At 58.8% G+C, this 67,010-nt stretch overlaps 3 protein-coding genes and 2 long non-coding RNA genes across 8 annotated transcripts in view; 1 reads left to right on the top strand and 4 right to left on the bottom strand.

The window, feature by feature from the left end:
- The window catches only part of GABBR1 (gamma-aminobutyric acid type B receptor subunit 1), a 27,101-nt gene extending 1,050 nt beyond the window's left edge, over positions 1-26,051 (bottom strand). Inside the window, exons 1-23 of one of the 2 annotated variants that reach the window (XM_032341290.1) lie at positions 25,962-26,051; positions 25,456-25,549; positions 24,633-24,836; positions 23,698-23,883; positions 22,332-22,352; positions 20,882-21,042; positions 17,703-17,837; positions 17,268-17,438; positions 15,978-16,079; positions 15,364-15,429; positions 14,763-14,954; positions 9,129-9,371; positions 8,496-8,559; positions 6,802-6,879; positions 4,209-4,359; positions 3,670-3,802; positions 2,496-2,612; positions 2,300-2,407; positions 1,871-1,964; positions 1,209-1,336; positions 571-699; positions 284-427; positions 1-11 (exon numbers count right to left, since the gene is read on the bottom strand). The exon at positions 1-11 is cut by the window's left edge and continues 1,050 nt beyond it. In XM_032341290.1, coding sequence (XP_032197181.1) covers positions 1-11; positions 284-427; positions 571-699; positions 1,209-1,336; positions 1,871-1,964; positions 2,300-2,407; positions 2,496-2,612; positions 3,670-3,802; positions 4,209-4,359; positions 6,802-6,879; positions 8,496-8,559; positions 9,129-9,371; positions 14,763-14,954; positions 15,364-15,429; positions 15,978-16,079; positions 17,268-17,438; positions 17,703-17,837; positions 20,882-21,042; positions 22,332-22,352; positions 23,698-23,883; positions 24,633-24,836; positions 25,456-25,549 — 2,732 coding nt within the window. In that variant the 5' untranslated portion in view covers positions 25,962-26,051. The remainder of the gene's footprint in view (positions 12-283; positions 428-570; positions 700-1,208; positions 1,337-1,870; positions 1,965-2,299; positions 2,408-2,495; positions 2,613-3,669; positions 3,803-4,208; positions 4,360-6,801; positions 6,880-8,495; positions 8,560-9,128; positions 9,372-14,762; positions 14,955-15,363; positions 15,430-15,977; positions 16,080-17,267; positions 17,439-17,702; positions 17,838-20,881; positions 21,043-22,331; positions 22,353-23,697; positions 23,884-24,632; positions 24,837-25,455; positions 25,550-25,961) is intronic. The other variant, XM_032341291.1, reaches the window with a different exon arrangement.
- Positions 26,052-39,828: 13,777 nt separating this feature from the next.
- LOC116589277 lies at positions 39,829-41,799 on the bottom strand. The gene is made up of 3 exons (XR_004285280.1): positions 41,648-41,799; positions 41,008-41,088; positions 39,829-40,916 (listed from the first exon to the last, which is right to left on the bottom strand). It is a non-coding gene; the product is annotated as an uncharacterized LOC116589277 (long non-coding RNA).
- Positions 41,800-43,264: 1,465 nt separating this feature from the next.
- MOG (myelin oligodendrocyte glycoprotein) lies at positions 43,265-52,775 on the top strand. 2 transcript variants are annotated; one of them, XM_032341309.1, is made up of 8 exons: positions 43,265-43,490; positions 44,534-44,881; positions 49,146-49,259; positions 50,513-50,533; positions 50,854-50,874; positions 52,160-52,276; positions 52,413-52,428; positions 52,658-52,764. In XM_032341309.1, exons 1-7 carry the CDS (start codon positions 43,409-43,411, stop codon positions 52,418-52,420), a joined length of 711 nt encoding a protein of 236 aa, XP_032197200.1. In that variant the 5' UTR covers positions 43,265-43,408; the 3' UTR covers positions 52,421-52,428; positions 52,658-52,764. The 2 variants fall into 2 exon arrangements, with proteins under 2 accessions (XP_032197200.1, XP_032197201.1); XM_032341310.1 differs by having other exon boundaries at positions 43,371-43,490; positions 52,408-52,428; positions 52,658-52,775.
- Positions 43,489-44,609, bottom strand: LOC116589279. Its single transcript, XR_004285281.1, has 3 exons — positions 44,387-44,609; positions 43,980-44,087; positions 43,489-43,886 (listed from the first exon to the last, which is right to left on the bottom strand). It is a non-coding gene; the product is annotated as an uncharacterized LOC116589279 (long non-coding RNA).
- A 667-nt stretch (positions 52,776-53,442) lies between the features above and the next one.
- On the bottom strand, positions 53,443-57,420 carry ZFP57 (ZFP57 zinc finger protein). Of its 2 annotated transcripts, none has more exons than XM_032341292.1 (5): positions 56,954-57,420; positions 56,408-56,813; positions 55,915-56,041; positions 55,397-55,483; positions 53,443-54,687 (listed from the first exon to the last, which is right to left on the bottom strand). In XM_032341292.1, the coding sequence occupies exons 2-5, from the start codon at positions 56,624-56,626 to the stop codon at positions 53,465-53,467; spliced, it is 1,656 nt and encodes a 551-aa protein (XP_032197183.1). In that variant the 5' UTR covers positions 56,627-56,813; positions 56,954-57,420; the 3' UTR covers positions 53,443-53,464. The 2 variants fall into 2 exon arrangements, with proteins under 2 accessions (XP_032197183.1, XP_032197184.1); XM_032341293.1 differs by having other exon boundaries at positions 57,364-57,420.
- Between the last annotated feature and the right edge of the window lie 9,590 nt (positions 57,421-67,010).

Here is a 67,010-nt window from a genome sequence, read left to right as displayed (position 1 = left end):
CGCTCCTCTTTCTGCAGGAAGAGAGATCGGGAGAGGTTGCATGAAGGGGAAGTGAGGAGGGGCTCGCAGAGAAGACTGTGGGGTGTGGGCGGGGGCGGGGGAGGGCCGCCAGGACGGACAGCAGACGCCAACATGGGGCACCAGGAGCGATGCAGCAAAGAGAGGCATCAGGTGAGGAGGGACCAGGGCAATGAGGAGTGGGAGGCAGGGGAGGGGGGAGAGGCCCATGCCCACAGATTTGTGCCGGCGCCCCTCACCCCCAGCGCCCCCAGCGCCCCCACACCTCAGCAATGATCTTCTCCAGCTCCCGGTTCTCCTTCTCCAACAGCCGGGATTTCTCCTCCTCGTTGTTGTTAGTGGAGGAGCCTGTCTTCATGGTGTCCTGCGCCTCCGACTGCCACTCGCCCCGGGTGATCAGCCTGCGCATCTGGGGGCCGGGGATTGCACATGAGACGGGGGAGCGGGACCAGCCGGTGGTGAGGCCCGTGGGGCCCCTCCTGAGGGTAGGAGCAGGAGAGGCTCCCAGGAAGCAGGGCTGGGCTGCGGGGACGGAAGCGGGGACCGCCTCACCTTGGGCACGAAGAGCACGACCAGAGTGATGTAGGAGGAGAACACTATGGCAAGGGACGCAAAGGCGAAGGCTGCGTCCTGCTGGCTGGACAGGATCATGGTGACCGGGGCAGTGATGAGGCACAGGACCTGCGGGTGCACCGTGTTGGGGGCCTCCAGGCTTTCCTCCCCCAGGAGGGAGCCCATGAGGACAGGTCCTGGGGGAACTTCCCATCGCTGAAGGCCCCAGACCCCAGGCCACCCTCAACTCCAGAGCGGGAAGAAGCCCAGACCACGTCCCGCTCCAGGTCAGCCCCTCCCTCAAAGCAGACGTGCTGGGATCCTCGCACTGGCCCACGCAGAGTCCCTGAGCGCTGAGCGTCCGGGCACTCTGGCCGGAAGCGGACTCGGATTCCAGCCTGGGAGCCGGGGACATGGCATCTCACCTCCCCACTCTGCTTCCTCACCCGTGCGGGGGCGGTAATGTCTGCTTCGTGTGCCCCGGGCAGAGCTGTTAAGTGTCTGTGCAGGGCTTTCCCCACCGGGCAGAGCTTTACAGACCCGAGGCCCTAAGAGGCTTCTTCAGACTCCCGCCCACGGGTGCCAGCCCCGACTCCTCCCCAGCGGCCCTGGGGTCAGCACCAGGGCTCCAGGCTCACCGCCACGTTGTAGATGGCCATGCCCACGGCCCGGTGGTCGTTGATCTTCTCCGTAGACACGCTCTTGGTCTCGTAGGCAAGGAAAATGCCGAGCAGCAGCAGCAGCCCCTTGGAGCCGTAGAAGATGCCTGGGACGGAGGCGGCCGCTTGGCGACAAGACCTCCAGGCGACCACTCGGCCCGGCCCTCCAGGCCCGCCACCCACTGCTGCTCCAGCTTCGAGCTCCCCGGGTGAAGCGGCTCCTTTCCGATCGGCCCCCCTGACCTAGCACACCTGTCTCCGCCTGTCCCCGCGACTTGTCCCGTCGTCCCGGCTTCCTCATGGGACGGAGGAAGACGGCTTCGGAGAGCTGGCGTCGGCCATGCTACGTCCCGGCCCTCACCCTCCCGGCGGAGGGCGGCCTTGCCCTTTCTGACCCCGCACCAGGGTGCAGGCCCTCCCGGGGCCTCCCCGTCCTGCTCGCTCTCTAGGGAGCCGGCCAGACGGATGGGGTCAGGCAGTCCCCACGGGCCACTCTGCCCCCAGCTCTGCCCCAAGCCTGCTTTACACCCCCCGGCTCCTCACGGAAGAAGACCGGCTCTCCCTCCCTCCCAGAAAGGATCAGGGCAAGGCCTCCCTCCTCCCGCGGGCCCTCCGGCGCCGGCCCTCCCCCGGCCGCGCACCGAGCCACGTGTTCATCTTCCTGGAGCTGCAGTGCTCCAGCTGCGGCAGGATGGACACGTCGATGTCTTCCTTCGGCTCCTCCTTGGCGAAAGTCTAAGGGAGAAACGGGGCCCCGGGGAGACCCTGGTCACCCGCCCTGCCCCACCTCTGCTCAGTCCTGATGCCCAGCTCGGCCTCCTCTTTCCCAGGCGGCCCTCAGCACAGAAGTCAGGCCCCACTCTAGGCCCGGGAGTGCTTTCGCGAGAACCTCAGAAGGGCGTGTTCCTGGCTTTCCATGAGGCCTGGGACGTCTTCGCATCCTTCCGGGATCCCCACCCCCTGCCTCCCCACCCGCACTGGGCCTCCTCAGGGCACGGGGAGGCGGCTCTCCTCCTGGGTCCCCAGGCGTGCAGAGGCCCCGGCCCCCAGGGCCTCCTCTCAACGGGTACCTCGATGGTCCGGTGCAAGGGGTCCACGATCTGCCAGATGGCGAGAGTGAGGACGTCCATGCCCACCAGCAGGCCCACGGTGGCGTACAGCTTCCAGGGTTCCAGGGTCTGGGTGGACACAGAGCACCGGCAGGTCGGGGACCCTCTGAGCCCCGAGAGCCAGGGGCCTGCGGGCCGAGGAGCAGCAGCAGCTCACCTTTCTCCACTCCTTCTTCTCCTCCTTCTTCGTGAAGACCGTGTGGACCCACCAGATCTTGGTGAACATGGAGCCGTAGCCCAGACTAAAGCCCAGACCCAGGAGCCAGAGGCGCGCCTAGGACAGGAGAGGGAGCAGGGCACAACCGTGCGCAAAGCGATGCAGTCAGGCGCCACGGGGGTGCACACGGGCCGGCGAGTGGAGAGTGGGTCTCTCTGCCTCCAGCAGCTTCCTCCCACCCACCCCTCCTCTGCCGGCAGGGCCTCCTTGCGACAGTCTCCTGCGGAACCCCCCTGGCCCGGGGGTGCGGTGCGGCGGCACACTCTCCACCGCACAGCCCCTGCTGGCGGCTCCTTGCCCTTTCCTCCCGCCAGGCTGCGGCCTCGCCGACGGCTCGCCTCATCGACTGGCTGTTCGACCCCCGCAGGCCACCTGAGTGACCCCCCCGCGCCTCCCGCTGAGGAAGGCCCGCACATCCTTGATACTCCGGTGCCGGTCCAGCTACGCCTGAGCCGGTCCCCAGCGGGCCCCTCTGCTGCGCAGACCTCTCACACACCCCGGAGGTCAGTGTGCCCACTCCCGCGGCCCACTCATTTCTCTGGGGGCGACAGCCTCTGGGGAAGTGTGCTTGTGTGTGCCAACACCACGTGCCCAGCTGAACGGTGAGGAGAAGGCCCAGGATGGATGAGTACAGACGGGCGGGGACAGGGGCTGTGTCCCACCGGCATAACAGAGCTGCACACGTGTGGCCACAGAAGCCAGCCTTTCCCAGAGCCCCAGGACCTCCCACACCCCAAAACCAAGCATGCACCTCATTCCCGCCCCCCGCCCCCTGCTCTCAGGTCCAGTCCCTGCCTCTGCCCTTCCCCCAGGAGTGCACACACAGTTCCTGGGCTCCGTCCTCAGCCCGCAGCCAAGATGCCAGTATTGAAGGGTTCTTTGTGCAGACCCTTCCCGCGCCCGAGCGCCCCCCTCCATGAGGCAGGCCATGGCAACCTTGGAACTGGCTAGAGCCACCCAGCAGAAAGGTCTGCAGGGTGGGAAGAAGGGAGGCAGCCCACAGAGACTGGGGGAGCAGGGACAGTGCGGGAAAGGCCGCGCCCAGCGCCTCCAGGAGCGGCTCCCAAGCGGGGAAAGCCAGGGTCCACGGCGAGTCTGCCCGCCTCCTCCTCACCTGGCAGACGAAGGGGAACTGGCTTCTCCCGATGTGGTAACCATCCAGCCCGAGGGGGAAGACAGCCGCCAGCGCCAGGGAGCAGCCCACAGCAGTCAGATTGTTCAAGTTGGGCTGGGAGTTCTGGATGTAACTAGGGCAGAGGCGGGAGAGGAGGAGGGCGAGGAGCAGAATTAACCTCTTCTTCTGGGAGGCCCTGCTCTCCAGAGCCATGGGGCCTGCCCCAGCCGGCGCAGCCTGGGCCAGGGCCCAGCGGGGGCGGGCTGGGGGCTCCCAGCACCCGCACCTGCACACATGGAGCAGAGCCCCCGTGGTGTCCCCCAAGAAGTTGGTAGTTGTGGGTGAGCTGCTCTGCAGCTGGGATGTGTCTGGTTTCCCCCTTTGGTGGTCACGGTCACTGGGAAGGCACAGGCCAGAGTGGACGCGTCGCCCCCCCACGACGTGGCAGTCACACCAGTGTCATCTCAGTCCCTGCCAGGGGCATGCTCACGGTCTCCGAGGGCAGAGAGCAGGAGGACAGCGTCCAAAAGGAAACTTACCGGACGTGAGAGTTGTAGATATTAAACGACAGACACACCACAGCCAGGACGATGCCCAGGCTGGACAGCACAGAGACCGAGATGAAGAGTTTCTGGGACATGAAGCGGAATGTCTTGATGACAAGGGTCTGGTCAGCCGGGGGGGCCCCTCCTGCATGGCATTAGGGGTAAGAGGGGGTCTAGTCAGCTGGGGGCCCCTCCTGCATGGCCCTGAGGGAGGGGTCTGGTCAGCTGGGGGCCCCTCCTGCGTGGCCCTGGTGGAGGGGTCTGGTCAGCTGGGGGCCCCTCCTGCGTGGCCCTGGTGGAGGGGTCTGGTCAGCTGGGGGCCCCTCCTGTGTGGCCCTGGGGGAGGGTCTGGTCAGCTGGGGGCCCCTCCTGCATGGCCCTGGTGGAGGGGTCTGGTCAGCTGGGGGGCCCCTCCTGCAAGACCATGGGGGAGAGGGTCTGGTCAGCTGGGGGGAGTCCCTCCTGCATGGCCCTGGGGGAGGGGTCTGGTCAGCTGGAGGCCCCTCCTGTGTGGCCCTGGGGAGGGGTCTAGTCAGCTGGGGAGCCCCTCCTGCATGACCATGGGGGAGGGTTCTGGTCAGCTGGGGAGCCCCTCCTGCATGACCATGGGGGAGGGGTCTGGTCAGCTGGGGGCCCCTCCTGCATGGCCCTGGTGGAGGGTTCGGGTCAGCTGGGGGCCCCTCCTGCATGGCCCTGGTGGAGGGTTCTGGTCAGCTGGGGGCCCCTCCTGCGTGGCCCTGGGGGAGGGTCTGGTCAGCTGGGGACCCCTCCTGCGTGGCCCTGGGGGAGGGTCTGGTCAGCTGGGGGGACCCTCCTGCAAGACCATGGGGGAGAGGGTCTGGTTAGCTGGGGGGAGTCCCTCCTGCAAGACCATGGGGGAGAGGGTCTGGTCAGCTGCAGGGGTCCCTCCTGTGTGGCCCTGGGGAGGGGTCTGGTCAGCTGGGGGCCCCTCCTGCATGACCCTGGGGAGGGGTCTGGTCTGCTGGTGGGTCTCTCCTGCATGACCCTGGGGAGAGGGTCTGGTCAGCTGGGGGGAGTCCCTCCTGTGTGGCCCTGGGGAGGGGTCTGGTCAGCTGGTGGGTCTCTCCTGCATGACACTAGGAAGTAAGGGGAGGGGACAAGGAAATGACGATGAGGCAGAGGAAGGGGCAAGGGACACCTGTCTCTAGCCCTAAGGACGTGGGGCCCTTGCTGCCCTTAATGCTGAGTGGGGGTGCTGCGGAGCAATGCTGCCCGGCCCGGGGTGGCGGGGTCTCAGGAAGCAGTCGGAAGGGAGAGGTGGGAATGGAGCTGGGGGCCAAGATGTGTCACCAAAGCTGGGGTGTTTCTGGTAGTGTCTGTTCTGTGATTTGTGTCTTTTCGACAGCAAAGGAACTGGGAGGGAAAGAAGGGAACGGCCGAGAGGTGACATTCGTGAGTCTCTCGGAACTCAGATCCCAAAAGCTGCAGACGACGGTTGTGGAATCACAAAGCTAAGACTTCGAAGTACCCTGCCTGGCCTCCGGACCCCAGGAAGACAACCCGACCTGGGAGCTTCAACCCTGGCAGGGTGATGTTCCCAACCGTGTCTTCTAGCGATTCTCAAGAGGAAACTCAGATTTGTCAACGAGTTCACAGCAAAAAAAAAAAAAAAAAAAAAAAAAAAAAAAAAAAAAACCTAATTTCAATTTGCTTAGCTTTAAAAAGAGAAGCATAATTTAGGCCATGCAGCATTTATAGCAGTAGAGAATACTGTCCTAAATTCAAATTATAAAAAAACATGTCCGAACTCCAGCAGTGCCAGCAGCTACCAGCTTCCAGTGGGGTAGGGCAGCTGGCAGCTGGCTCCGTCCCTGATGCGCCCGGCCCGATTCAGCGGCAGGTCCTTCCTCCTGTCCACCGGGAGTGTCCTTCCCACTGCCGGTCGTTTGGCCCGCGAAGTGCACGAGCAACACTTGCTTTTACTTTGCCTCTTTAAAAAGCACATTCGAGGGTGCCTGGGTGGCTCAGAGGGTTAAAGCCTCTGCCTTCAGCTCAGGTCATGGTCCCAGGGTCCTGGGATCGAGCCCCACATCGGGCTCTCTGCTCAGCGGGAAGCCTGCTTCCTCCTCTCTCTCTCTCTGCCTGCCTCTCTGCCTACTTGTGATCTCTGTCTGTCAAATAAAAAAAATTAAAAAATAAAATAAAAAAATAAAAATAAAAAACAAAAAGCACATTTGAGGGGAAGACACTCCAGGAGGTTTTGCAACCTCTCCTATAATTTAAGCAACTAGTTTCCTGAGAAGGATGAAGAGGCAACTCCAAGCTCCAGTAGCTGGTCCAGATAGATCAAGGTACCAGAACATGTGGGAGACCCAAACGGGGTTTCCCAGCCACCCTCTATGCGCCCGAATCTCTGATCTAGTACCTGAGCGGCGCATTACTTTTGCTAGTGCATCGCTCCCTCTTCAAAAACATACCCCACCAACGTCTTAGCCCGGACCCCGGCCCATCTCCTTGGCACGTTTCCAGCGGATGGCACCTGCCACCCCAGCTTCGTTCACATGCACAACACTTGGTCTTGCTTGCTCAGAGGCACCGAAGAAGAATACAGACAGGACCCGCTTACCGATCCACTTGTCCGTTTTGGACCAGGAAAGATCGTCCTTGGTGCTGTCATAGTAGCCGATCTTCTTGTAGCTGCCCCCTGGGCGGGAGACAACGGAAGGCTGAAGAGCCCAGCCCAGGCCCGAGCTTCTCCCTCCCCTCAAGTCTCTCTCCCCGCTTGCGTCTGAGCCCCCGAGGGGTCCCTGGGAGGACAGGAGGGCTCTCGAGTCAGCCACCTGGCTGACGGGCAATGCAAGGTGTCTGCCAAGGCTCATGGGGAGGCCTCTGGGGAGGCCTCATGGGGAGGCCTCTGGGGAGACGCCACTGCTCAGCCTCACGCCTCTCCTGCCGATCGTCTCGCACTTCGATTCTGGCTTCGGAAGCCTGCGACATCTCTGCTGATTCTCCCTCTCATGACAGACAGAATCACAGGATCTATTTTCCCCATGGCTTTCATTTTAATTTTAGAAATTTCTCTTCTGTTGGCTTGGGTTCTAATTCCTTGGAAAGTTGCATCTGCCTCTTAGAGCCATGAGGTGGGGGGTAGTTCAGCCATCCCTACGAATTCCTGTTCCAGAACTTTTCCCTCAGAAGCCACCCCACAGCCCTGGGGTTTGGGCCACAAGGAGGCTCTGCGGACCGCTGGGAGCGGGGAGGAGAGGGCACGCTCCGGGAGGCGTGGGGACAGTCCGACCGGCAGAGGCTCGGCAGACACGTGTGTGCTGACGTTTAAGGAGATACAAGTGAGGAAAGCCAGACCACACAGGAGACCCGAGAATCAGAAAAGCTTGCTTAGACAGCAAGGAAATGCAGTAGGTTTCCTCTAAAAATAGCAGCTCTGCCAGACTCCGCTCGCCTGGAGTCCGCAGGCTGCACCTGACAGGGGTTAGCCCCTCAGAGCCAGGCCCCCAAAGGGAAATTTCCGAAATCACAAGGGAAGCCCCTGGAGGAAGGCAGTGTGTCTGCCCCTTCCCAGTCCTGGGCACCCCCCACCCCCACTGAGCTTTCTACTCTTCTTATTAGGTAAACACTTGACGAACCCGTTCAAAGAGAAGGGCAGATGGGCACGCACAAGCCACCCTCCCGATCTCCGTCCTCGGGCGGGGCCACCAGACCTCAGCCCGCACCCCTGCGCTCAACCTGCCACCGCCAGACCCCGTGGCCCCCCACCCCTGCGCTCACCATGCACCGCCCAACCCCGCGGGCCCCCCGCACCCCTGCGCTCACCCTGCACCGCCTGACCCTGCGGGCCCCCCCGCACCCCGGCGCTCACCCTGCACCGCCTGACCTCATGGGCCCCCACCCCTGCGCTCACCCTGCACCGCCTGACCCCGCGGGCCCCACGCACCCCTGTGCTCACCCTGCACCGCCCAACCCTGCGGGCCCCACGCACCCCTGCGCTCACCCTGCACCGCCCAACCCTGCGGGCCCCCCGCACCCCTGCGCTCACCCTGCACCGCCCAACCCTGCGGGCCCCCCGCACCCCTGCGCTCACCCTGCACCGCCCAACCCTGCGGGCCCCACGCACCCCTGCGCTCTCCATGCACCGCCCAACCCTGCGGGCCCCACGCACCCCTGCGCTCACCCTGCACCGCCCAACCCTGCGGGCCCCACGCACCCCTGCGCTCACCCTGCACCGCCTGACCCCATGGGCCCCCACCCCTGCGCTCACCCTGCACCGCCTGACCCCATGAGCCCCCACACTCCTGAACTCACCCTGCAGCTGCTCGATGAGGGTCCAGGCCATCCGGGAGCCGCTGGCATCAAACACCACGTGACCCTGCGTGCGGGAACATGCGGAGGCGGCAAAGGTGATAAAAGCGGGAGCCAGGAGAGAGCGTCAGGGCCTCTCTGGATCCTTATGTGTTTGATGTCACTGAGCCTCTGAATGAATTCTATTTATGGAATTTGCCTGCATATAGGACATACCCCAGATGCCCATACCCTAGATTTTAGAAACACTCTTTCTTTGGAAAAGAAGCTTCCCCCATGGGATTTGAGTGGGAAGCGTCCCCGGACAGAGCCCCAGGAGCCCCGGCCTGCGGCTGTGGGACCCAGGTGTGGCACCCCACTGTTCTCCCCGCTTGGAGAGGGACAGGTGACCGCTCAGACTGTCTCCTCCTTTAAAATCCTGTGATTCTCATCTGACTCATAAATATCTGGACTGAAAATCCATGAGGGAGAAGCTGAAAGAAATGGAAAACAGCATCTTCCCCTCTTGCCTCCTGCGGGTTTTTCTGGCCGGGGGGTCTGAGACCGATCCCGCAGGTGAACACGAACACAGGACAGGAGGGAGCGCGCCCTCTCGGGGGAGCGCAGGGGAGCGTCGGGGAGACCGCCGCCACTCACAGAGACGCCCTCGAAGGACGAGGAGTTCATCGCCCGGTAGATCTGGTCGGTAATGGTCTGGTTGTTATAGTTGAAGTCTTCCAGGCGCACGCCGGAGCGGCCGCCCCCACCGGACGTCTTGTTCAGGGCCAGCGCCAAGGCCCAGATGGCGTCGTAGGCCAGCGGCGCCTCCTGGAAGCCACCCGTCTCCTCGGGGTGTCTCTTGAGCCTCTTGGTCAGTTTCTCCACAAACTCCTGGGACGTCTGCGGAGGGAAGGATGGGGCGGACGGTTGGCGGGGGCGCGGGGCACACTCCCAACCCGGCTGCAGCCCTGTAATCCAACAGAGGGTTGGAGTTGTGCCGTCGGAGGGAGCACACGGAACTTTGAAAGCTGGACTTGGAGGGGCTGGACTGGAGCTGGGGTGAGGTGGCCCAGGAGCCTCGGCACACAGCCGCTGGCCCAGAACTGGAGCCAAAGTTGTAAGGAGTGGACACTGCACAACAGACGGCAGAAGAAAGGAGAGGTGGGCCTGCATGGCGACGTCCCCCGGGGCTCAGACGTTCTCCGTGGGCCGGACCCGGCACCTCACAGCCCCTGCGATTCTACAGCAGCCTAGAGGGGCCCCCGCAGAGCCTTCCTCGCCGGACCCAAGCAGCGCACTACCTCCCTGAGTGCTCTCCCCTGCTTTCAGCTCCCAGGCCCTGGAGGGTTCTCGGGAGATGGGGCCCCAGAGGCACTCTTCACGCGATTGAAAGCTGGTGTTCAGGCCCTGCCCACCCTCCCCACCCCCTATCTTTGTTCTCCAAGAAAGCTGAAGACAGGACAGCTCCTGTAACTCTCCCATGAAATGGGTCAAGAGACCTGAATTTCTATACCTGGCAATGACCTCATTTGGCTAAAAACCACAGGTAAATTGCTCAAGGGTTTGGAAATGTCCACTGTGCAATGGAGAAAAACACACCTGGGCTTTCTGACCTCCCAGAAGCCACACAAGGAAAGGCTCGGCGGCCCCCTCTCGGCAAGGCAGCCGTAACAGACAGGGCGAGATCTGGGATGTACCAACAGCCTCACCCTCTAAGGAAGGCGGGAGCAGATGAAGAATACAAAAAAATCTGTTCCCCGTGCCCTGCCCACTTGTCTCTCTACTGAACTTTTTGAAGACACGGGACAGGGGAGGGCAAGGCACAGACCATGCGGAAACAGCCTTGGAAAACCAGCCCGGGACCGACCACATCTGCTGCTCCAAAAGCGGGAGGCCAGGACCGCGGCCCGTCCCCCTGCACACCTCTGCTCCCGGCACCGTGCCTGGCCCCAGACCGACCACACCCACTGCATCACGCCCGCTGCATCGCGGCAGGGAGCTACTGTGTGTGGCGTGTGCGGTGGTCCGTGGGACCGTGCACCTGTCTCCCGCATGGAAGGCACCGCCCAGACCACGCACTCCGGGTGGGAGCACTCTGAGGGCAGTGCTGCCGACGGCGGACGCCGTCCAAGTGTGCGGTCCCGGAGCGCCCTGCGCTCAGTTCTGCTGCAGACTCTGTCCGCTCTAAAAAAGTTTTAAAAATGTCCACGGGGCAGATAAACAGATGCACGGATGGATCTCAGGTCCAACCCATCCACCCGTCTGCTGAGGGACCTCAAACGAGTTAGGAACCTGCACTGGGTGGTCATTCAGCTTTAGAACGGGGACGACACTGCCTACCTCGAAGAGCTGCTACGGAAAACCACAACATAGAGAAAACGCTGGGTATAAATAAAGTCAAGTCGCAGTTTGTCTTTGCAAGTCTCCCTGCCCTCAGCCTCCCGTTCGTCATGTGCTCAGACCTACAGTCCAGCTCGGCATCTCGTGTCCTGGGTCTCCAACTGGAGCTCTAAGATCAATAATCCAAAATTTAAAATGTCTAAGACGAGGCTCCACTTTCCCTCACTCCCCAACACTTCCCAGTACATGAGATTGAAGGCTTGGACTCAGCAAGTCCTCTTAATTCTTCCACTGAAACGTTTCTTTTGGGTTTTTTTAAGATTTTATTTATTGGGGCGCCTGGGTGGCTCAGTGGGTTAAGCCTCTGCCTTCGGCTCAGGTCATGATCTCAGGGTCCTGGGATCGAGTCCCCACATCGGGCTCCCTGCTCAGCGGGGAGCCTGCTTCCTCCTCTCTCTCTGCCTCTCTGCTGACTTGTGATCTCTGTCTATGTCAGATAAAGAAATAAAAATCTTTTAAAAAATTAAAAATAAATAAAGATTTTACTTATTTCTTTGACGACAGAGACAGACACAGGGAGAGAGGAAACACAGGCAGGGGGAGAGGAGAGGAAGCAGCAGCTTCTCACGGAGCAGGAAGCCCGATCCCTGGGATCACAGCCTGAGCCAAAGGCAGATGCTTAACTGACTGAGCCACCCAGGCGCTCCTCTTGAAATGTTTCATTAAGACCATCAGTGCCTACACAGAGCAGTCTTAATTATAATAATAATAATAATAATAATAATAGGGGGCACCTGGGTGGCTCAGTCGTTAGGCATCTGCCTTTGGCTCAGGTCATGATCCTGGGGTCCTGGGATGGAGCCCCACCTCGGGCTCCCTGCTCAGTGGGAAGCCAGCTTCTCCCTCTCCCACTCCCGCTGCTTGTGGTCTCTCTCTCCCTGTGTCTCTGTCAAATAAATAAATAAAATCTTTTTCAAAAAAATAAAAATAAGAAGAAGACCTAACATTTATATTTCCTTACAGTGTTCCAGGCATTTTCCCATGTTTCAAGGTATTCGTAGATAGAAACAGGCACATAGAGTTTAGCTTGCCGGGAGTGCCCGTGCGTGGCAGGGCTGGGACTCAAGCCCATGCAGCCCGGCCTCTGTGCCCTCAATCTTCCCAGGACCCTCGCGTCGCCGCGGCACGCTGACTGCCTCCCTGCCCGAGAGCGCCTGCTCGGCCGCTGGCCGCGGCCGCCTTCCGAGTGGTCCCTCACGAGTCTGTCCCATCTCCAGGTCGACGTCCACGCCGGGCCACGAGAACCTCCGATGGAAAGGGATTCACGCAGCCTGCACGGTGCTCTCCCCACCCAGACCTTCGACTCTTCCCCGGCTCCAGGCCGCTCGACAAACATGCTTACCCCAAAAATCGTTCCCCCTCGGGCCTGCAAAGATACCACTGCAAATTTCCAGGTGGAAACATGGCGAAGCAGCTCCAGAAAAAGTAAAGAGCGAAAATTCCACAACCCACAGAAATCAGTAAGTAATCAAGGGCAGCATTATGACCCTCATTTTCTGTCGCCCCTGCCGGCTGCGTCTGTGGGAGGGGTGCCTGACCTTGACCTCGAGTGTACATCCTGAGGCAGCTTCTGATTTCAGACTGTACCAAGATCTGACGGGACCTCTGCCCCAACCTGTGAGAACTGGAAGAGAATGTCATCTCCAGGTAAGGCCACCTCCCAGCTGCCCCTCTAGCCCAGAGCCATCATGGGTCCCCAAAACCACTCCAACCCAATCTCCCACGCCGGGCTCCTTTCTAAGCCAGGGTTTCTCCATCCCTGCACGACTGACATTCGGATCAGGAGAACGCCTTGCTGTGGGGCACGGACCTCTGCACTACAGGCTGCCGGGAAGCATGCCCCTTCACCCGCTAGACGCCGGTTGTGACGACCAAACTGTCTCTGGACATTGCTCTGGCCAACAGTTCTCAAAATGTGGCCTCAGATCAGCAGCATCAACAGCACTAGGGAACCTGCTGGAAAGGCCCAGACCCCCCGCATCAGGACTTGTGAAGGAAGAGCCCAGTAATCTGTCCTCACCCACCCTCCAGGCCAGTAACGTCGGAGCACGAGGGCCCAAATGAAGGGACAGCAGCTCTGCTTCTCTTCCAGACCCAGTCTGCGTCGCTCTGGGTCCCAGGTCCAGCCCTAGCTTCTCATCTCCCTCTCCTGGGCCTGCCTGATGCATCCACCATCTCTTCCCTGCTCAGTCCTTACGACTGCTCTGCCCCCTGGAAAATCCTCTCTCTCTCACTGGGCACTTCCAGCGACCATGCAGACCTGCTGTCCCTAGAAGCTCTAGGGCCCCAAAGGCACCACGTTTCTCTATAGACCCAGAGCCAGAAAGACGACCCTCCGGCGCAGTCAGCTCCAGAGCCCAGACGTCCATCCACACCCCTCCCCCGGTCCCTGCTCCCTGCCAGGGGCTCCTTTAGCTCCCTGCTGTGGGGCAGGTCCCGGGCTCGGGGTGCCGATAGGCCTCTCGGCTTTGGGGCCAGCTCCTTTACTTCTGAAGGTCTCCCGGATGACTCGCTTCTCAGGTGATCTACAGGGAAGTGACCCTCCAGAATCTTCCAGGCTATGTTTCAACCACGATATCTGAAACATGAAGTCCCTCAGAACTCCCCAGGACAGTGTCCACAATCAGAGTCTGCGGACACAGTCCACCACGAGGACAGACGGCCTGAGTCGTCTTCTTCCCTGGCTCAGGAGCTGCCGCCTGCCAGACAGTGTCGCCGGCAAAGGCACAGGCTCTTCTGTCGGGCTTCCAGGTGCCCCATGGCAGCAACATGGCAGAGGGGTTTGGAGTTAGACTCAAATGGGGTCAGTTCTGGCTTCCCCACTCAGCAGTTTCGGAGCCTGGGCCAAGTCCCTCAACCTCTCTGCGTCAGTTTCCTGGTTCGCAGAATGGACACGAGAAACCCCCAGCCAGCTTGGCCGGGAGGTCACAGCAACCAGCTCCCTGATTCCTGGGTTACTGCGCAAAAGCAATTATGACAACACCTCTGTTTTCAATCGGGTCTATTTGGGGCTTTACAACCATGAACTCGCCCCTAGTGTGCTTCCCAAAACAGGTCTTCCAGGCCTGGGGTACCCCTGGCAAAAATACGCAGACACGGAGGCTGCCTCCTCAGCTCGCCCAAGATCCCCGTCTTCTGCCAGCCAGAACCCTGAGCAGAACAGAGCCTCGGCCGCGTGCCGCGCTCACTCGTGCCCCTCGCCTGCCGGCTGCCCGGCCTTCCCGGATCAGACGACATGGCTGCTAGCCCCAGACCTGTCACCAATCAGCTCCCGGGAACAAACGGATTTCAAAAGTCCCTTGTACATTTAAAATTCTAAAAAAGGATCATTAAAAAAAACATCAGGAGCCAAGCTAATTGAGTATCAGTTAGGAGTGAGGATTAAGCAACTGCAAAGGACGCGAAGTCCCTGAGAAAACAAACCGCATTCCTGCTCGGGAACAGCCCTCGTGTCAAGGTGTGCGTGCACCCGCGTCTGCACCCCTGCTCGGGAACAGCCCTCGTGTCAAGGTGTGCGTGCACCCGCGTCTGCACCCCTGCTCGGGAACAGCCCTCGTGTCAAGGTGTGCGTGCACCCGCGTCTGCACCCCTGCTCGGGAACAGCCCTCGTGTCAAGGTGTGCGTGCACACTCGTTTGTGTTGTCGCCAACGCCTCTCCCTCCTTTGACTTCTCTCCAACCGCTCCTCGTTGCCACGGTAACAGCCCTTCCGCTCCTCAGGGGCCGCGCACACACACCACTCCTGACCCTCTCTCTGTTGTTCCTGCTCAAGGAAGTCAGAGCAGAGGTGGAAGCCGCAGGTAGCGCGGTGCCCACAAGCCCGCGTGCCCTCCTGGGCCTGTGCGGTCCACTCCCACACCCGCCCCCACTCCCGCCCCGCCCCCGCGCTCACCATGTTGGAGATGCTGCGGGTGTTGGCAGGGTTCAGCATGACGATCTCGGTGGTGATGTGGCCTTCCACGGCCTGGGTCATCTCGTCCACGGTGCAGTTGATGGACGGATCGTAGATCTTGAACCAGTTGTCAGCGTACCACCCGATGAGGAACCAGACGTACTTCTTCCCGAAGAGCCGCTCCTTGTACACCTGGGTGCAGAGAACGAGCAGGGCTGGGGCTCTGGGGCTCCTTCTGGCCTAATCCCCTTGACGCGATCCAGCCTCTCGGGAATCAGAAAGCAGAGAACTGCAGAGAGGACGCTACAAGTCCTGGCGGGCGTAGGAGCCGCTCGGGGACTCCTCCTTCTAAGCTCCTCCCCAGCCGGTCAGGAAAGATGGGGTCCGGGGGATCCTGCGGGAACACTAAGGGGGAGGAAACGGAGATCCGGAGAACGTGCTGGGTGCGAGAAGCCAAGAGACGGAGTCGGAGCCGAGAGACAGGGACGTCATACTGACCATCGCCTCCAACCGCCGGCTACCGACCCGAGCAGAGAGACCCCATCAGACAGCCCGGGGCAGAGCCCACCCAGGCCCCTCCCGCTCCGGAGGCCAACTCTACCTCACAAAACACTTTCCGGGCTTCGGTCTCATAGAAAAGTCCCACGATGATTCGGGCATCCTGGCGCTACAGAGAGAGAGAAACAGCTCCGAAGAGCCGCCCGGAAACTCCCAAGCACTTCCACCCCTTGGATTCCCTGCCCCGGAGAGCTCAGTGCAGGGTCTGCTCACGGGGTGCTGGGCAAGTGCCAAGTAGACGATGAGAAGAAATGTGCCCGAACCGGAACTCTGCGACGGAACGGAGCTGCCGGCGCACGCGAGGGCGGCAGTCCCACAACCGCACTGCTGCACACCCATGCGTCCCGCCAACGGTCGGCTTACGCGGCACCGTCTGTCCCCCGTGTGTGATGTGTGACTGCACACGAGGCACAGTGCGACTCCTCCCAGGACGCACGGCCGCACACTGTGCATGTGCGTACATGAAAACTCACCCACCAACGCTTCGCACACCTCAAGCTTATACGATGTTATATGCTAATTATAGTGGGACATAGAAAAACAAAAAACAAACAAACGAAACCCACGTGCCCCTGCCTGGTTCTCCTCTCCGATCCCTCTCCATCCCCCCCACCTGGCCCCTCCACGGGCGGAGCCCCCCACTCCCAAGCAGCACACCTTCAGGTTCTTGACGGGCACAGCCGGGTCGGAAAAGAAGCTCTGGCGGAAAGTGATCTCGATTCCAGCCTCCTTCACTCGCTCCTCGAGGTCGTCCAGAGTCTTGGGTGGGAATGAGCAGGAAATGCAGAAGATGTGGGGCGTGCAGTGGGGTCAAGAGCAGAGAGCATAGGTGGGGACTGCACGAGCAGGAGGAGGGGCAGCTCTGAACCGTGCTCCCGGCACGCCTGTCCCGGGCCGGGGAGGGCGGCAAGGACAGCATCTGCGGCCTCGGGATCCAGACTGAACCCAGGAAGGCGCGCGGGAGCCCCTCCCGTGGGTCTGTGTCCCGGGAAGTGGCGCCGCTCACCCCACTCCCACCAGGCAGCGAGGGCAGGGGAAGGAGAGACGACGCAGAGAGAGCGACCGGTCTGGTGCGCACAGCACGTCTCCGCTCAAGGGCCAGAAGCGCGGACAGAGGCGTCGGAGAAGGACGCCCTGAATCGCGGAGGGACTGGGGGAGGCTTCCAGGGGGTGCAGCTGCAGCTGCCTCACACTGAACGCAAGGAGGGTGGGGCGTCCGAACGGGGAGACGTGAGAGGACCGGCCTGTCTTCTCCAGCGCCCAGCCCTGCATTTCCTCTCCCGCTCCCGCGCCTCCTGTCTCTCCGCCCCCCTCCCTTTTCCGTTCTCTGCCTCCTTCTCTGTTCCCTTCTGTTCTCACTGTTCCTTCTCTCTCTCTCTCTCTCTCTCCCTCACACACACACCGAGGGTCTGGAATTTGTTCGTATCTTATACTCCCTCTCTTACATCAACTTTGGAGTGAACCTACTTTAATGGAAGTGGGTCATTTTGGGTCTACCTGTCTGGGAAAGGGAGCATCAAAGGGAAAAACGTGTCCTAAAAACCAAAAACTTGGAAAGGATCCTGAAAACCTAACTCTGTTTACTCCTCTGGCTCCAGAGAGAACATGCACTTAACCACTCAGAATGTGTTTGCTTTCGATAAAGAAACAGGTTCTCTGGGCACCAGGGTGGCTCAGTCGGTTAAGGGTCCGGCTTCGGCTCAGGTTTCGATCCCAGGATCCAGCCTGGCATCGGGGTCCCTGCTCGGCTGCGAGCCTGCCTCTCCCTCTCCCTCTCCCAGCGCCCCTCCCCCTGCTCGTGTGCACACACACACTCTCCCTCTCTCTCCGCGAAATAAATAAAGACAAATATTAGAAAAGAGAAGAGAAGAAAGGAGCAGGCTCTTGCGCCCGGGAGGAGCCCTGGCCACGCTCCGGGCGCGGGGCCGGCGACGCAGGCCTGCTCACCGAGGTGAAGACCTCCGTGGTCTGCTGGATGGTGGCGATCCTCCTCCAACCCCACTTCTCAAAGAGCTTCACGCGCGTGGGGTTGTGCAGCGTGGCGGACGGATGAGTTCGAAAGAATGTGGGAAAGCGCTGCCGGTTGGACAGGGCCGGTGAGCTGGAGCCGTAGGAAAGCTGAAGCACAGGGACATGGTGCGGGACAGGCTCGCCCAGAGCTCCTCTGCGACCCTGCTGGCTGCCCCAAGCCTCCCGCCCACCTCGGCCCTGTGTGCAGCGGCTCCCACGGCCCACGGGCCCGCAGCTCAGGTCCCGCTGAGGAAGAGCGGGGAGCTGCGGCCATCGGGCCACCGCCGGACGAGGCCGCAACGGCCTGGGAGTCCCGGGAGTGCCCCCCCCCACCCCGGCAACCCCCATTCTCAGCCCTCCAGCCCGGCCTACCACGATGAGGTTCCACATCCTGGCAGCCTCGGCCACGAGCGTGGACACGGAGCTGCAGCCGGGCATAAGGATGATCTTGATGGGGTCATTGTAGAGCAGCTCATACAGGTACTTGGTGGCTTGGCCTGGGTCACACTGAAGGGGGAGGGGTAAGCGTCGGGGGTCCCCAGCAATCCAGTCACTTCTCAAGTACCCCCCGCCCCCGTCATCAGCACCACGTTCTTCTCCTCCCTGTCCAGTCTCTGGGCTCCCCTCACGTCCCAAGCCCGCCCCTCGTCTCCCCTGCGCCCTCACCCCGTCCTCTCCTGCGCACACCTCCACCACGATCACCGCGAAGACCACCTTTCCTCCCTTCCTCTGTCACCCTGTCCCCTTCCCCATGTTTCTAAGCTCCCAAGGTCTGCGAGTTTTAGGAAAGAGTCTGCAGGAATGAACCCCCCAAGTCCGCAGACAGCCTCCTCAGAGCCCAGCTATGGAAAGTCCTCTTCCGCCTCTGCAAACTCCCTCTCCGTTGGCCCCTGCTGGTCCCCTGCTCCTCTCTTTTCCAGGCTAGTGATAATAAACACGAGGACAACAGGGAACAAGGTCACTAGGGAGTCGTGCTTGGCTCTCCCTCCCCTCCTGCTGGGCCCTGACATTTGACGGGTCCATTGGAAAAAGAGGCGCTTTGGAGGGGGTGGCAGTGGGGGAGAAACAGGGCAGGAAGACCTGGGGAGAACACACAGCGTGAGGTTCTCAACAAACCAGATGCTTTTAGGGGTGCCTGAGGGAGGGGCAGGGAGATGGGGAAAGTAAACAATGCAGAGAGCCGGGAGGGAAGGGGCATGAGGAGGAAGAGCCGCGTGGTGCCCCCTGCCTGTTCCCCTCCTGCTGGAGGACGACATTTCAGAAGCTGCTGGAGCCCCAGAGGAAGTCGAGGAGAAACGGAAGGCCGTGGGGAGCCAGGGCAGGCGGCACAGGGGGCTGGGGACGGCCACGCAGGAATAAGGAAGGCCCCTAGAGCCTGCTCACTTCCCACTGGGGCCTGACATTTGAGACACCGTGGGCAGCTGGAGAAGGGGCGCTGGCAGAGCAGGAAGCAACCTCTGCGGCCCCCCACCCCAACCCACCCCCAGCGAAGGGGTGTTTGTGAAGATTCTGCCCTCCCACCTGGCTTCTCGGACCATCTCGGCCATTCTTGGACCCTACCGTCCCACACTGCCCTAGCACGTTACCCCAGATCCTAGCCCAGTACCCCTGCAGCCTGGGAAAGGGTGGCGGGAACAGGGACACGTAAGAGCACCTACCACACACGCACAGGGCGAGGACGCAGGCTGACCCCGGGCTCTGCTCCTTCCTCCCCGACTCTCTCTCTTGCACACTCAGGGCCTCCCTGCAGATTCCCTGATTCGCACCCCCTCCCCAGGAGACTTCCTCTCCGCCTCTCCTCCGCTCTGTCTTCTGCGAAGCCTCCGGATTTGCGGGCAGGAAACCGCACGTGCCAGTGTGCCTGCTTTCCGCTCTCCCTCCCTGCTTCTTCCAGGTTCTCTCCCGTCTCCCTTCTCCCAGGCCCCCCATCTGCTCCCCAGCACCTCCGGGGACTCCCCTGGCACAGAGCTCACACACGGGGCTATGGGGCTCCCAGGACCCCTGGGACCCCCTCTCCTGACCCTGGCACCCATCCCTCCCAGTTTCTCTCTGCAGGCTCCCACCTCCAGCAGACCCGACCCTCTGCTCCTCTCCTGCCTCTCCGACAACACCTCGTTTTTTTCCCTGGGTGCTGCTGCTCGCAGACAAGGATCCTGGGGCCAGCTACTTAGGCATACCAGGACAGAACGAATACTGGTAAAAATGCAGATTCTTGGGATTCGTTCCTGACCATGGAGTTCATCGAATCTGTTCTAAACCCAGGCCTCTGGTGAACCTTGTGTACACGGAAGTTTGGAAATCCCTGCCAAAGTGTCGGGAGGGGGTTGAGGTCCTCTCTCCAAGCTGCCAACAGTCCGTGTGCTCTCTTTTCTCCAGGCACCGCACCTTCGACCCCACTCCGCCCGCTCCTCCCTCACAAACCTATTTCTCGATGCAGACAGCTGCTCGAAAGAATGAGGACACATGCTGGGTCCACCCAGGAGAAATGACCACAACCTCACCTCGGTCCTCCTCTCTCCTCTCCTCCCGCCCCGTGGAGGGCTGGGGCTGCTCGTCAGAGAAGGTAAACTTGAGGTCCCAAGTCTCCTTCCTCCCCTGTGCCACATCCGTCCCCACACTCCCAGTCACTCACAGGGGACAGGGTGGGAAAGGAGTCTTATGGGGCCACGCCGTGCCCCCCGACCCAGATGTTCTTCCCTTCCCTTCCCCCCCCCCCCCGCCCTCCCCCTACAGCCTACTTTCCTCCTCATATCTTGGAGGCCACAAGGCTGTAAGGAAGATTTCAACTTAAGACCCAAGTTCCACAGAACGCCCAAGAACTGAGCTCTGCCCCACACCTCCTCATCGGCCCCCTGCCCTACTGCCATTCTTTCCTGCTCCCTCTCCTGCCTCTGTCCAGACGCCCCCCTTTCCCCACCCGACTGGGAGGGCTCCTGCGTGCACCTCTAATCCGCTCATTCTCCCAGTGCCTCTGCCCAGCCCCGGACCATTCGCTCTTCCAGAACATGGTATGCCAGATATCCCACAGTCTGGGAATCCGCGGCAGGACAGGGCTCACAGCTACCCCACCGCTTGTTGTGACAAATAAACCAGAGCGCTCTAGTCCCTCAAATTTTTCCTTATTCGGTCCCAACCTGCTGCCAAGATTACCTTGTTACCATGGTAAATCGGAAGCCGTGCTCCAGCTCACCCCTGACACCTCCTCCATCCCCGGAACCCATCCCAGGGTTAGTGGACTCGCCGCGACCGAGATCAGCTTGTACCCTAAATCCACCACCAGTCTCCCCAACCCTCCCCCCACTTCCCTGCGTCCTGGGGAGCAGAAGGGTCTGCCACAGCCTGATTCACCCTCCTAAGCCCCTAGACCCTCATCTTGAACCTGCAGCCCCTGTGACTGTCCCCAGGCTTGCGCACCCCCAGCCCCTCTCCCGCTAGTCACACGTGGGAGGGGTCCGCTTCGCAATCCCGAGTCCCTCGGACCGAGGCGCGCGCGCGGCCGGCTCCTGCCCCCCAGACCCCCGCCGCCCGCCCACTCCCACGTCCGGGGCTACCTTGCTGTCGTGGTGGATGAGCTTGAGCTCATAGTCCGGCAGGATGTCCCTGCGGCTGTTCACGTCCTCCAGCGCCATCTCCACCGCGGGCTGGCAGGCCTGGCCCCCGGGCCAGCCCCCGCTCATGGGGAACAGCGCCCCGATGTACACTGCGCGCCGTTCTGAGGAGGGGTGCGGGGGGACCCGCGGGTGAGGCCGCGGGAGATGAGGGGAGTGGGAGGCCCACACCGGAGTCACCCCCGTCGCCATCACCACCAGCAGCGGCAGCGGCCACCGCACCCGGGGAGCGGGGACCCCCGGACCCATGGCCGGGAGGGAGAGGGGCTGTCTGGGGAGGGGGAGGAGCTCAAGGGGGACACTTTTCCTGGGGAGGGCTGCTGAGGGGGCGTCGAGGAGGCGCCTCCATCCCGGCTCGTGTAGGGAGGAGGGGGCGAGGGCCCCAGGGAAGCGGGGAAGGTCGGCTTCCTAGGGCCCCCGCGGCTCCCGCTCCCGCCACGGCCACCGCCACCTCCACCGCGGACTCTCCTCGCGGACTGACCGACCGACGGAGGGGAGGAGGAGGAGGAGGAGGAGGAGGAGGAGACGGCGGGCGGGGAGGGGGCCCTGACGTCACGCGCGGCGCGCGGCAGCTGCGGGGGGGAGGGGCGGGAGGGAGGCGCGCGCCGCCGTGGGAACGACAGGCGGAGGGGCGGGGCGGGGCGGGGCGGGGCGGAGGACGCGACCCCCAGCGGAAGAGGCCCGGACGGGGAAGGGGGGGTCCCACCTAAGGGGCGGCCGGGGAGGAGCCGAGAGGGGAAGGGGCGTGCCGGGAGGGCGGGGAGGGCCGGAGCGCGGGGGCGCCGGGATGGAGACGCGGAGGACCGCGGAGGGGCGCGCGTCTCAGTCGGGGTGCGGACGGCTGGGGCGCCGGGCTGGGGGTGCGGGGCACAGGGCGACGGCAGCGGCTTAGGAGAGAGGCGGTTGGGTGGGATGGGGGTGGCGTGAAGGGGAGTGATGGGGCGGAGGCTGGGAACCCGGGGCTGCGGAGACAGAGCTCGGGAAGGGGTGGGCGCTGCGAGAAGGGGAAGGTGGACGGCGTGCGGAGGAGCCGAAGCGGGGAGCGCCAGGCCCGGCCGGGGGGAGATGGCAGCGCGGGGCGGCCGGGGTCTGCCCGCGCCCCCCGCCGCCGGCCCGGCTCTGCCCTTTGGCCCGAGCGGAGTCTGGGAGGAGGCGGAGCCCGGGGCAGGGCAGCCAAGCGGGGAGTTGGGGGGGACCGCGGCCTCGCAGAAAACCGGCACTGGAGGCAGAAAACAGGTAGGGAAAGAAGGGGCCGGCCGCGAACTGGGACGGGGGCGGGTCGGGGGCAGAAGGACGAGACCCCACAGCCTCGGGGCAGCACCCCTGGGGATGGAGGGTGAAGAGTGGGGGGCGAGGGGGTTGCAGTGCGCGAGATGAGGGTTTATGGTCTCACCTGAGTGCGGCGTTCGATTCACTGGCAGCAGGAAAGACGGGGATCAGAGAAGAGTTACCACTGGCGCCCGGCTTCCCCGGCCAGATCCCCAGCCCCCTCCCACACCTGTCCAGGCCGGAGAGGACCGGGTAGAGCAGAAGCCTGCGTTTCTGAGGGGAGGGTGCCTGGGGATAAGAGCAAGGTGGGGCTGTGGGTCAGGACCTGCCGGTTTTCTTCTTTTATTTTTCATAGGACAACAGAATTTGAGACAGGAGTGCCAACAGCTAAGACACGGGCAGATCCTGGTTTTGTGGAGCCTAAATATTATTAAATGCAGGGGTCTCTCTTTAAGAGAAAAAAATACAAATACAATTGATTTTAAACCATTGCCTTTAAAATCTTACTTTTGCATTTCTTACGAAAGCTATGACCATGCGAACACATTATATTACAGCACAAGAAGAACCCTGTGTCAATGAGGGTCCCTGACACTGAAACCGCAGTAGCTTCATGGTAAACCCACCCCCGGCTGGGGCTCTGAATTTCCGGAATGGAATGGTAAACTACACGCAGAATAATTGCATTGAGGGAGGAAAGCCAGGTTCAGAACGTTGGAAGAGTCTACAAGAGTGAGGGAAGCATGAGGTATGCCTGTATCCCTCAGAGAAGACTACACAGGGAGAATCCGGGTGCCCAGGAAAGGGGGGATCCTGCAGAACGAAATGCCCAAAAACGGGGTTGGACACAAGACCGAGTCCCTTGGGAATGATGGGGGTTGTCTGAGAATTCCAGAAAAGGACTGTCCCTTGCCCCTCCCCCATCCCTGGGTGGTCCTTAGTGCTCTGACAGTTCTGCCCCCAATTTTAAGTCTTTTTAATTTTTACCCTGATAATTTTCCACCCCAGATATTCTTTCCAATCTTAACATTTTTTCTAAGTATGACATATGATTTATTTCTGAGTCTTTACAATAATCCAGTTATATAACAAGCGGAGAGGAATCCGTTGTAGAGGAGAGTTATGCATAGAAAGTTCTAAGTTTAGAGAAAGGGACTGAGGCTAGGGGAAACTGGAGTATTCAAGCCTTAAGAAAGTTAATAGAGGGCGAGACTCAAAAAGGAAAAGAGACCATGTGAAGATTTGGGAGCAGGGAGGGGATATGAAAAGAGGGAGGTCGAGGAAAGAAGCCCCAGTGTAGGTAAAGTGGGCACTGGGGCTGCAGAAGGGGGCTGCAGACAGGTGGGAGGGAAGCAGAGTTAGGTTCTCACCTCCAGTCCCCCACAGCCTCCCATCTCGCACAGCTCCCCATCCTTTCCCGCCCGCCCTTCCCACCCTGCTCCCGTCCGCCGCAAGCGCCCTCGGCGGCAAGCAGGCGGCCAGTCCCTCACCCTGGCACTGCGGCTTGGGAGTGCTCCACTGGCCCTGACTACAGACGCTCCTGGAGCTGCCCACAAGATGGAAGTCAGGGTCACATCGGAAATCCACCCGGGCTCCGTCCAGAGCGGGGAGGTCCCCACCCGTGAGGAAAACCTTCCCGTTCTCCAGGGCCAAATAGGACTTGGAGCAGATTCGGACTGTGGAGAGATACGAAAAATGAGAAAGAGAGGCACGTCGGGGAAGGCTCCTTCCCCTTAAAGAGCAGGGAGGGGCCTCCGATGAGGCCTTGGGGCCTCAAGCGTCCTCCTCTGCAGGAAATCAGGGGTGCAAAGGACTTGCCTCTCTAGCTTCCATTCCCGCCTGAAGCCTGTAAGCATCCACACATTACCAGCAGGAAAAGGAAAAAGCCTTTCCGAGGTAGGAACCCGAGATGGAGCTATAAGCACATAGAAGGGGTCTGTTCAAAGTCAGCGGCAGGGGGCGGGTCCCCGGCAGTGGGCGGGTCCCTGGCGGATGGATGTAACTTAAGATGCACAATCAGATTTACCCTCCTTGTTACAGGTGACTTACACTAATGTCAAACAGGGTTTTGCTTTGTGTGTATATGATCTCTGCGTTGGAGACAGAGGTATTCAAAAATGCCACGAAATCTTTCTGAGTGTTTTTGCACAATCTGCCACTAATCCTCCTCAAAGAAAAGAACTCACAAGATGAGCGTTTTATCAGAGGGTCCGTGGCCTAACGCAGGGAGGATGAGATGAAATGAAAGGTGTGCGCTGCTAACTTGACTCCCTCCAAGTGCGCATAGTAAAATCCTTCTCACACCGTGTCCGCTCCATGAACAAATCTGGATTTTGTTGCAGTGGATTTAAAGTGCTGACTTGTAAGCAATCATGCTAAGTTCGAGGGGTCTTGAAGAGAAGAGGGGCTTTCCCAGGCTACTCACCGCATCTGCTGGGCGTGTCCATGTCCGTCCAGGAGCCGTTGGCCAGGCACTTCCGGACCTTGGGCCCCACCACCTCGCGCTCGCCCCGGCACACATACTCTATCTCATAGTCCACGGGCAGGAAGTTGATAGCCTTCACCTGGTCCCGGGTCAGGCCCCTGTACCTGATGCCCCCTTCCCAAGGCGGGTGTATGATCTGGCAACCTGAGGGGTGAGTCCCAGGAGTCAGAGAGGGGTGGGAGGCGGGCAGAGTCAGCTTCGGGAAGCACAGGAGCCTAGGGCGTGGTCAGTGGGCAGGCGGCAGACCAGAGCCCCAGGTGGATGCGGGAGATGGGTGCAGAACCCTGGGCTAAAGGACGGGGAGCCCTGAGCAAGGGCTAAGGACAATGAGAGCTCACAGGTGAGGAGGGAAGCGCGCTGTCTGGGGTAGTGGGAAGATTGGGAATTCGTGAAAGGGTACAGTGTGCCGGTGAGCCTGGTCAAACAGGCTATAAGAGGATTTCTGAGTAAATTAGGAGAGTAAAGGGGGCTTCCCCTCCACCCCGGCAGCAGTGTGGGCAGGAAGGAGGGGTGGGGTCGAGAAAACAATGCAGGGTCACCGAAAGGTGGCCGATGCAGTGACGTGGGGCAGAGAAGAAGGGGTGCTGGGTCGGGGCGGGGTGAGGGGAAGGGGGTCAGGGGTGCTGACGTGGGGCCGGGCGGACGGGATGGCCAGGCCGGGATGCTATCTATGTAGGGCTGACGGGATGGTAATGAGGACCAGAAAAGGGGTGCAAGGACAGCGGAGTGGTGGGGGTGCCCGAGGTCGCCGGAGAAGGCGCACCTTCTGAGGTGGCGTTGGGGGTCTGCGCCCCGCTCGCGCCCGGGGGCCGGAGGAAGAGCGGCGGCAGCAACGGCAGCAGCAGCAGCAGCAGCATCTGAGTGACAGGCGGCCGTGAGGACCGGACCGAGCTCCGCCGGTGCGGCCCAGCCCGGCGCGCGGGGGTGGGGGTGGGGTGCTGCCGCCCGGCCTCGCTCGCCCGGCCTCGCGGGCTCCGACCCGGCTCCGACCCGGCTCCGCCTGCGGACCAGACGCGCGCCCCGCGGAGGAGGCGGGGGCGGAGCCCGGCGCGGGGAGGGGGGAGGAGAGAGCGCCTGTCCCCACCCTCCTCCTGCCTCCCTCGGCCCCCCACCCTCCCGGGACTCCACCTCTAACCACCTCCTCTCCCCCGGCCCCCGCGGCTCTCCGAGCCCCGCGTCCCCGCGCGCCCCGGCCGCTGCCCCGCGCGCCCCGGCGCGGCCCTCCCCCGCGCGCCCCTCTCCGAGCCCGGCTCCCGGCCCGGCTCTTACCTCGGCGCGCCGGCCCGGCTTCCCGGCTTCCCGGCTCCCCGGCCTCTAGGCCCCAGGCCCGGCCGCTCCTCCCGCTCCCGCTCCCCCTCCTTCTCCTCAGCCTTCCCCTCCTCCCAGCCCTCCACCCCGCGAATCCGGGTTCCTGCCCGGCCGGGGTCTCGCTCCCCCAAACCCCACCCCGGTCTCTCCTTCCCGGGGCGGCGGCGGCCGCGGGAGCGGGAGCCGGGAGCGAAGGAGGCGGCGCCGGGGACCGGGGGAGGCTCGGGGCGGAGGGAGGAAGGAGGGTGCGGAGAAGACAGGGCGGGGGGAGGGGGGCCGAGGCGAGGGCGCCTCCCACAAGCCGAACCCCGGGAGCCGCCCCGGATCCCGGCCCCGCCCTGGACCGCCCACGGCGGCGGGGGGGGGGGGTTGGCGGCGGCGGGCAGGGGGGCAGGCTGGGGCGCGCACCGGAGCCGGGTGGGGGCGAGGGGCCCCGAGCCGAAGGCGGAGGAGCGGGAGCGGGCGCGGGGCCGGGACTCGGGGCTGCAGGTGGAGAAGGACGGCTGCACGGGGAGGCCGCTCCGGACCGGGGTGAGAGCAGGGGGGCGGGGGCCGGGGCCACGAGGGGAGCGAGGCAGGTGGGAGGGAGAGAAGCGGAGGTCAGACCGCGAAGGGCGGAGGCGGCGGGTGAAGGCCGGGCGCCTCGAGCGCCTCCCGCGGCCCAGCCGCTCTGCCTAGCTGCCCTGGGCGGGCAGCTCGGGGGAGGACCGGAGGCGAGAGCCGGGGAGGGGAGCGTGGGCAGAGAAATGGACGTAGTCGAAGGGCAAAGGGAGACAAAGGAGCCTGCGGCGGGCTGGAGCCGACCGTGTCTTTCTCCACTCCGGCCGGGCCTGTCAGGGTTTCCAGGTAGTGGGGGGCCGGAGCCCCGAGCCTGCGGGACGTGCAGGCCTCTGGACAGTTCCCTCGGGCTCCTGGCCTTTGTGCGGTGGCGAGGCCGTGCGCGCGTGTGTGTTCACGGGAGGGAAGGGCGTGTGTGTGTGTGTGTGTGTGTGTGTGCATGGAGTGCGTCTGGGCTGCTAGAGGAGCCAGGGGACTCCTTGGGGGCGGGGGAGCTCACCTCGGGCTGGTCGCTAAAGACGTGGGGTAGGGCGGATAGCGTGAGGCTGATGGGAGTGAGCGTCTCGGCCTTCAGCCTTCCCAGTGAATCCTTTGTAGGCTGAACTGAAATTCATAAATGATATAACCTTGCTACGCACGGAACTACTAAAGGTCAACATGATTCCCTACCTGTGCCATAAGGGGGCAATGGAAAGCAAAAATTTGTACTACAAGAACGTGAGCCTCTCTACCGTGTGGGTGTTGAGCCCTGACTACGCTGGAGATCGTAATCAGGAAGGAGGCAGACTCACAGGTGTGCAACTCTGCAGGTGCTGGGCACCTGTGCCCAGCATCTGCGGCGCACTGCCGTCAGTTACGTGATGTCACAAAATGTTGAACAACTCTTGGTAGCCAAGTCATTCTTCCCTAAATTTACACCGAACTGTAATTGCATTCCTAGAAAGTTCATTGTATATTAATACCATCTTTCAAACAGTATTAATTTCTAGGCTCAGATAATTAAACACAGGTTTTCACCTACATGAAGGCCCTAAGGGACACTTGAGATTCTGGACGGGGGACGATTCACTGTGCAGGCTATGCTCGGAAGAATTTCTTCTCCTCAATGGCAACAGTGGCTCCCTTCATCTCTGTAATTACACAAGAAGAGCTCACAGCTTTTTAAAAACATTCCTGAGGGAGTGGTTGAGACCCACCGAGCTAGAAAATGGGCAGAAGAGACTAGGGCAGGATTTCTAACCACTCAAAGCAACAGCCACCCTCCTCGGAGTGGCCGGCTGTCCTCTAGGCAGGACCAAAAGATGTGTGTGCCAAGGAAAATAAAGTTCTCAGCACCAGGGGGGGGAGATTTCCCAGACTGCTCTGAAAAGAAGCCCTTTCCTGCCTGCGCCCAGTCTGGGGCTCGTTCAGCGGTCTGGCCTGGAGAACACCATCTCTGGGCTACTGTGTGGTCCTGGCTTCTGGCCCAGAGGACGCCCTTCCCAGACCCAGCATGGCCTTTCTGTACGGAGGCTCTGTACAGACGCCCTCTCATGAGCCTGCAAATGAGTTCTCGAGGTCCCGTCTCATCTTCATTCTGGCCACTCGTCTCTGGCCTCCCCCAAGTCCTGGCTGCTTGGCCACGCTGAAGTGAGGGGTGGGAGGATGCAATGCCCCCGGCAGAGGACTCTGTGGTTCTGTGAAATTGGGTATTATTCTGGTGGTATTTCTGGCCGCGCTGCAGTGCTAAAGCAGAAAAGGAAACCACCGTCCTGTCCAAATCACAGTATTGGTTTCATACATTGGAACGTATCCAGTCAAAGGAAGAGATACGAAAACACGCGTAAGAGAGGAGCTAATGACATGACCAGGGGGAAATACGACAGTTGGAGGAGGGAAAAGCAGAATCCAAAATGCGTACAGCTGTGGTATATGTAGGTTTTAAAGCTGGGAGACAAGGCGTCAGAATAACAGTAATCGCCCCGCGGGCCGTGATTACCGGCCTCCTTCCTGGTGGTGGTGTTAGTCAGCTTTTGCTCAGATGTTTTCCAAGTGTTACCTTTCTAATCATTTACCTTTTCTTTTTAACTGTCCTAAGCAGTTTGAAGCTGCTCGACAGCTGCCATTTCCTCCTCTGACACGGTTCCCTCCTCCAGTGTCCGTTCCCAGACCCAGGCCCTCGTCCCTTGTCCGTTCCCAGACCCAGGCCCTCGTCCCTCGGGACTCGCTGACGTCTTCCTCATCAGTACCCCAACCCCGCACTCCCAGGGCCAGTCCACTTCTTCGTCTTCCACACCGAGCAGCAAACGCTCTCCTCTGGGCAGGACCCGCTCCATGCCACCCCCTAGTCCTTGTGCCTTTGGTGACACAAGCTTTTACAGTTTGGGATACGTTTCAGAGATGGTAGCATTCCTGCTCGGATTCCCTGAGAACAGGACCCGTCTTCCTGTTCCTTTTATCTCCCAACCTTCTTCTGCCTTTCCTGTCTTCTGCTGAACATGTAGAGAGGAGAGCCCAGAACTTTAACTCCCCACGTGCCCTGGTAACATGAACCAAGGTAGCTGAACTAAGGATGCTCTGCTGGGTGCTGGGTGCTGGGTGCTGGGTGCTTTCAAAGGGCAGCTCACATCATTCTTACCCAGCCAAGCCAAGTAGATAAGAGGTCCTTAGTTTGGAGACTGGTGAGCTGTGATCTGGGGAAACTAAGTACAAATTAGAGGTCACCCAGCTATGAAACTGACTGCGCCAATATTTGAACTCAAGCCTCTTAGTCCGTTTCCAAATTTTTCCCCTGTATTCCGAGATTGAGTCTGAAGGCCCTTCCCTGACCCAACCCCGAGGCATTGTCAGAGCTCAAGGAGCATCCCGGGGCTTCCCATCCAAATTAGTGAGGAGTGGTCTGTGGTGGGGGGCGTATTCAGGTGAGAGTCGCATCTTCAAGGACTGTCTTCTGCCCTACACAGCTCGTGCAGTGGAGAAAACTCTACGGGACAAAAGCTTAAACTTCAGACATGGAGTTAATCACAAGCCACGCCTCAACTTGGCCTTCTCCTGAGGGCTGGAACCCTTGCTGCCGCACTGCCAGGAGGGGTCTAGGAGTAAGGGAAACTGTTCTTCGGCAAATGCTCGCAACTGTTCCCCATGCCCAGCTCTAGTCCTGTTGTGCGCTCTCAACCGGGCCCGCCTTAGGGCTTTGTGCTGGGAGGAGGAGCCGGCAGAGTGACTGTCACCCCTAGCATACCTTCCCTGGCACGCACAGGGAAACCCACGGTGCGATCAGAAACCTCAGGGAGATGCAGGAGCCTCGGGGCAGTTCCGGCCCTCGCGCCGCCTCCCTCCCACCAGATGCTGGGGGTCAGGGTCAGCACCATCTCCATCGCCGGATTTCAGAGTCGGCGCTTCTGTGACTAACTTCCCTGTAAGGGAGGCCTTCTGTGGTAAGGAAGCAAACACAGTGTCGCGAAATGCTAGGCTGACCTACACAACAGAAAGGAAAAGAGCTTGTCCGTCCTCCTGAAGAGCAGGGGAGGCCAGGGCAACAGATTGAGAAAGGAGTCAGTTCTCACAGACAAATGTAGTGAATGTTTCTATTCCTGGAACTACAGGAGGATCGGATTTTTAAGATTTCAAAACCAACGCATCTTATGTTTAGTTAAATACCCATAACGAAGTCTCGAGCAGGTATGAATAGTGGCGCCAGTCCACAGACCCCACGGGCCATCAGGCATGTGTGCACTTGGAGGTCGTGTTCGCAACGTCTGTTCTTGTGCATTTGGCTGCCACAGATTTCTCTCTCCCTGTGTCCAGTTCAAGGAGTGACAGTGAGGGCACCTGGGGCCTCAGTCAGTAAGGCGCTGACCTTCGGCTCAGGTTGTGATCCCAGGGTCCTGGGATCGAGTCCTGCATCAGGCTCCCTGCTCAGCGGGAAGCCTGCTTTTCCCTGTCCCTCTGCCCCACTCCTGGCTTTTGTGCACGTGCGTTCTCTCTCTCTGTCAAATAAAAACAATCTTTCCTTAAAAAGAGAGAAAAAACTGATCATGATTTTTCACTTATTCAGACCACACCAGCATGCTCGCCAAATCCTCAGAGAAAAAAGACACATCACCACATTTTTCTAATAGAAACCACGGAATGCTGAGAACTCCACTCTGACGTGCGTGTACAGGTATGACATCTGTAAGGACACAGTCACATTTCTGCAATAAAATACAGGATTTTTTTTTTAAAGCTTATTCATTCATTGGAGAGAGAGCATGAGTGGAAGGGGGCAGAGAGAGGGGGAGAGAGAGGGGGAGACAACCTCAAGCAGATCCTTCCCTGAGTCTGGAGCCCCATGCGGGGCTCAACCTCAGGACCCTGAGCTCGAGACAGGAGCCAAAACCAAGAGTCAGTCACTCGCCTGACTGTCGCCCAGGCGCCCTGAAATACATGATTATTGACATTAGGTGCAGTTAGCAAAGACCATGAATACCTTCACATCTGGTCTTGCCACCACACGAGTCCGAAACAACGTTTTGGATTTTCAGAGCACTGTGGGTTTTGGAATAACAGAATAGGGTGTGTGGAACTGAGTGTACAAACACGAGCAAAGATTTACAAAGGAGGTTTTGGGAGTCAAGTGAACAAATCTGAGGCAACAGACTAGAGATTCTACTCATGGAAAAGCCATAAAAACACCAGCCAGGATCCCTCGTGATGGCCTGTATGGAAAACTGTGACCCTATTGCCATGGGTGGGTCCCTGGACAGGTCCTGCCCTGTCCAGGGACCCAAATGGACAATCCTAATCTGAGCAGAGAGGAAAGCCTGGGACAGGCGCGAGCAGGTCTCGATCTAGCGATCTAGAGCAAACCAACACCTGCAGGTTTTATCACTTCCTTCCCGGTCCCTCTGAAACTCGGGAAGCCAGCATGACTCATACACACTCCGGATGCTTTCGGCCTCTGTAACCCTCCGTCAGGCCCAACACACCTTCCCAGTGCGTGATTTAGGAGCCACTCACATCATCGTCTTAACCTTCCCAGCCTCCCCGGGTCTGGTAGGACTGTGATGCGTTTTCGGAAGAGGAAGCTGCAGCTCAGGAAGGTGGAAGGACACCCCCAAGGTCACACCGCCCGTGCCTGCAGCCCAGGCCTCTGCTCCTCCCTCCTGCTCCAGCCGAACCGGCAGACGGCGTCCCTGCGCCTTGCCCACACACTGTGGGAGCAGGCAGCCCGCACCGCCCCTGCCTCTTCTCCCCTCTCCCCTCCCGACAGGCCCCACCCCACCCCACCCCACCCAGCCCGGGGCTCTGCCAGCACAGCCTTCACCCTCCAAAGCACTCACCTCCGCGGTCATTGCTTTTCAATTCTAGAACCATGTATGTAATACCTGCCCTCCTGACCGGGCCTTAAGCTCCGTGGGAGCAGGGACCCTGAGCGGGGTTCTCGAGTCCTCCCCAGAGCCACCGCTCAGGGCCTGCCACCTGGTCGGAAGCGTCGTGAGAGACCGAGCAACGAAAACATCTTCTGACTCAAGAATCAGTTTTCAGGGAGCCTGGGTGGCTCAGTGGGTTAAGGCCTCTGCTTTCGGCTCGGGTCATGATCCCAGAGTCCTGGTATCGAGCCCCACATCGGGCTCTCTGCTCAGCAGGGAGCCTGCTTCTCCCTCTGCCGCTGCCTGCCATTCTGTCTGCCTGTGCTCTCTCTCTCTCCCTCTCTCTCTCTGACAAATGAATAAAATCTTTAAAAAAAATTAAAAAAAAAAAAAGAATCAGTTTTCACTGCACAGTGCGGGTCATCTCAACAGTTTCCAAGCCTGAGGACCCCTTGCTGGTCTGCTGTGTGTGTGCCATCCCCTAGGCCTTCCCGAGATGCCCTCGCTCACTCGCTCCGGGATGTGGGTATGAGGCTCAGACAAGCTAGAGTGCTCGGTGAGCCTGAGACACTGACAACTGCTAGTGCTTAAAATTTTATTCTGGGAGAGAAGGAGACATAAGACAAACGATGATCCCGGCCTCCGAGAGAGGAAGGGTCTTTGTGTCAGGGGACGAAGGGAGCAGGCACTCACTGAATGTGTGGTCGACTTACAAAGAGAATCCTGAGGCTTTCCCAATTTCCCAGCCCAGGATGCACACTTCGCCCCATCCTCTGCCGGGTGCCACTCGGAACGCCCCAGTGTGGGAAGCAGAAGCTCAGGGAGGCCGTGCGCCTCCTCTCCGAGTGCTATGCCCGGACTCTCAGATCTTTTCTGTCCGGGCATGGCTCCTGCACCCAGGTCCAAACTGGCCAGCAAGTTCCCCAGAAGCCACCTCTCCGAGATTCGCACAACACTGCTTGGCCCTTCTGTAACCCTCACCTTCCTCATTCTTAGAGTGGGGACGATACTGTGTCCCTCCTGCTGGGGTTATAGGGACTGACCGACCAGTCAGCATGTGAGAGTCGCTGGCCCACGGAGGCTCTCAGAAACAGGCAGCTGCCGGCAGGCCCCTAACTTCACCCTGGGCACGTCTCAGCTCAGACACTTCACAGTGGACCCAGAAGAGACGGCCCAGGGGCCCCTCGCTGGCTCAGTTGGAGGAACCAGTGACCCTTGGTCTCAGGGTCATGAATTCGAGCCCCATGTGGGGGACAGGGATGACTTAAATACAGTCTCCACTGCGTGGGGGGTCTCAGTTTACCTAATCAGTCCTCGTTCAATAGACCCTAAGACGTTTGCAATCTGCAGTTACAAACACATGGCACTGAATCACTTCAGGGGCACCTGGGCAGCTCAGTTGGTTGAGTGTATGCCTTCAGCTCAGATCATGATCTCAGGGTCTGGGATGAGTCCTACCTCAGGCTCCCGGGGAGTCTGCTTCTTGCTCGCTTGCTCTCCCTGCTTGTGCTTGCTCTCTCTGACAAATGAATAAATAATTTTTTAAAAAAATCTGTTTGAGGGGCGCCTGGGTGGCGCAGTGGGTTAAAGCCTCTTCCTTCGGCTCAGGTCATGATCTCAGGGTCCTGGGGTCAAGCCCCGCATCGGGCTCTCTGCTCAGCAGGGAGCCTGCTTCCCCTCCTCCTCTCTGCCTGCCTCTCTGCCTACTTGTGATCTCTCTCTCTCAGTGTCAAATAAATAAATAAATAATAATTTTTTTTTAAGAAATCTGTTTGAATAACCTTATACATACCTCATTTCCCACATGTGGAGTCTGCTTCTCCCTCTGCCCCTCCCCACTGCTTGTGCTCATTCATGTGCTTGCGCAGTCTCTCTCTCTCTCAAATAAATAAAATCTTTAAAATATGTTCAATTGGGGCACCTGGGTGGCTCAGTGGGTTAAGCCTCTGCCTTCGGTTCAGGTCATGATCCCAGGGTCCTGAGATCGAGCCCCACATCGGGCTTTCTGCTCAGCAGGGAGCCTGCTTCCTCCTCTCTCTCTGCCTGCCTCTCTGTCTGTCAAATAAATAAATAAAATCTTTAAAAAAATATATGTTCAATTAATAACAGAAATGAATTGTGCATAAATTTAGCTTTGTTGCTAAAAATCACATCTCCAAACAGAGTTCAAGCTGGGGCAAGAAATAAGAAGGTATAGAAACCACAACAAAAGGTATAGAAATGCTAGAGGAAGGCCAGGGAACCACTAGGTCATGGTTCCCGACAAAACACCAGGAATAAAGCAAGCCTGCGCCCCTCTGCCCCGCCCAGCTCGCATGCCTGGCAGAGGGCGCGTCTGCACCTGCAGCCTGGGCGGCTGGGTCCGGCCCACCTTGGGCTCCTCTCAGCTCCGCTGGCCTCCGTATCCTCCTCCTAGTACTACTATCGGATCCACTTATTGATGGCACATTACTGTAAGGGACAGGGACAACCATGGAAAGCTGTTTTGAGGACGTTAAAAGCCACATGAGGGCAAAACAGTATTTCCTCCCCCGACTGGCACTTGATTCAGATGCTACACAGCAGAGGGTCCTCGAACAAGACTTCATCGGTGGGTCAACAGGCCAGTAAGTGTAAGCCGAGGGCAAACTTCAGGGACGGCCCCTGCGCGCTCTCACCTGCCGCCCCTACAGCTGATCTTCAGGCAGGTCGGGGGACCCTGCGCCGGCCACGGTCCATCGTCGGAGCAGTACGTCAGTGTAACCAGCAGATGGCGCCGGTGACCAGGCAAGCCTGCGGTCCGTCCAAAATCGAGCATTTCCCCCAAGAAGCCGGTCCTGCTGGTTTCGTAACTTTAAAAAAAAAAAAAAAAAAAAAGACCATTTTTAAAAAGTAGAACCATAGCAACCCAAAGCTATTGCGTCCACATCCCCCCTACCCACCCCCCAGACACACACGTCCACATTCAATTCCACACTCACCAGTCCCCGTCAGCTCTTACTGGCTTCTGAAGAAGCCGGATCCGGTGGAGGTGATGAAGTTCCAGAACCTAGGTGAGGTTCGGTGGGCTGAGGTCCGAGCCGATGACCAAGAAAGAACTCTTGAAACATCTTTGGTGCAAAATGGTGGTTTATTAAAGCACGTGGACAGGACCGGTGGGCAGGAAGAGCTGCTGCCCCGGGTTGTGAGGGATGGCAGGTTATGTACCCTGCGGTTGGGGGAAGGGGAGGGGAAGGGAGGTTTCAATGGAGTTTTCATATGCTAAAGAGGGCCTACAAGGTGCCGGGAGACCACCATTGTCTTTTCGGAAGCTATTAACATCAAGATAGTTGGAGACTCCCATCTTGCAGGATCGTGATCTCTGCGAGTTAACTCTTTGTTTCTCGTTTATGGCGGTCAGGGGCGCCTGAGGAATGTTACACATATTACCGAGGGGAGCGGGTGGAGAGGGGGTGCAAGGTGCCAGCTTTTGCTTTGTCCTCAGCCAGCCTCCTGCTGCCTCATCAGAGGGCATGACAGCAGCGGGCTAACTGAGCTGCTTAGGCTTGTGGGGTGCCAGCAAGTCAGTAACTGAATCAACAGCTTCAAGAAGCATATTAAAAAGTCTTACAAACATATTAACATAGTTGCCCCCCAACACACAGACACCCACAGTAGTTTTTCTGGGGTAAAACCGTAAGTACGTTTGCCTTCTTCATGGGGTAACTTAGTAAGACCATTTCCCCTGCTGCTGAGAATCAACCACAAATGGGAACCAAGCCCCTGGTCGGTCAGAATGGCGGTCAAAAGGTTCATTCCAACTAATAATACATTATATGTTAATTGACTGAATTTACATTTTTAAATAGGGAAGAAGGAAAACAAATAATCAAAAATAAACATTTTTCAGGTTTAGAAACTAAACATTCCACATTTCTTTGAAAATAAAGTTATTACTATGTTCAAAAGAAGGTTCAACTAAAGGACTCAGTTCAATTTGATTTGGCTCAAGTTTTAATTTTAATTTTTTTTTTTAATTTTAATTTTCTTAAAGATGGACTCATTTATTTGAGAGAGAAGGGGTGGGGAGGAGCACAGGGAGAAAGGGAGAGAGAGAATCTCGGGACAAAGCCCCACTCAGGGCAGAGCCCAACACGGGGCTGATTTCAGGACCCGGAGACCAGGACCTGAACCGAAATGGAAGAGTCAGAGGTGCCCCTGGCTTGGTTCAGGTTTTAAAATGTGGACTTCAGCTTCCTAATTTGCACTCAAAGGATCCCTGAGTGGTCCCCAGGCTTGTTCACTGTCCCCATGTACACCTTGGCCTAGAGGCAGAGACCTGTCTCCTTAGGGGAGCAGGAGGGTGGATGGTGCACAGGATGGACACTTTTCCTGGATCTAGAGTCCAGCTAGTAACAGGGAGAGAAGGGAGCAGCGAGGGGAGGGAGGGGACACTGGCCCCAGTGATCTACCTTTGTGTCCGGTCCTGAAAAGCAGCAAAGCCACTCCCTGTCCATTCAAGACAGCCACCCCCCACCCCAGGCCAGCCTGGACCCTGAAGGGCCTCATCAGCACACAGGCCCTTGATCCAGAGTTCAGAACCACTGATGTCCGAGTCAGCAGATTGGCGTGATCTAGATCAAGTTCAGGTGGAAGTACTGACCTCTGGGGCTAGAGTGCAGGAAGCTGCCCACAGCCCGACATGGAGAGCACGGAGGCTGGAGTGCCCTCCGCCCCTCGCTCCTCCAGCACACTTCCTCCATTACTACCCGCCTGGGAGACAAAGTCCTGCCCCCAGGCCCCACCTTTTGTGCACAGCGGACGCTGGGATGGTCCCAAAGGGTGCAGAGGCAGGACCGGCATGGCCGAGCACCACGTGCCCCGGGTCTCCGTTACTGCGCACGTCAAGCCCACGGGGTGGGGGTGGGGAGACAGACCCCAGGCCACAGTTAGAGAAACCGAGGCTGGAATTTGCATCGGACACTCAGGTGCAAGCTTCTATGCCCCGTCCGGGTGTGGACGCAGGGTCGTCCAGGTGCCGGACCGGGACTCCCGGCCAGAGCGGCAAGAGGACGACGGTCCCCCACGCAGTGTTCTCTGCCGGGAAAGGCTGTAACTGCCAGGCGGCGACAGGACAGGACAGGCAGAAGGACCGCTGCCCGGTTCCAAAACGTTCCGCCGCGTCGGGCAGTCCCGTGGAGACCGGCGGGCCGGGTTAGGGGTGCTGCCCAGTGGGTGCGCGGCGTCCTGGCCGAGCCGCGGCGGGGAGCCCGGGAGGGGGTGCCGACCCGGACCGGACCCCCGCGGCTCTCACCTGCGGATGCGCCGCTTCTCCTCCGCCCGAGGAGGCTCGGCAGCCGGTTCTCAGCTGGGGGACGTGATGTCACGGTTGCCTGGCAAACCCCGGGCGCGCTCGGGCCTCCGCCTGCGGATGCTGCCGCCTCTTCTCCGCCCCCGGAGGCTCGGGCAGCCAATTCTCGGCGGCGTAGTCATGACGTCACTGTTGCCGGGCAAACAGTGGGTGCGGATGCTGCCGCCTCTTCTCCGCCCCCGGAGGCTCCGGCAGCCAATTCTCGGCGGCGCAGTCATGACGTCACTGTTGCCGGGCGAACAGTGGGTGCGGATGCTGCCGCCTCTTCTCCGCCCCCGGAGGCTCGGGCAGCCAATTCTAGGAGGCGCAGTCATGACGTCACTGTTGCTGGGCAAACAGTGGGTGCGGATGCTGCCGCCTCTTCTCCGCCCCCGGAGGCTCCGGCAGCCAATTCTCGGCGGCGCAGTCATGACGTCACAGTTGCCGGGCAAACAGTGGGTGCGGATGCTGCCGCCTCTTCTCCGCCCCCGGAGGCTCGGGCAGCCAATTCTCGGCGGCGCAGTCATGACGTCACAGTTGCCGGGCAAACAGTGGGTGCGGATGCTGCCGCCTCTTCTCCGCCCCCGGAGGCTCGGGCAGCCAATTCTCGGGGGCGGGGTCATGACGTCACTGTTGCCGGGCGAACCGGGGCGCGCTGGGGCCTCCACCTGTGGATCCTGCCGGCTAGTGCGCGAGCAGCGAAGGCGAAAAGGAGGCGAACTGGCCCGGGGGAGAAAGATGGGGAGACGAATTCTATTCCTGCAGGCTCGTACAGCTGGGAATAGGGGTTACCTGGCCTGACGTCCTGATGGGCGTCGGCCTGACGGTCCCGCGACCGGAGGGACGGGAGGCCCGGGGGTGCGGGGGTCTGCACGGGCCTCCCAGGGCCCGCACCCGACCGCTCTCCCCCACCAGGGCCTACAGAACCGCTCGCTGCCGCTTCCGCGGAGCAACCCATTTCGCCGACGTGCCTGACTCACCTTAGGACGAGGTGGATGCTTTTCTTTGTAAAAGAGGAAAATACAGTTGAATTTCGGAATAGGAACGGGGAAGACCCGAAACTGGGGGAAATGCTGATAGGTACGATGTAAACCTTCGGCGGAACACTGTTGCCCCTCTTCTGCCCTGTGGGTGTCCCTTCGGTAAACCCAGCAGTGTGCACAGAGGCCCCTGACCACCGCGACACGCATGCTCCCAGCTCGTCACCTGCGACGGGTTGATTCGGGCCCGCCCACCTATGGAACACCTGGTCAAATGGACGGAAATCAGACCCTGCACAGCCCCTCAGTCACTGGGCCTCCGGGACTGTCCAGACCAACTTGAACACACATGCTACAGAAATAGAGCCACGAAAGTGGAAAGTGGAAAAGTCAAATTCCTCTTGATAGTTACACCGCGAGAGGCTGTCCCAGACGAAAAATCAGGGCGAGGGGGCGTGAACACAGCCTGGAGTGTTCGCTGTGCGGGATCACAGCTCACGGGGAGCCATGCCCCTGGTTCTCGGCACTGCAACAAAGGGTACACCTTGGTGCACCGCGATTCATCGGGACTTAGTAACATGACAAATGCACACGCTCCTGGGACTAGCTACTCCCCTCACGTGAACCTCCTGGGCACTAGGCCAGGACAGACACCGCCCTCTGCTTAGGACGAGGAGGAGCCAGGCACTGTGGTGCTGGGGTGTCGGGCTTCTCATGCTGTGTCCTCACCTTGAAATTCTCAGCCACCTCACCTTCCAGTGTGTGCTTTATAAGTGAGGTCTGGAGAGACTGCCCCAGGGCCTTGGAGCCCAGGCTCAAGCTTGGTCTCCCTGGTCACGCTTCCCCCATCTGCAGGACTGGTTTTCAGCTGCCTCCCACTGTCCCCAGGAGAGGCCGCCCCACTCCGCACTGTGTTTTCCCAGGAGAGGTCAGGGCAGAGGGAAAGGAAGGGTCAGGCATGCACCCCTGTCTAGACAAGCCCGGGGCAAGTATCAGTGTCCCTGAAGTAATGTGACATTAAATAGCAAAAACGAGAACGTGCCACCAAGACAGAGCATGAGTGAACCCACACAAGAAAGGAAAGGCTTCTTTCATGCTGTTTGGACAAGGGGCCTCAGAGTTTTACCTAGTACCAGGCGCCTCACATTGTATAACTGACCTGAGCAGACCAATACTCATTAGCAAATTATGTGGAAGAGCAAAAGGTTGAAAATGGTGGCCGGACACTCTGTGACTTCTGCCCTTAGGCGACACATAACTAGAATCTCTCTCTTCCGGCTCAGGTCATGATCTCAGGGTGCTGGTATCAAGCAGCTGGTATCAAGCCCCCCATCAGGTAGGAGAGCCCCCCCCACCCACTCCCTGCTCAGCAGGATTGAGGGGGGGTGTCTGCTTCTCTCTCTCCCTCCACTCCTGCCCCCACCCCACTTCTGCTCTTTCTCCCTCTCAAATAGATAAAATCTTTTTTTTTAAGTATATAGCTGCAATGTAATTGGAATATAACTTACATGAAGGCAAGAACCTATCTGTGTTCCTGAAACTTTAATTATCAAAGCCTAATACAAAGCTTAACACATAGGATTTCTTTGAAATATGTATTTATTTAAATTAATTAAACACATTTTCATTTAAGCTGGTAAAACAGACACTTAAAAAATGGAAACAACCTAAATGTTCTTGGAATCCAGTTAAGTTTGATACATTCATGTAATAAAATACTGTGTCGCTGTATAAAATAATTAATGAGTATGTTCATTAGGTACTAATACGGAACGGTCTCTAAGAAGAATTATTGCCATTTATGGGGCGCCTGGCTGCCTCAGTGGGTCAAGCAGGTGCTGTTGATCTGGGGTTGTGAGTTCAAGCCCCATGTTGGGTGTAGGGCTTACTTTAAAAAGAAAAATTATTACCGTTTGTGTTTTAAAAACTGCAAGGTGAGGGAATGATTTCTCCTGGAGCCTCCTCTAGTGGCCAACACGTGGAAAGATCCAAAGAAAGAAGGCGCTGGATGGCTGGGAGGGAGGTTTTCAAGGGACATTATTTTATGCCTTTTGGATTTTGAAACAAAGCATATGAATAACCACAAAAATTCGTTTTTTGGAAGTGCAAGGGAGCTACATCATGTGTTACTGTGGAAAGACGCCTTGTTAAGTGGCCACAAGAAGCGGAACAGGGTGTGTGTCTCCTTGGGGGGAGATGAGAGCCGGACGCCGTGTCCGGAGGGCTCACACGGCGCTCTGACCGGTAAGCCCCCGAGTGGCTGTCTCTCCCTGCGTGCTTCCTACCAGCACAAGGACAACCGGTCAGGAGCCCACGGTCGCTGTGTACGGCATCCCGGTCCCCCGGCATGCCTGGGGGCCTGGGCTGCCATTCAACGTGGTGGGTGAGAGGTGCAGATAAAACCGAAGCAGCCGAGGAGAGAAGGGCACACAAGAACAGCCCAAGAAGGCCTGTGCGATCACGTCACCGGCCGCACAAGGTCAGGTAAAGCCACACTCGAGCCCTGAGGGAAACGCCCAGCTCTGAACAACGCAGGGCAGCTTCACCATCCGCTCACCCCCTCCTCTCCACACCTGCAAAAACCGACGCTCCAGCACCCGGAACTCTGTAAATGGTGATGCCACCGGCTTCTTTTACCCGGTGGCCCCCTCCTCTTGTTCACGTCGCCTTTGCGCGGAGACCACGTCATCCCTGGGACAGCTCCTCCGGCTCCAGGGGCCACCCGCCTTCCAGAGACCTGAGACGGGGGAGGACCCGAAGGTGAGTGTGGCTCGGGACTGCTGTGGTCCCCACAGGTGCCCACGGGTGCCAGACTGCGGAGGGAAAACCTGCTCAAATTCCATCCCTGCCGCTCTGTGGTGGTGTGACCTGTGGCACGTGACTTCATTCGCATGCTTCTGTTTCCTCATCTGTAACATAAGAATGGAAATAGTTTAACATTGGTTTCTTTCGCTGTTGTAGGATTAAATGAATCAATACAAGCAAATCGGTTAGGACGGCACCACAGGGAAGCGCCCAGTAAGGTGTTTCTTTGGTGTTTCTTTTCAGAAACACTGTGAGTTCTCCAAAGTGGCTTTGATTGGCTAACTTCTTCTTTTTTTAAAATATTTTATTTATTTACTCAACAGAGGGAGAGGGAACATGTAAGCTGGGGGAGCAGCAGGCAGAAGCAGAGGGGGAAGCAGGCTCCTCACTGAGCAGGGAGCCCGAAGCAGAGCTCGATCCCAGGACCCTGAGATCATGACCTGAAACAAAGGCAGAGGTTTAACTGAGCGCCCCAGGTGCCCCCAGTCGGCCAGCTCTTAGCCCTCTGCTCTCTCAGCCCTGCACCCCACCTGTCTCCCATCCAGCTTTGACCACCGGAGGACAACTGGACGACTTCCAGCCCTGCCCAGGGAAGTGTCTTGCCCCTGGAGACACTCAGGCCAGCGCAGAGCCTGCCCTCCCACCTGCTTGACCCCTCCCGACCTTGGCGGTCACCCTCACGGCTCCAGAGTGGCCAGCCTGCGTGTGCCCAGCTCCAGCCGCCTTGCGGGAAGGAGTGACAAGCCATTCCGGGCTCCGCTGACCAGTCTGTTCTCCCAGCTCCTGAGGCTCACCTCAGACAAAAGCAGAAAACGTACACCCCAGTGGGGTTCCTGGCCCTTGAACAGTGCCGCCCAGTGTAAGTTCTTGCGTTGACGACAATGGCCCCTGTGTGTGCTGTCCCGCGTGTTAACCACTAGCTGCGTGTGCTGCTGGGCATTTGAAACACGGCTGGTGATCAGGGAACTGAACTTCAAATTTTATTTAATTTTAATCTGAACGAGCGCTGTGGCTAGTGATGGTTGTGTTGGACGACGCGGTTTTAAACTGTCCATCCTGACCCTTTTTTCTTATTTTTGAGACAGCCTTACTTTAAGATTGGCAAATGCGCTTTTCAAATTTGGTGACTGATGTGAAAATGTTAGGGCTCAAGAGCAAACAGCCAAGAAAGAATTCTTGAGACATTTTTGGTGCAAGAGGGTGGTTTATTGAAGCAGGGGGACAGGATCTGTGGGCAGAGAGAGCTGCACCGGGGTCAGGAGGGGTACCCCTTATAGACTTCCAAGTTGTGAGGGGTCCAAGAGAGCATACGTCACTAAGGAATTTGGAAGCAAGGTTTCCAGGACCTTGAGGGGGCTATTGTTGGGAAGGGTCATTTATTACCATCCAATAGAACCTGAGTCATGAGACCCTTCAGATGTGTATCGGTGGGCCATATGCTGGGGGGCCGATTGCCAGATCAAATCCTGGAGGTTTGGAGATAAAGGAAATTTCTGAAGGAATTTTTATATGCTAAAGTAGACTTACAGGATCCTGGGGGTCAGGATAATGTTAAGCGAAGGTCGCCCTCTGCTCTTAGCAGGGTATTAACATCGAGGCAGCTGAGCTCCCAGAGGAAGGTCACTGCCCGTTCCAAGGACTTGTCAGTGGACTGTGGGCTGTAAGGAAGTTTAACTTTTTTTTTCCTTTGCCCTCATTCTCCCCGTCAGCGATGCCGCGGTCCTACTCTTCATGGAGCTACTGAGTCTACGGGCAGGAAGAAGGTCCTGGTTCCATTCCGGTCTCACTTTTCCCTGCGACAGTGAGGAAGTCAAAGCATGATGCCAAGGCCGGGAGATGGGCCCTGCCGGGGCCTCCCTCCTCCACGCTGGCCTCTCGGAGCACAGGCAACGCTCAGCTCACGCCCTTCCCAAATGTGTTCTCGGGGACCGGGCCCAAGCGCACACATCAGAACGGAAGGAAGGCAGCCCGGCCGTGTGTCGGAGAGAGGGCAGTTAGAGGTCAGGGAGATTGCCGGCCTTCCCCTTCCTAAAACCCACAATAATTCTTCCCCCTTGGCAGACAGCAGGAAGAGAGGGCTTGAAGGAACCTCACAGACCATAGGACAGCCCTTCCTGAGGCCCAGCGAGTGGTCACCCCCAGAAGCCCCAGGAATGCTGGGCTGCAGGAGGGGCTGGGGGGAGCCAGTACCAGGCGGCCTCTGCTCCAGGCCCTGGTCATCCCCTGGGTCAGTAGCCCTTTTGTGTAAGTGCCTGGTGGGGCTGACTCGGCCGTCCGTGGGAGCACAGCTGTGGCACAGCCTGGAGGAGGCCGGCCTCCTGGATCCTCCCTCAGGCTTCGTCAGAGGCAGGGGACATGCACCCCGAGGGCCTCTGCTTGGCCTGACCCTGCTGCAGGGACGCTCTGTCCCCAGTCCTTGCGGAGATGGCTAGTTCGTGGAGGTCCTGCTTGCCCGGCTGCCTCCCCTCCCTGGTCCTCCTCCTCCAGCTGTCCTGCAGCTCCGCAGGTAAGACTGATCTTTATTTCTGCCTTGAGGCGACCCTGGGTTCACCTTCAATTCATCCTCAAGGTGCATCGCACATTATCTGTCCAAACCCTGGGTGTGCTGACAGGCTCCCTGCGCGCTTCAGAATCGGCCCGAGCTCCATAACGCACCCATAAGGCAGCCCCAGCCCAGGTCTCCTTGAGCTTATCCAGACCGACCTTTTCCGTGTTGCCTCCTCAGACTGATGACTGCGGACTGGAGCGGCCGTCAGGGTGGACCGGGAGGAGGTGGTGCCCGTCCCCTGATAAGTCGCGATCAGTGCTGACTGGCCGCATCCCATCATGTCGGAGAGCTCTCTCCCACAGGATCGGGCGCTCGAGTTTTCAGGGGAGCCCTGCTGCCATGTGCTGTCGCGTGCTGGGGGGACATAAAGGAAAAACAACCAGAAGACAGGTTCTCCGCCTCAGGGAGATTCTCCCCTCCCAATAGGGGAGGCCCAGCCCCACTTACCCCTTGAGAAATCCTAGCAGGTGTCATGGGAAACCAGTCTTCCCTTCCAGGAGCTCTGAGTCTGGCTGACAGACACACTCCACGTGGCGAAAAGTTTGGGAGCCTGGGCTGAAGGCACAGAGGAGAGGAGGGAAGTAGAGCCGCCCCAGTGGGGGACATTTAGGGAACAGGGTGTGAACAAGGACCAAAGCAAACCCACCAGGGGAAAGTAGGGAGCGGCTTGGTTAGGTTCAGACAGGGCCCACCCCATCCCCCGTCCCAAAAATTAAACTGCAAGACGCCAGGACCACATCCCGTGATGGGACCTAACAGCTGGGCTAGAGAGTCAGCGATGGAGACAGCCGGCAGGAGCAGCTCTGCCGGGTGACCACATACTAGAACCTTCCTCCCATCCAGGGCGCTCGCACCTCTGTAACCAGGATCTCCCTCCCTGGTTCAAGAACTCTATACAAATCAGTGTCTTCTTCCTTGGCTCTAGGACACAGCCCTTCCCAGGACGTGTTTCTGTGTTGAGGTCCCGTGACTCGGTTTCTTTTCTTTGGTGTCTTGGACAGGTCAGTTCAGGGTCATAGGACCGGGCCACCCCATCCGGGCGCTGGTGGGCGATGAGGCCGAGCTGCCGTGTCGCATCTACCCTGGGAAGAACGCCACAGGCATGGAGGTGGGCTGGTACCGGCCCCCCTTCTCCAGGGTGGTCCATCTCTACCGAAACGGCAAGGACCAGGATGCAGAGCAGGCGCCCGAATACCGGGGCCGGACCGAACTGCTGAAAGAAGCCATGGGCGAGGGGAAGGTGACCCTCAGGATCCGCAACGTGCGGTTCTCCGACGAAGGAGGGTTCACCTGCTTCTTCCGAGATCATTCCTACCAGGAGGAGGCGGCCATGGAACTGAGAGTGGAAGGTGAGTGTTTGAGGGGTGCGACCTCCCTGGGACTGGACCCTCTCTCAACGGAGACGCCACCCTGCGGCTCACAGGCCCCGCTGTGGGACGGGGGGTGCGTACACTCACGGCCGGCCGGCTGGGGAAGCCGGGCCTGAGGCAGGGCGAGGAGGCGGCAAATGGCCTGGACACCGGAACTGCGTGAGGGCCGTGCCCCCGGCTGGGGGCTGTGGGTGACGGGCTGCTGGAGGTGGGCACCGAGCCGGGGGCCGTGGGTGACGGGCTGCTGGAGGTGGGCACCGAGCCGGGGGCCGTGGGTGACGGGCTGCTGGAGGTGGGCACCGAGCCGGGGGCCGTGGGTGACGGGCTGCTGGAGGTGGGCACCGAGCCGGGGGCCGTGGGTGCCGGGCTGCGGGAGGTGGGCACCGAGCCGGGGGCTGTGGGTGACGGGCTGCTGGAGGTGGGCACCGAGCCGGGGGCCGTGGGTGACGGGCTGCTGGAGGTGGGCACCGAGCCGGGGGCCGTGGGTGACGGGCTGCTGGAGGTGGGCACCCAGCACAGACGTCATGGTCCCGGCCGCAGGGGTAGCGGATACGGAGAGACGACTATGAGACGGTCCCATAGGGCAGTTACGGGAGGGTGAGCACACACAGAGACAAACATTTTAAAAAATAAAATAAAGAAACCGAGAAACAGAGGCAGCACCACCCAGAATCGTCCATTCCTGGTTGGTTTTATTGTTGTTGTTGTTGTTTTGCCGCTAGAGGGGATGCAAATAACCCGAGAGTGAATTCCAGGGTCAAGCGGACTTCCTTCCTTCCAAGTCTGGCTCTGGAATGTCTCCTTGTTTGTTGGTTCTAAACGGAGGCATGATTCCGAAGGAGCCCAACTACCCAAGCCCAGCACAGAGGCTCCCCCGTGGGTGTGGGTGTTTTATTGGACGAGGAACATGCCTGGAAAACGTGCTCCAAGTAACTACACAAACGAGCAAACGTGTGAAAGAGAGACGCTACCTTCCGAGTTCGCTCTCGGGAGTCTTTTTAATGAGGGGGGTTTGGGCATTTGTTGTTCGGTCCCCTCAGGTGAGGTGCGGGGAGGGAGCCCTGACTGCCCACTGCCGTTGGCTGAAGAACAGTGTCTCAGGGTCCTTCCGCGGCTCCGCACGCGCTCATCAGACAATCCGTGGCTTCTGTGTGTCGCGGCCAGAAGATGGCATTGTGTGCGCGGTAACAAAGCCCCACGTCTGCAGGAGGGCGTCCGGGCTGTGAAAACGGCTTTGTGCGCCCTGCAATGTCGTGGCACAGCTGGCTCGGCGGGGGGCTTGGACGCGCGGCCGAGTGCCCGCGAGGACGGTCAGGGTGGCGTTCCTGCCTTCCCGTTCTGAGTCTGCCTCCCCCAGCACAACCCCCGTCCCCAAAGACGGAAGAAGAGGGAGCAAGGGGAGGGAGACAGAAAGGAAGGAAGGAAAGAGAGAGAGAGAGAGAAGGAGAGGGAAAGGCAAGGCAAGGAGGAAGGGAGGAAGGAAAAGGAACAGGAACGTAAGGGAAAGGAAAGGAGAAGAAAAGAAAGCGGGAGAAACGAAGCCGCCTCAGGGGACGTTGATGTTGCACGTTCCAGCCGGGCCCTCCCAGCTCAGAGTCTGCCGAAGAGTCTAAGGAAAGTGTTTTACCCGTAAACACGGGACCGCCCCCTCGCCTGGGGAGCAGGAATCCGAGGCAGCTCGAGGACTGAACTGCAGTGACTGTTAGAGCAGAGAATTACCTCCCCGCCTTCTCTCCAGAGTCTTCTCTCTTTCGTTCCAACTTTTTTTCTTGCATCTTTGTGATTTTACTACCTATTTTCTCTAATCCTTTCTTCCTACGCTTCATTATGAAACTTAAAAGCATCCCAGAAACAGAGAGACGATCACAGGGAGCCTCGAGGGTCCCACCCCCTTTCTGCGGCAGTCACCCAGGTGGACAGACAGACTGCCAGTTCCCCTGACCCCCGAGTCTCCACCCTCCCCCACTGAATTACCAGGGCAAATCCTAGGCATTATTATCATTAAATCACTAAATGTGCAAGAATGGGTCACTCAAGGGCACCGGGCTGACGCAATCCATGGAGCACGTGACTCACCATCTCAAGGTCATCTGGGGTGATCTCAGTGACTCTTGATCTCAAGGTCACAATGGGGGGGTGAGTTTACTTGGAAAACAAACAAAAAGAAAGTACCACTTCTTTTAAAAGGGAAGAACTCTTTTAAAAAACCATAAACACGGGCGCCTGGGTGGCTCACTGGGTTAAAGCCTCTGCCTTCGGGCTCAGGTCATGATCTCAGGGTCCTGGGATCGAGCCCCACTTCGGGCTCTCTGCTCAGCGGGAAGCCTGCTTCCTCCTCTCTCTCTCTCTCTCTCTCTCTGCCTCTCTGTCTACTTGTGATCTCTCTCTGTCAAATAAATAAATAAAATCTTTTAAAAAATAAATAAAAATAAAAAAATAAAAAACCATAAACACAATATTGTCAACCTGTCTTTTTTTTTTTTTAAAGATTTTATTTATTCATTTGACACAGAGAGATCACAAGTAGGCAGAGAGGCAGGCAGAGAGAGAGAGAGGAGGAAGCAGGCTCCCCGCGGAGCAGAGAACCCGATGCAGGACTTGATCCCAGGACCCTGAGATCATGACCTGAGCCGAAGGCAGCGGCTTAACCCACTGAGCCACCCAGTCGCCCTCAACCTGTCTTTTAAAATTAACAAAAATTCCCTAATATCCTCAATGCCACTCTCTGTTCAAATTCCCCTGCCGGCTCCCCAAATATATTTCTAGAGCTGTTCAGTTTGAGTCAGGTCTAACCGAGATCCACAGGCTGCTGTTTGCCCTGTGGAGTTTCCCACAGTCTAGCTTTGCTGGTTCCATCCCCATTCTGTTCTACACAGTGCCCCATCTTTGTATTTCTTGTAAACTGAGAGAGAAGTACAACCAGGTGTAACTTACTTTTCCAAGCATTCGTAGGTGATGCTCTCTCCTGTTACTTTCCATCAGCAGACCCCTAATGGTTCCTTCTCTCCCGTTTTGTGATTCTAGCACTTTGTGAAGGTATACAAGTGTGCAAGTCTGTACCTGCAGGGAACTTGGGATAAGAACTTGGAGAGCAGAATTGGCTACATTTTCTTCTGGGGCACATCACAGATAAGAGCCTTAACCTGCAGCTCGAAGGATTTGGTTCCTACCTAAGAAACCCTCTCGGTCCAGTTGCGTGCTGTTCCTTGCTGTCTCTTGGTCCGTGCCCTTGATGGCCCTGTCTTTATCTGTCCCCAGGATAGGAGAGAACAAGATGAGGTGGGCTGAGCCAGCCGGACACTCTGAGCTTAGACAGGCAGAGCTCTTGGGCGTGGATGAACAAGATTCTGGAATGGCAAGTTCCAGGTGGGGGCAGAGCCAGAGCCGGAGACCACCCCCATCCGTGGTCCCACGCCACATCCCCTCGGTCATCAAACCACCCTAGGAGGGGTTCATAACTGCACCGGGGACGCCAACAGACCCCTGTGCTCTCTCTTTTTTTAGGTAAACCTCTGTTCCCAATGTGGGGCTTGAACTCACAATCCTAAGATGGAGACTCCTGTTCCCTACTGAGGAGCCAGCCAGGAGCCTCCCCCGCCTCGGCCCTTCTGTTTTTACCCTTCCCAGAGGGATCTTTCAAATGCATGAAATAAAACATATTTGTACTGAAACACGGCTATCAAAATGTTACAAGATGTGAAGTGGCCCTGAGAACTACTGTAATTTTAAAGTAGTGATGAACCAAAGTGATATATTTAGAGGTTTCTGCAAACCACTCTAACATGATATGAAAATATTTGCGGTTTTTCTTGATTCAAAGTCAGATTCTCTTCATACTATTGTGGCAGGTTGCCTACAGACCTGCTAATGGGAAGAAATGCTAAATTTCAGTTCAAAGATGACTAAAAATAACTCCATTTGGTTTTCCCCTCTAACTGCACGGATCCTGACTCCCTAACCCCCACCCCGGCCCAGCTCAGACTCAGGCGGGGCCATAGTCTCGTGGGGCTGTGGCCCCCTCCTCCAGAGGCGTGGTCGTGGGTCAGTGCGGTCACCCCCTGCGCCCCCACCCCAGCCCGGTGCGCTGTGAGGACCTGACCTAAGTCTCTCAGCTGATTCCTAAACTCTGTAAGACGGGCCTCGCGGGGAGCCTTCCCGGAAGCAGACCCGCTTCTCCCTCGGGCTGTGCCACGGCCTCGGATCAGTGCGGGGCCGGGGCTGCAGCGCTCCTTCTGCCTTCCAGACCCCTTCTACTGGATCAACCCCGGCGTGCTGGTCCTCCTCGCCGTGCTCCCGGTGCTGCTGCTGCAGATCGCCGCGGGCCTCGTCTACCTCTGCCTGCAGCACAGACTGAGAGGTAAGGGCTGGAGGGCGGGCCGCCCCCCACCCCCGGGAACGCGCTCGGAGCTGGGCTGCCTGGTGCCGAGTTCCGAGGGGCATCGGGTCAAAGCTGCGGAAGCCGAGTCTACGCCTTACCGCGCGCTTTCACTTCTGCAACGGCTCCCCGCGTTCCCTGCGCGGCGGGGCCGACCTGCAACAGCCCGGTTTCACCGCGGGCCTCCCCGCCAGGCGCGCGAGGGTCAGCATTCCCGCGAGCGGACACACCTGCCAGGGGCGGGGGCGGGGCTATCCCCGCGGCCTCGGGACCTCACCTGGGCGCTTCACGCCGCGCCGGAGTGAGCGCAGGGCGTCGTCCTGCCCTTCTCTCCCAGCTGTTCGGAGCCACGGCTCCCGGGCCCTGGGGGTCTTCTCTCCCCCGCCCCCCGCCGGTCCGGAGAGCAGAAACCACAGGGGAGGGCCGGGGTGTGCGAGCGGGCGTCGGGGTCCTCCCCGCCTTGAACCGGCCCGGGGTCCCGGCGCCCTACTCCGCCCGCGGTAGAAAGGCGGTCAGTACCCCTGGCTGAGCGGAGGGGGCGCGGGACGGGTGGAAACCCCGGGCTCGCGGGGGCACCTCGCTCCCCGCCGTCGGGGAGGGGGTGTTGTTACGTCCGGAGTCTCGGCAGCCCCGTCTCCTCCCGCATCCCCACGCTCGCGGCTTTACAGGTACTAAGTGCAGCCCAGTGGGGGTGGGGGGCGCCAAGGGCACCGAGACCCTGAGGCGGAGGCGCAGAGCAGCCGCAGTTCAGGTGAGGGCACCTGAAGCAGGTCGGGGCACTGCTGCCCGCCCCCCACCCCGGCTCCCTGCGTTCTGCATTCCTGTGCTTCCTGCCACCCGCAGCTCGGAGCCTCTGCTCTGCGGTCCACCCGCTGCCTGCGCAAGGCCCGGGTTCTCCTGTCCACCCCGCTGCGCCCGGGCTCTGCGGTCCACCCGCTGCCTGCGCAAGGCCCGGGCTCTGCGGTCCACCCGCTGCCTGCGCAAGGCCCGGGCTCTCCTGTCCATCCCGCTGCCTGCGCAAGGCCCGGGTTCTCCTGTCCACCCCGCTGCGCCCGGGCTCTGCGGTCCACCCGCTGCCTGCGCAAGGCCCGGGCTCTGCGGTCCACCCGCTGCCTGCGCAAGGCCCGGGCTCTGCGGTCCACCCGCTGCCTGCGCAAGGCCCGGGGCGCCGGCGGTGGGAAGGGCCCCATGTCCGGCCAGGGCTGGACTAACAGCGCTGCCTTTCTCTACCATAGGAAAGCTCCGCGCGGAAATCGGTGAGTTTTCGTCGCCCGCCCTCCGCGTTCCCTGCCTCCCCTTCGGCATCTCCGACATGGTCCACGGTCCTCGGTCAGGGCCGTCCCCACGCCCGGGGCTTCCTTCCGACGGAACTCCGCTAGTATTTCGGACCCCGCGGCCAGCCAGGAGCTGTGGCCGGACTCCTTCCTCTGCCGCAGCCCGGGCAGAGTCCATCAGCTCCCCTTCCTCCAGGGGCGTTCCTCACTCCTGAGTTTTAAGTGACCGGATCGCAGAGGCTCCCAGGGGTAGGGGTCTCCTCTGAGTGCCCCACTGAGTCCCTCCCTGTGTTCCCTTTCAGAGAACCTGCACCGGACGTTTGGTAAGTGCCAGGACCCGGTCAGCCCGGTGTGGGTGGGCCCCAGTCCGCGGGGGAAATAAGAACCCTCGCTCCCAGTTGGTTTCCTGCCTCTTCCCTTCCCGCTGCCTTTTTGAGGAAGTCACACGGAGATGTTGCTAGCAAGCGCTCCTGTGGCGCCTCTCCGGGCCACGCACTGTACCCGCAGCCTGGCCCGCCGACCCCTGCAGCAGGGAGACCAAGGCGTCTGTGTGCAGAAATTATGGAGGGGAGGTACCCGGGCCCTCCCAGGCATGCTGGCCATCCAGTTGGGGACATGACACCAACATCATGGAGGACCGACTACTTATGCATTGCTGATGAAACCTACATGGTAGAAGTGTCCTTAGGAGCACAGAACAAGTGACTCTACGGGACTGATCAGGGAAGGCTTCCTGGAGGAAGACACACCAAGCCCCTTTACAATGTTGGCCCTTCAAGACTACAATCCCTGTCCTTTTTGTTCACTGCAGTGTCCCCAATGCTGAAGGACAATGCCTGCAACAGAGGGGCACCCACATCCCCGCTGCATGGATGTTGCAGAAATGCTAAGATGCCTTAATGCAGAGCACAGAGGGTCGGTCGCTGCCCTGAGCAGCCTTCCTGAACAGGGGGCACCCCCCCTAGCACTTAGGACTCCCATCAGCATGCAGAGCACACACCCCGCAAAGGGAGGAAAGTGATCTCTGGTGGATTCAAAGCAAAGGTACTACCTTTCGGTACCATGAATCTCCTGGACATTCTGGTGAAACCTAATGGACCCTTCTCCAGAATAATGTTTTTTTAAAAGGGTCACAGATAACACATACAGTTGCTGAGAAAACCACTGAAGTACAGGCATCAAAACATAAACCCATCTGTCATATAGTGACAAATGCTTCTTCAAACAACAAAAACGCACTAAACAACGTAGCAGCAGGTCCAATAATTTTGTCCAAATATTGATAGATATTTCCAGATTTCAGCAACAACTCCAGCGGGAATGAGAGTTTATCTGTGGTTTCTGTTGGTAACAGGGTCATAGGTACTGTTGACGACTGGTTTGTGGCCTCCATTTTTAATGGAAGAAATGCTAAATTCAATTAAAGGCTGGTGAGAACCGGGATTCCGCACCGTTGTCACTGGAGTTCCCCAGATGCCTGAACTCTGCACAGACAGAGCTGTGTGTTCTTGGGCCCATTCAGCCAGTTAAGAAGCCCAACAATACGCAGACTGGGGGGAGGGGGCAGGGGACACCCTCTAACCCAGTTTGTTCTGTGGCCACGCTCAGACCCCCACTTCCTGAGGGTGCCCTGCTGGAAGATAACCCTGTTTGTGCTGGTGCCAGTGCTCGGACCCCTGCTGGCCTTGGTCATCTGCTACAACTGGCTGCACCGGAGACTTGCAGGTGTGGGGGTGTGGGGGGGGAACGGGCTCTCAGTGGTGTGGGGCCGCTACAGAGCAGGGGCGGGGTGGGGGGTGCTGTGTGGGGAGGGGCGGGTCATCTTCCACCAGTCATGGATTTTTCTTTTTTTCCAGGGCAGTTTCTTGAGGAGCTAAGTAAGTTTTCTTCTCCCTTTATAAGCTGAGAAGGGAACACCAAGCAGGCAGGGAGGAGGGGTGTGGGTCGGGGTGGCCGTCCCTCATCGCTGCGGCCTGCAGGGCCTTCCCTCCGGCCAGCCAGAGGGGTTGCGGAGGGCCTCGAGGCCAGGGGATTCCTGGGGGCCTTTCCTCTCCGCGGATCCAGGCTCGGCAAACAGGTTGTCAGGGCATTTCCTACTCCTTCCAGGAAACCCCTTCTGAGCGATGCCGCATCCTGGCCAGCCTGGAGGGCAGCCTGGTGGCCCTCGCATGGGCTCCCGGGGTGTGGCCTCCACCCGCCGCACACTCACTGGCCTCCCCGCCACAGGGACATCCAATCTGCATTTCCAGGAAGGCTGCGTCCTCTTCTCCCATCTACCTTTCCCCTGCGCCCCCCCGTCGGGCTGCCCACCCCGGCCACTCGCCTCGCCCTCCATCTGGAAGCCGCCGCTGCGGCCAAGCAGGCCTTCCTCTCTCCGACGGACGACACCTGTGCTGCTCAGGAACGCAGGCAGGACTGAGACCAGCCGCCTCCCTGCCGCCGATTCCTGTCCGCCAACATCGCCGATGGGGGTTGTTTCTTCCCCGGCGTCCATCCTGAGGGGCAGAGCTGAGGGGTGTGGAGGCTGCCGCGAGGAGCAGGGGGAGCGAGAGCCCTGGAGCCCCCTCATCTGCCCCCCTCCCTGCCCCGCGGGCAGCAGCAAGGGCCGCACCCGAACACCGGCTGGACTTCCGTGTTGCAGGGATGGGACCCCCGACCCCCCACCTCCTTCCGCTCCCCTCAGCCCTACCACAGCCGCCACTGTCTTCTCAACAATTACCACTTGACGGTCGATCAGACACAAAGAAAATGGCAGGTGCTAATTAACGTACGGGAGTTTCCGTGTGCCACTTCTCATGTCGTCTTTTCAGCATTTCCCTGGTCACCCCTCCCCGCCCCTGCGTGGGCCCCTGACCCTGCAAGCGCATCAGTAGAATCAAACACGAGGGAGACCTCGGTTAGCGAGGCCTGGGCTCACCTGCTCTCCCCCCTCCGGCGTCCCCCCCCGGCCCTTCTCACCCTGTCCCGGGAGCCTGAGTCCCGGGACAGGTCCATCACCTTCCCTGACAAACGGGGGGCTTCACGAAAGAAGCTAAGCCACTGGCCCAGGACGGCCCAGCACACCTGAAGGTTGCCCAGACACAGGTCCTGGCTTTTGGAGTCCCCCCAGTGACCCAGGAGGCTGTCCCTGTCCCCAAAGCAGACATCACACACTGGGCAGCGGTAGGTCTTCTGCCTCCAGTGCGTCTGCTGGTGTCTGACCAGCGCCAACGATGAGCTAAAGGACTTGCCACAGCGGAAGCAGCTGCGGGGCTGCCCTGAGACATGGGCCTGCTGGTGGCTGGAGAGACACGCTTTCTTGCCGAAAGTCAAAGGACAATGGGGGCAAGAGAACACCTTGAGTCTTGAGGGCTTCACTGGGGGGCCGTGGGGCCTGGGGTCCAGGCAGGGGGCTCTCGGGCTGGGCGTGTGCATCCTGGTCCCAGGTCCCGGGGCTGCTGCCCACAGTCTCACAGTGGTCACAGGCTTCCCATCAGTCCCTGGCTGCGTCCTGGCCACAGGACCCTGGGTTCCAGTCGTGGCTTCTCGGGCCCTGGCCACCAGGGCGTGAGTCACGGCCACAAGCTTCTGGCTGGACCCCTGGCTCCCGTCGGCGCGCTCCTGAGCTCCGGCGCCTGGGACAGTCCCGATGGGCTTCTGGTCTCCGGCCACCCGATCCTGGTTCTGGTGTGTCTTCTGGTGGCGTCTGAGCTCGGACCGGTCCCGGAAGCACTTCCCACAGCAGGGGCAGGAGTGGGGCCGGTAGCCCAGGTGGACGCGGCGGTGGCGACTCAGCCCTGACGCGTCGCAGTAGGTCTTGTCGCAGAGTGGGCAGCAGAAGGGCCTGTCCCCGAGGTGTGTGCGCCTGTGGTAGCCGAGCTCCCTCGGGTTTCGGAAGCCTTTCCCACACTGGCCGCACCTGCTGGTCGCGTGGGGACTGGGCACGCACGGGTGGCTGAGCAGGCTGGCGCGCTTGCTGAAACTCCGGCCACACGGCGGGCACAGGAAGGGCGGCCCGGCCTGGGGCGCGGGCAGCGCAGGGGCCCTAGGTGTGGGCGCCGGGGCCACAGAGGCTGAGCCTGTCCCTCCACAGGCCAGGGCCTCCTTGTCGTCCGGCGGCCTCTGCGTCTCTTCCTCGAGTGCCTTCTTCCCACTGCCTGCGGTGGAGGAGGGACAGGGACTGGCCCCATCAGCCCCATCCCCCCAGCGCCCTCTTGCACCGCCCCCAACACGCTGGCTCTCCCTAGAGCACCTCACCGGCGGCAGGCAGGACAGACCTCCGTGTTTCCCAGTTAAAAGTTAATCAACATTTAATGTGGAAGTCTTTCAGCGGGAGCGGAGATGACAACTTTGGCCTAGAACCCCATTTCTTGCAATCCATTTCCTCTCACTTTCAGTATCTCCCGCTCCCATGACACCCACAGGGGCCCTCCTACGTCGTACAAATGGGGACACCCAAGGGAAGGGCAGTGCCTTAAATCACGCAGCTAGAACGGGAAGTGGTGCCCGTGGTCAGCCCTACCAGAAACCTCTCCTCCTGTTCCAGCTCAGGAACAGGTCTCGACTGGGGCTCAGCATAAGCTCATGTCCCTTCCTCTTCTGTTCTCCTGAAGGGGACACAGGCAACCTAGAGGCACCCCGATCCCTGCGGATGCAGACATCGGCTTGTCCTGACAGTTACACATGCCCACAGGGCCAGGGGACGCGAGCACAGGGTCTCAAGCCTCCTGTGGCTCCGAGTGGGGCCCGGTGTGAAGGATGCAGGTTGGGCGAGGACGTGCTCGGCCCCGGGGCTCCGAGGCAGCCTTCTGCCCACCCAGGGCCTGGCCTGGACCCTCACCTGCCCTCCTCCTTGGCCATGCTTACCGGAAGGGAGGCCTTCTCCACTTGGGGGACGGAGCGGGAGCTCGGCTCTCCACTGCTTTTCTTCTTGCTCAAGCTTGATGACCAGATCTGGGGTAGACAGAAAGATTCTGACGGGAGCGGGAAGGGGACAGAGAGTGAGATCCCAGGCTTGGCTAACTTCTCCCACAGCCTTGTTTTAAGGACTTAACGTGGGACACTTGGGAGCAAGGAGGCACCCTCCTAACGGAGTCCCTGGCTCCCGGCCGCGAGCAGTGCAGTGAGCACTGCTGCGTGAAGAGCTACAATTTCAGTGTACCCTCACGTGCCGAGTATTATCTTTGCCTTTGTGCGGGCTTACATCTCTTTTCTTCTTACCCTGAGCTTAGTGACCTAGGTCCTTCACAGCTGGAAGGCAGGGGAGGCACAGGGTCAGGAAAGCAAGCTGTGAGCCAATCTACCTGCTCAGGGAAGCTGGCCGTCCCAGGGTCCTGGGGGGTGTCCTGGGCAGGGGGCATGCTGAGGGAACCCCGGCCTCTTACCGACGGACAGCAGGTTTCTGAAGGTCTCGGCCATGACGCTCTGGTACAGGAGCCTCTGACTGGTGTCTAGACACACCCACTCTTCCTGCGTGAAGTTCACAGCCACATCGTCAAAGGTGACCGGCTCCTGGGAGAGCGGGAGGACTCGAGTTATCCAAGCACAGGGTTTACAAAACCGACTGAAAAAATAAACGGCGGAAGGAAGGAAGGAACAGGAAAGGACAGGCACAAAGCCAGGGATGTTATCTCCAAAAGGAGAGGAAGGAAGACAAGTGAGGGGGCGTGTGCACGAGTAAGGGGGGCCACTCCACGGAGGCTGCAGGGTGGGGTGGAGGCGGGGGCTGAGAAAAGCCTAGGCCACCTCTGCTCTCAGGGGGCTGTTCAGCCTGGAAACGGCTGAAACCCCGTGTGACCAGGGGCCAGACCGAGGACAGAGGACGGAGCTCCGGAGCCTGGCAGCCGGTCCGCACTCGCTCTGGCCGGCTCTGCTCACCTGCAGCCACGGCTCCCACCAGCACGCTCTGGCTGCGGCTGCCCGCTCCGCCTGCTCCGCCACCCGCAGGGGCAGCTTCTCCTCCGCGCTGTCTGCTTCCAGCGTTGTCCACGGCCCGCCTGACCCCCAGGGCTGACGGGAACCCCTCCTGGGGCTCTCTGGGTCCTGGTCACTGTGCAGATGGAGAGGCCATGCAGAGGCCTCGGGGAGGTTTGGCATGGCTTCCCGGGATGGATGTACCTGCTCTTCCTGGTTTGGTTCTGCGGTCACCCTCTGGTCCCTCAAAGGGCAGGCTACAGGGTTCAGGGACTCGTCACCGGGGCTCCGCAGCTGGTGTGGGGCTATGAAGACAGGTGCCTTCTGCCTGCCCTGCCTCAGCCTCTGGCCGGTGCCCACCGCTCCCAACCTGAGGTCAGAGAGAAACAAAATGCGTCACCAGCAGGAAGAGAGCAGCACGGCTGAGGCTCCCTCAGCGGGTCAGGGACACCAAGAACAATGGAGGCCCTGCTGTGTGCCGGCGCAGCCTGGAAGGTCGGAGTAACTGACCCCACTTCATGGCACTTCAAGTGCGGAGACGCGAGAAGCTCGTCCACAGCAGAGTCAGTGTCAAAGCCTAGGCTCTACCCCTAAGGACAGGACGGCCGTGTCCCCGGCACTCCCTCGGGCAGCCGTGCGGAATTCTGCAGACAGTGCAAACCCCCTCGTGCAAGCTGCATCATTTCGACCGCGTATTACAAGACAACGGGAAAGGACAAATCTCTAGACCCCATCTAGTGCCGAAAACCATGGGATTCTACGGACATTCACACACGCTTCTGTGAAGGAATCAGAAAGGTCCTCGGGAAGACTGACAGGATAAGCAGCCCACAGCGAACACCGAGGCTCCGCTGGGCCCCGCACTGGGGCCACTCGGGGAGCTCCGGCTGAACCCCATCTCCTTGGGGGACAGCTTTCACCTCACGTCTCCTTCTCAAGGTGCAGTCCCTTGAACAGCTCAGAAAACCCACTGGCCTTTTTTTTTTCACTCTCCCTGGACTGGTGGTGAAACAGAGAAGGGGCACTAGACAATGGCCTTAGCTGGATTGCTGAAAAGGAGGCACAACACAGCCGCTGTGCGAGATGTCGGGTGGGGACCATCCCCTACCCTGCGGCCTGCCGGTCCCCCACACAGCATTGCTGGGGTGCTCAGGAAATGCCCTGGTCCAGATTGTTAAGCCACCGTCTGGTCTGGGGATGGAAGTGCTACTGCCGCAGGCTCCTGGAACCTCCCAGCGCACTCGGCACACCCACACCCCTCAGCGGGGAAGGTGGTGGCCCCCGGCGACCCGCCCTTCCCAAATGCGAATGCCCCGAGGGAGCCTGTCGCCATCTTCCCATCCTCGTGGAGCACCCAGTGTCTGGGACCCAAATCCACTGTCCGCAGCTCCGCACAGCAGTCCTGGGACCAAGAGCCCCAACGCCCCTGCCAGGCTTTGCGGAGCAGCCAGCAGCCCGGGCTCCCACTGCCGGCGTCTGGGGCCCTCCGGCCGGGCCAGTGAGGCCTCCCGCAGGCAGGCAGGAGCAGAACTGTGCACCGTTGCGGAGCCGGTTCACTCCCGCGGGCTGGGGCCAAGGGGTTCCCATCCACCGGGCCGCGGTTGGAGAGGCCTGAAGCCCCTTGGCCCCGAAGCGTCTCCTCTGGGATCCCCGCTTTCTCAACACCGGCCAGAGGCCCCCCACGGTGGCCAGAGAGGTGGGTGCCCCAGGCCACACCCCGGACACCCAGGTTTTCCCCCAGTTCAATGCCCGCCGGCCTGCTTCAGGCTTGGGGAGTGCGGGACCAGCACCCTGCGTTTGCCTCCGTCCCCGCAAGCTCGACACCCAGCTGCCCCACTCACCCGAGGTGCACTGAGGACAGGGACTGTGGGGTGGGGGGGCAGTGCCCACGTGCCAGCGCCGGCAGCCCCGCTCTCTCAGCCCGGTTTCACCGTCGCGCTCCCTGCCCGGGGGCCCAGCCACGGCTGTAGACCTACCAAGGTCAAGAGAGTTCAGTCCCAGCAGTCAGACAGGAAGAGAGCCCCGCCCCTCACCAGCCCACCCTCCTACCCATAGCAACCCCAGGTCCCACCCAGCCCCGGGATCTGGATTTGTTCTTGAAAAAAGAGGATTATCTCCGATTAAAACTCACCACCTCCAACCACAGCATCTAGAGCCAAAACAAGACCCAGAGGGGAGGTGGAGGCACACAGCATCTTAGAAAGCAGAGGCAGGGGGGAGATTCCACCCCTTGACCGAAATGCTGCAGGTAAGGGAGCGCGGGGAGGGCCCGGCCCCTTACCCTCACTCAGTTCAACCTGGCTCAGTGATTTTTTTTTTTTTTAATTTATTTGACACGGGGTGGGGAGCAGAGCGCACACGCTGGCGGAGCAGCAGGCAGAGGCCGACGCAGACCTCCCTGAGCAGGAGCCTGACGTGGGGCTCCGTCCTGGGACCCTGGGTCACGACTGAGCCCAAGGCAGCAGCTTCCCCAATGAGCCACCCTGGCGCCCAGGCTCCGCCACGTACATTGATCTTTAATCAGTCCAATGGGTATAACATTTATTGTTTTCTATGTAATTTGCAGTTGATGTGAGAAACAAAAGAAAAAAACCCTAAATTTCCTTACTGCCTACAGCCCGGTGACCTGACCTTGAAGCAGTCAAGGGAACTTCCGCTGGGACATTTCGCTAAGGGTAAAAGGCAGCCTTAGCCCGACCCCAGGATCCTGTGAGTCTACTTTATACGGAAGTTCCTTTGGTAAGTTCCTTTATCTCTGCCCCCAAAATGTATGGTAGCCATCATCCCCCAAGCCTGTGGACCCTGATACACATCTAAAGGGTCTCAGGATGGAGTTTTCACTAAACAGTAATAAGCACCCTTTCCCACCAATAGCTAGCTCCCTCAGAGTCCTGGAAAACTGGCTTCAGAATCACCTTGGAGACTTGTGGCTGTCCCTGGCCCCCTCCCAACTTGAAAATATGTGATGGGCCCCTGTCCCAGTGCAGCTCTTTCTGCCCACGGGTCCGGTCCCCGGGCTTTAATAAAATCACTTTTTGTGCACGACGACGTCTCAAGAATCCTCTCCCGCCCATTGGCCCCAGACCCCGGCATTCGCAGCCCAGGACGCCCCCACATTCCACTTGGTGGTATGATCACCCTTTATGTTCCTCAGTGGCATGGGGTTTTACAATTTACAAAATAGCTCTGCAAACACGCCTTATGTGGAGACTTGTTATTCTGTCTGTGCAAGTAGGAAACAGCCCCTGGGATGCGGAGCCTTCCCACTCCAGGTCTGGAACTCAGCGACAACCAGGGCACCACTTTGGCAGTCGTCTGAGGATGTAATGGGAGCCGTGTTTACAGAGTACTTCCTCTCTCCCTTCCTCTTTCCTTCCTTCCTTGTCTTTCATTAAGACTTGATTTATCCATTTGGCAGAGAGAGAGAGAGCACCAGCGGGGGGAGCAGCAGGCCGAGGGGGAAGCAGGCTCCATGAGTGGGGAGCCCGATGCAGGGCTCCATCCCAGCACTCTGAGATCATGACCTGAGCCAAAGGCAGACACCCAACAAACAGAGCCACCCAGGTGCTCCAATGAAAGTATTTTGTGAATTGTAAAACCCCATGCCAGTTTCCTGGTCCTTGATCTAGAACCGTTGCCCCAAGTCTTTCTCGTTCAGAGGCTACAAAATGGAAGACACCTGCTCCATTGTAACAGTGTGCCAGGCTGTCACGGGGGCTACCGTTGGAGGAGCTCGTCTAGAGGACATGACCACCGCTGACCCGAGAGCAGCCCCTAAAGGTCCTCCTCCTCCTCCCTGTCCTTGGAGTGTACACCGCACCCACCATTTTCCCAGTGAGAGGTGTTTCAAGGACACGGTCTTGAGAGAGTAAGCTGTTGTGGAGGCCCTCTGGATTGAACACCTAACTCAGCCCAGTCAAGGCCTCTCCATAAACTTTTAGGATTGTGGTGGGCAGGTGCAGACACCCGTCTCATGGCCACCCACAACAAGGGTAATACGTGAGCTTCCTTGCTTTAATAAAAACTGCCACGTACCGATCAGGAATGGTCAGCCTTTCTCTTGAGTCTCTCCTTGCCCTCCACGTACGGGCCGGTTTGAGGTTTCCCCTGGGGCATCTCCTGCAGCTCCAAAGCAGCAGCTGCAAGTGGCTGTGGTGGCCGGTTTTGCTGGTGAAAGCCGCTGGCGGAGGGAGGCAGCCTGAGCTCGCTGGTACCCTCGGTTCTAGACCCACCACCTTCCTGAAACGGTTGCTGGGTGTCTTTGGAAAGCAGCTTTAGCTTGTTCCTGGGCTCCCGACCCAACGAAGCCTTTGGACATTCTGGCCGCACAGCCACAGAGGAGGGCGGGTCAGCTTGGACTCCACATCTCACAAAGTGGGGGTAGCCAACAGGCCTTGCTTGTGACATGGAAAGGGCAACCTTAAGGAAGCAGCTGGCCCCGGCATTTCTGTTCACAGGGAGAAGTGGCAGCTGTCCCTTTGGGGACGGTGTTAACCCCCACTTTGCTGTCTGGAGCAGAGCGGCTGGTTCAGCCGGGCTCCCCGGGCCCTGGTCCTGGATCACTGTGGGCCAGCAGGCTGAGTGCTGTCTCAGGTCCAAGCCAACACGAGTCCCAGAGGCCGCTGTTCAGAACCAAAAATGGAGGCTGCCATGCTCCTCGCTGGGCAGAACCCAGGGCAGTTTTCAGGGCTCTCCCCAGCCCTCCCCTTAATCAACCTTCCTGTCATTTTATGGACTCCTGGGCTTCCCAGCTGTTTGGTCTCCACTTGGAAAACTAGGCTGCACAGACACCTCTCTCTGGAGCTGCGAACTGTGGAAAGAAATCTAGCTGCTGACCTGCCGTCTGTCCCTTGGGTGGATGCCTCGGAGCAGCCTGCTCTCCGCCAAGCCAGACGGGAGCCCGTCTGCTGAGGGAGCCTGCTTTGGGCAGGACGTTCACCACCGCAGACAGGCACACAAGGAAGGGTTCGGTCTCTGATCTGGACTCCCGACCTGCTTGTCGTACAGGGAGGGAAGCCCCATAGCAAGGGGCCCTGGGCACCCCTGCTCGGGTGGACGGATGCATGGGACCTCCCACCCTCTCTAGGACCTGTGAGTGCCAACACTTTGAGGGTGCAGTGCGGCTATCCTGGTCCAATCAGCCAACCCCTGCAATAGCACAGTGGCCCTGGAAACTAACCTGTGCGGTGCTTCTGGCTTTCTAGACCGTTGTGGTCTGACGAGGGCATGGCTTCCGTTGCAAAGCCTCTCAACAATGGGCTGACAGTCAAGGTAATTACTGGATCTTTCATGCTTCCTACCACCGTTCAGAGACTGAACAGCCCACACACCTTTGTGAGACAGCCTGGCCGCCCTTGGATGCTACCCCCACCGGCCCCCCCGCCGAATGATCATCTCTTGGCTACCTCCTAATGATCGGGATAGCAGGTCATATGGACCTATTGTGGAAATTCCTGGACATAGTGTTTCTTTCTTTTCCCTAATAAGCTAATAATACCCCCAGGCTGGCCTGACTGGTACCTCCTGTTGGGAGCCATCCAGCCAAAATGGGAGGGGCGCGGTGGTAAGAAAGTCGAACTTAATTCGGCCCCAGCTACCTGGATTCCCAGATTTACTTGGTCCTAGATTATAAGGGGAATGACCACCTGATTAAGGACACTGCCCACTAAGTCCCAAGTCCCACGCAGCCCAAAGCGGGGTATGTAATGGCTTTCTGTGTATTTTGTAAAAAGGTTCTTGTCCCTGCTGTTGAAACGGGAAGGATTCTGATTGGTGTCATGGGACACACACATGCCAACCACCAGCTACACTGATGTCCATCACTGTGCCAAGAAGATAGCGTGCTATGGTTGGCTGTGACTTGGGGGGCTAGCAATTCTCTAAGGGGAGGGGGGTGGGCATTCGCTTGCCAGAAAGAGACCTTGGGCAAGCCAAAAGAGCTAGACCCCCAATTTATAGAACACAACTTTACATCTACAAAAGATAGATATAAACAGAAAAGAATATCTGGGTATGTGACATGCACATCACAGAAAGTTTGAGGAAATTATTGGCTAAATTGCTTATTCCTCTCAACAAAATGTTATGTCTATATGGGAAGCTTTAGACAGTTCATTCTCTACTGAGTCAGGATATAGTGATTGCCCTGGAATCAAGACGTACTGATGACACAAAGAAGAAGTTAATTGTATCTGATGCATGGCAGACACTTAATATGTCTTATTTTCTCCCTCTACACAACCACCCTTCTACTCTGCTAGGAGCTTACGAACAAAAATATGATTTATGACAGATGAGGTACAGATGATTCAGTATTTGAACTGACAGTAGGTAGCAGGTGAATTTTAGAAAGCCTACGCTGTCACGGCATTGCTGACGCTGTTCACCCTTACTCTAATTTGTGAGGCTAATCCAGGGGAAGGCTGTATAATTAGTTCTACATAAAACCATGCACCAGTCTTGTAAACTGTACATCCCGAGGCTCCATTTCCAAGCATTTCAACTTTCATGGTTAAAGATACTATCAGACATGCTTTAATGAGTTCAAAGTCCTGTTTCACATACCTGACTCAGCATGAGGGATATAGTAATTGTCTGCTCTGTCTCCTGCTTCTATTTGGGGCTTTTCTTCGCTCTCGGCTGGTGGCTGCCCATCCCTAGTGAAACCCAAGTCAGCAGGTCAGTTTTGTGCATCTTTCAAAACTCCTGGCCCGGTCTTTTATCCTGAGTGTTCTGTTTGCTTCTTTTGTACCCTCGGTGCCCTGCTGCAGTTCCTTGAATGGGCTCCATCGGTTCCCTATCCATCAGGGCTACTGATGTCCTTGCTCTTCTGTTTTCCAGGGACCGGATTCCTAGCCTCCAGCTGTCCAGGTCTCTTTGATGCTGCCCATGCGCCACGTGCCTGTCAGGTTCTGCCTTGCTCCATTCCACCCGTAGAGTCCTCTGCATGGAGCTCTCTGACAACCCGGTGAAGGGGGCTGGGGGGCCTGATGGGCACTGGGGCCAGAAGGCAGGCAGCTTCTACAGACCTCCTAGGAGATCTGGCTTGGGAGGAGTGCAAAGGAATAGCACGGTCGCGTGTTTAGCCGGGAGAAACTGGAGGACACTTCCAGTTCAACAGCAGCCAACTCTTGCAGCTGAAGCCGGTGGGTGGAGAGGAGAGCCCACAGCCGTTGGCACAGGGTTCTGAGAAGACGGAGCGGTGCCTCTCCCCACTATGAGAGCAAAGAGGGAGCGGGAGTGAGCAGACAAGGAGGGACGAGAGTGTGGAGGGTGTCCTTACGGCCTTGGTTCCGAGCCCCTGTGAGGCCCACTACATAAAATATTTTCAGATACTTTCTACTGATTTTCTTTTTTTCTTGATACTCACCCAAGCAAGTTTCTAAGGCTTGCAAACAAGAAATGTGACCAAGACGTTGCTACATTTCAACGCATCACACTTTGCAGCATTATTTTTTTAAACGTGAGCGTAGCTGACCCGCGACATTCCGGTAGTCTCAGGGCACAGCGGTCACCTGACAACCAACCCCACGCCCGGCAGGCAGCGCGGCGCTCACCGCAGGGGTAGCTACGCTGTCCCGCACAATGCTATCCCGATACCCTCGACTGGCCTCCCTGTGCTTTCATCCCCATGATCAACATTATCCCTGTGGGGCCGACTCTTGCCTGGAGTCTGTTACAAGAAATTCCAGATCCCTGGTCCATTTGGAACCCAGTACTCAAGACTTGTCTTCCCTCTAAACAGATGACCTGGCCTCCTGCTACCCACAGAAAGTAAACCACAGGAAGGAAACTCCTTCCCTCAGTATCTGTGTATTTTCCCTTGTACCTTAGCGCCTGGGAGTTTCTGCTACATTCACGTGGGAACGCTCTGAGGAAACACTATCAGCCGGTGTGCTCCTCCCACGTTTCCCAGTTTTCTTACCTTCTCGAGCTACACCTTATCAATCCGCGTGATGGCTTGTGAGGCAGGGCTCGTTTGGGACAGAACTTACCACTGTAAAAACATGATCAAAGAGAAAACCAGCCACCCAGCTTGCTGCCTGCGTTAAACCTGCCCAAATACTTGAGACTGACATTCACGACTGTCCTCTCTCCGCAACTGCTTACGAACTTGGAAGTTAAGTTACAAACTTAAGCCGTTAAGTGCGGCTACCCAAGGCTGCCGCCTCACGATTTGACTGCACCCGGCGGCCTCATGTCCCTGCTTTCGGAGAGTTTGCGTCAGCCCACTGCACGCGTACAGAAGACCTGTTAGCATGGCTGGGGCTTCTCTCGTAAGAGCGAAAACCCTCTGCAGATGTCCTTGTGTTAGGAAAAGCAGGTAGTCATGTGAGCTGGCGCAGAAACGAAGTGGGGCGGCAGGTGCGTTTGGGAAATGGGTGGGGCTTTGGTGGATGTCCGGTGGGCTCACGCTAGGTTCCACAGGAACGCTCTTCCTTCAGAGAGCGGGTAGGGAGGCCTGTGCTCTGCGTAAGAGCAGGGTCGAGTGATCATCAATCTGTGGGGGTCACCCCCAAGGACAGCGGCGTGGGGTGCTGTGGACGGGGCTGCACGGGCTGGCAGTCAGCCACACACTCCATCAGGCAGGGCTGGTCACCGTCAGAGACCTTTCCCAATATAGCCCTAAAGATTTCTTTGGGCTCCAGCCCATTTTCTGGCGACTTGTTTGAACGGTTCTGGCTGGATGAGCGCTACAGTCTCACACCTTCGGTACCAGGGGCTTTATTCTTTGTGGCATTTCCTGATCCATTTTCACCTTCTACAAACTCCACTTCTTAGCTCAGTAGGGGACGAAAACCAGTAGAAGGACATTTCGTGATATTACAGCCTTCTATGCTACAAAGCCTCTCATTTATCCACTGGAACAACTGGTGAGGAAAGTTTTGTTGTCTGCGTTCTAGACCCACACCAGCTGGTATGTGGCCATGCTCGGGCCTGAACCAACCCCACAACTCTACACTCCGTGGGGCTAAGTCACAGCGTGCTCAGGGCTGACAACCTACTCTCCATCAGCAGGTAACAGAGAAATACCACCGCCGCCTCACCTAGCGTCCCTGCAGACCGTCGCTCCCTGACCTCCTCCTCCGGGAACCCTTTATTCAGACTTGAATGACACTTTAGTTTATGATGCTGCCAGGTGCCTTGAGAGGAAGGCACCAGAGAAAGTTCTAGAAAGGGGATGCATCAAGTCATGAATTTTACTGAGGGGTATCAGAAAACAAGTAAACAAAGATGGATCAGTTCCTCCACTCAGATACAGGAAGAAAGGCTGACCGTGCGCCCGGGAGGTAAGAAGTGGTTAGAACCAGCTGAGTTTGCACTCTGGGGCCGGGCTCTCCTGGACGCTGCTCTGCCCCCGCAGTCAGCAGACATTCTTCGTCCTTTCAACAGGCCTCACAAAGGGGCTCGTGGTGCCACCACAGCGCCGTGAGAACCGCACAAGCTCCGGGCTCACCTGACCTTCGGCTCAGTGCGCGGTCCCAGGGGCCTGGGGTGGAGTCCCACACCCGGCTCCCTGCTCGGCGGGGAGCCTGTTTCTCCCTCTCCCTCGGCCGCTTCCCCTGCTTGTGCTCGCTCTCTCTCAAGTAAGTAAATAAAATCTTAAAAGAATACAAAAGAAAAGCGTCAAGTGTGACTCAGGCTTTAAGGGTGCTTGGCTTGGGGTAATTACGGTGTTGCTCATACACGGTCCGGGAGATAAAGGGTGAACTGTGTGTCAGGCAGAGATGATGGAGTCAGGTTTAGCTGAACTGAGTCAAAAGCCCCCGACTTTTACTCCATAGCTGTATGAGCTGGGAAACTGCCTTGCAATCAGCAGTTGGTTTTCTACTAGATTTGGAGGAAAAAGAGGGGGCAGCTGACCTCACTCATGTGTCCAGCACTGAAAATCCTCGTGGTAAACAACCACTTAAGTTGTATCCACACCCAGTGCAGCACTCGAACTCAGGACCCTGAGAGGAAGAGTCACAGGCCTCCCGGTTATGTGGGACTTATCCTCGCCCTGCTGATTTGGGTTTCCACATCCCCTGCCCCTTGCACTCGGGCAATACAACTGTGCAGGGCAGAGGATCTCCCACGGGACACGGAGACGGAAGGCCAGAGACACAGTCTGCAGGAGGCACAGCGAGTGGAGGGCGAGCACAGAAGAGCCCCGTCACCCAGGAACGCTCCGCGGCACACTGCCGATGTCGCAAGTGAACTGCTGGTCTGGGGGTGGGGGTGGGGGTGGGGACCACGACTGATGGAGAATGCTCTTGGGGCAGCCCTCGCTCCTTATTCTCTATGCACCAACTCTCACCCCTACCTTCCCAAAGTTTTGCTCTCTGGTAAGGAAATGAACTGGAAATGAAAGGAAATCCGTAAATTTCATTCTGCTTGGGATGAAAATTCTCGCGCAGTGCACACGTTTGTCTTCTGAGTCATCAGTGAGGGTTGGGGGACATATGCTTGAGAGGGTGAATCCAGTTTGCATCTGAGCAGACCCAGACCTTGGGAAGACACTGCTTACATGGGCTGTGTGTCCTGTGGCTGCCCTCCTCCCTCTGTTGGGCGGGGCTCGGGGTCC

This window comes from Mustela erminea, chromosome 4 (genome assembly GCF_009829155.1).
Source record: "Mustela erminea isolate mMusErm1 chromosome 4, mMusErm1.Pri, whole genome shotgun sequence".
NCBI lineage: Eukaryota > Metazoa > Chordata > Mammalia > Carnivora > Mustelidae > Mustela > Mustela erminea.
The sequence above is the reverse complement of the archived record's forward strand: the minus strand, read 5'-3'. Positions and strand labels throughout refer to the sequence as shown.

What these genes read in the sequence shown, in the direction of transcription:
- MOG (XM_032341310.1), top strand. Translation starts at nt 43,409, where the DNA reads ATGGCTAGTTCGTGGAGGTCCTGCTTGCCCGGCTGCCTCCCCTCCCTG. An exon ending in CATGGAACTGAGAGTGGAAG is followed by an intron (nt 44,882 to 49,145) that starts GTGAGTGTTTGA and finishes TCTGCCTTCCAG; the next exon opens with ACCCCTTCTACTGGATCAAC. An exon ending in GAACCTGCACCGGACGTTTG is followed by an intron (nt 50,875 to 52,159) that starts GTAAGTGCCAGG and finishes GGCCACGCTCAG; the next exon opens with ACCCCCACTTCCTGAGGGTG.
- ZFP57 (XM_032341292.1), bottom strand. Translation starts at nt 56,626, where the DNA reads ATGCCAAACCTCCCCGAGGCCTCTGCATGGCCTCTCCATCTGCACAGT. An exon ending in GGTGGGAGCCGTGGCTGCAG is followed by an intron (nt 56,042 to 56,407) that starts GTGAGCAGAGCC and finishes CCGCTCTCCCAG; the next exon opens with GAGCCGGTCACCTTTGACGA. An exon ending in CAGAAACCTGCTGTCCGTCG is followed by an intron (nt 55,484 to 55,914) that starts GTAAGAGGCCGG and finishes TGTCTACCCCAG; the next exon opens with ATCTGGTCATCAAGCTTGAG.